Here is a 72,089-nt window from a genome sequence, read left to right on the forward strand (position 1 = left end):
ATAAACATCATTTGATCGATCGTCCACCTCAACGAATCGTGTGGTATTACAAAGAGTGGCAATCGGCGTACAGCCACTTGCGAGAAAGTCAAGGCGATTCCATCGTGTTTGTGGAAGGCATTCCTGGCGAAGACGACGGAATCGTGTATAACCTCCGTCAAACCCATCTCGTCATTTTCGACGACATGTCAAAGACGAAGAAGAATTTAAACTTTGGTTTAGGCGAAAAGGGCATCATCCTAATGCCAGTGTCATTTACATCACCCAAAATTTGTTTCAGCAAAGTAAACTTATCGCACCATCAGTCTCAATGCTCGTTACGTGGTCTTGTTTAAAAGCTCTCGAGATAAATCGCAAGTGCAAGTCTTAGCCAAACAGTTAGGAACGCCTTGGCTGACTCATGCGTACGACGATGCCACTCAAACTCCACACGCCTATTTACTCGTCGATTTGAAACCCACTACCCTGGATTATTTGCGATTTCGTACCCAATTGTTTCACCACTGGTGTCAAGACGGATGTCCTGTCCTGTACATGTCTCCGTACTCGACTTAACCCAAAAAAATCTATAAAAACCTCCGACACTTTTAGTCTGTCTCACACATCGTCAGCATGACGTCCTTTCAGTCTCATCTTCCCGACAAATTGATTCGTGCCTTGTATAGCATCAGTCGTGAGAGAAATCCACAAATACGTGCTCGTGTCTTAGAAGCCAGTCTCAAAGAAGTCTTACGATGGTTTACGGTGACAGCACGTCAATTACTGCAAGGCATCATTCAGATTCCTCATCAAACCAAACGCTTTTTTGATAGAAACAAAGTAGCTTTGACCAATTTGCCGATCCCCGCTTCGACACTCAAATCAAAAAGCAAATCATTTTGAAACCAAGAGGGATCGGTACTCTAAGAGATGTCATCATTCGCTCCCTCTTAAAATGGGATTCTAATGATCCCAAACTTATCCCCAAGAAAAAAGCCAAACGAAGCCCCAAGAAGAAAAAGTGCAGCGCTGCCAAGACCAGGTCACAACCCCAGAAAAGAAAAGCCCCCAGAAAAAGAAACAGGGAAGTCCCCAGAAAAAAAAGCCCACAGAAAACATATTCTAGTCGCAAGAGAGGCACTTCGGCCAGGACGCAACATTACATTCGCAAACAACGACCTGCAACGACGGTGACCGCGTCTCCAGTATCCTCAGGTTCATCCACTTCTCCGTTGATGACACCATGAAAGCCCGTGTCTCCAGGAACTTCTCCTCCAGTGGTGACACCCTCCTCCTCTTAAGCTGCAGTGGCAGCTGCTCACAAAGTACCTGCTCCCAAAATCAAAGTCCAAGAGAAAGCGGGAATGTTACAGAGTTTACTGGATTTGTCCAAGCAAGAACTGGCTCGATTTAGTCCGTTGAGAACCCCTTCACGACGTGTGATGCCTGTCATGAAGTTGATACGACATAAAGACAATCAGTGGCGACTCTTTCCAGTATAAAAATGACCTGAGGCAAAGCATGGGTATCATTGTTTTTCTGCTCCTGAAGACCCAAAGATGTCATCCCCCAGAAAACATCCCTCTTCTAAACCCAAAGGAAAGAAAAGGAAAGGACCACCTCCTCGTTTAGTCAAACATGGGGACATGTTGTCTGTCCTGTCCAAAGCTTCTCCACCCATGCAAAAATAACTCATTCAATCAGCCTCCAAAGATGTCATCGATACCGTGTGCGAATGTTGTTTGAACGTCTTGAAAGGTACGATCCCTTTGTCGAAACACCTGAAACAATGCTTAGGCAAACATCGTCACGTTCTTCATCAAATGGTTCAAAAGAAAATCTCCATTCGTCAAAAGAAGAAGACGTTGGTCCAACTTGGAGGAATTTTGCCTCTATTGTTAGGACCTTTGCTGAAAAGAGTCTTGGGAACCATGTTGGGAGGACTGGTGGGAGCAAGATAAAAAGGACCTATGGAGTCCCAAGATCTCAGACGTAATCCTTGACATCTAATGGAAGTACGAAAACTAGCTTTAGTGCCTTACAAACGATGGATGGAATACCATCGTTGGCAAGAACAAAGTACCCCGCATTTGCCTCCCAGTCCCAATTTGAGCGAGATGTCCCAGTTACAATACGAATTGCAGTCGTTGATGGATCGCCACGATTTGTCCGAAACAGAAAAATTGCAAAAGTACAGTCAACTCTTGCAACGACTGCAACTCTTTCACCAGAAAGCTTTAAATAAAACAGCTCTACCCACTCTAAAAGATTTTAAGACCTTGATAAAGAGTCCATCCCCCACACCACCACCGCCACCACCACTACCATCCCCAGTGGTCATGAAAGACGCCACCGCACGAAAGCCTGAGGAAGAAGAGATACGAAAAGTTTTTCAAACACCGTTAGCAGCTCCCATTTCTAGTAAGATTGCAGCATCCTTGTTGACCCCGTCCCCCACACCCCAACGACAAGAAATGAAAGCTTGGGTTAAAAAGATGATGTCCACTCCTCCTTCGACAGAAGTGAAAAAGAAAGAAAGGAAACCAGAAGTGACAAAAGAAAAGAAGACCAAAGCCATTTCATTGCCACCTCCACCACTACCTTCGACTTCTACTACCTTGACCAATGGGACACGTAAATCCGTTCCAAGCCACCCTTTCGCCCCGGCCAAAGTATCATCAGCGAAGAGTGGGTGACTTACTAACAAACAAAAAATGGAAAAGGTGTTAGCCAGCATTTACTACGATCCATCCCATCCTGCAGGTTACGGAGGAGTTCAAAAATTGTATCGTGCTGCCAAAACTCGACTGAAAAGTCTCCGTTTACCTCAAGTGCAACGATGGTTACAAGAACAAGCTACCTACACTTTACACAAACCCATTCGACGCAAGTTTTCCGGAAGTCGCACCCAAGTGGAAGGCATCAATCATCAATGGCAAGCCGATTTAGTCGATGTCTCTCATTTGGCCACCTACAATCGCGGCTAAAAAAAAATTGTTTTGTGTCATTGATGTCTTTTCCAAATTTGCCTGGGTCGTGCCATTGACTTCCAAATTGAGAAGTTACTGTGAGCCCTGCAACTGGTGTTGAAACAAAGCGGTAGTCACCCTCTTCGATGGCAAACGGACAAAGGCACCGAGTTTCTGAACCAAGTTTTCCAAAAAGAATTAAAGAAACGTGACATTCATATTTTTACCACCGAGAATCCTGAAACCAAGGCCAGCATCGTGGAACGTTTTCAACGCACTTTGAAAGAACGCATGTGGAAATATTTTACACATCACCACACTCTCAAGTACATCGACATCTTACCGCACCTGGTTCAAGCGTACAACCAATCTTACCATCGAAACATTGGACGGGCGCGCAAGATATGACTCCCGACAACGAAGTGCTGGTTTCTGATCGCCTCTTTGGTACGTCCCTGACGGTGGCTGTCCCCAAGAAAGATGAAGTGTTGGCCGTAGGAGATTTGGTAGGAGATTGGGTGCGCATTGGCAAAAGCAAACGCACTTTCGACAAAGGTCACTTACCTAACTGGACCACCGAATTGTTTCGTGTCACTGGACGAGTGCATGGCCGTTATCCTGTTGTCTATAAATTGGAATACATGAACACAGAAGTGTTAAAAGGAACCTTTTACTTGCCTGAGTTACAACGTGTCACCAAAAAAGAAGACGTGTACGACATCGAAAGCATTCTCGAACGCAGAACCATAAAAGTGGGAAAACAACGTGTCAAAGAAGTCAAAGTACGTTGGAAAGGAAATCCACCTAGTTTTGATTCTTGGATCGACGCTTCGCAACTCATCGACTATAAAAAGAAGTGACCATCATGCCCTTTCACACAGCTTCAGCTACCGATACCACTGCAGCGACTACTCCTTCACCCAGTTCTTCTCTGCAAGATCTGCAGAAACAGCCCTTGTGGGTGTGGTGTAGAAAATGTGTGCCCAAAACACAAATCGTCTTTTTCTGCCAAATCTTTGTGGTATATTGTGTCAGGAGACAAACAATTGTGGACCATTTTATTGAGCAGTTGCATCGGTTACCTTCTTCCCAATCCATCCCTGAAATTCTCTTCGAAGGGGAACAGCGGGAATCTTGCGTCCAGTGTCAGTCACCACTCCAACAACAACAACAACAACAACCGTATTTTGGGCGAAGACACTCCTCTGACTTCCAGTAACCCCTCGGAGAGCCACAGAACTCTGGAATTATGAGCCACCATAACCAATTTTACTTAACCTTACCCAGTGACAGTTCCATGGAGGTGTTTCCCAATAACACTTTGTGCTGTTACACGGCCAAATTACCTCAGGCCATCCAACTGGATCACGAAGCCCATTGTGAAGTGGCTTTGGTGTAAATCATTTACCCGACACAAGTGCTGAATGTTCTTCCAAATCAATTTTTTTTCCAGTGGAAGTTCATGACTGAATTTGATCTTTGTGTACTCCGATGTGGTGGAGTACAATGTGGTGTGACACACCTGAGTACCGTTACTGCGTGTCATTCCTTTCAAAGTCGATTCTGCCACTAACGCTCACGAGGAAGGTGGAAACACTTATCACGTTCACCGCAAATTTGGACATCCTCACTATTTGCCCGTCAGCAAGTCTTATTTGGACACTGTCAACATTGCTATAAAAGGAGATCTCGGACAAAATATTCCATTCACCAAAGGGAAAGTCACGGTGAAACTTCATTTTCGAAAACGGTTCTCTAACGTCTCGTAAGTCATGTATCCAGTGTACCGAGGCGTCGCTCGACAGCGAGGACACGGTTTAGGAGATATGCTGAAATCAGCCTTTCGTTCGGTGGCTCCGGTGTTGAAACCGATGGTGACACAAGGATTGCACGCCTTGAAAGATGCCGCATTGACACACGGTAAAAAATTTCTCCAAAATGTCATCATCGACAAACAAAACCATAAAGAAGCATTCTTAAGAGCAGGCAAAAATTTCTTGTTGCAAACGGGCAAAGACATTTTGGGCCGACGAGAAACGCCTATAAATGCCCTGCACGCTGCCGAATCAGGCATTCCTGTTTCCCTGACGCAAGGACATGGCAGGAAGAGACTACGAAGAAAACACCCCTTCCCAAGACTTCACACTTCTAAAGCTAGAAAGACTAAGAAAAGAAGAACTGTCAGAGACTTAGACGTTTTTGATTATTAAATTATTGAGAAACAGAAAAATGATGCACCGAGAACCTTGCGCCTGTTCCAATTCGGAACTAGGTCTGTTTGCTATGCCCCCCACCATGATGACAATGCAAGAATCCCAATGGGTCGAATTTCATCCCGTCTCCTCTCTGACGGATTCCGTTCCCATGGAGTTTGAAATCAAAGGACAGCCCGAGGATTACATCGATCTGAATAGCAGTTACCTGTACTTGAAATTGAAAGTGATTGGACACGAGCACAGATGGTCCCGATATCAAGGACGATGATGTAGTAGCCCCCGTCAATAATTTCATGCATTCCTTGTTCAGTGGACTGGACTTGTACTTGAATAACAAACTAGCCAGTAGCAGCATGGATACTTACCCTTACCGTGTCTACCTGGAAAATATGTTGACGTTTGGAATAGACGCTAAGGACACTCATCTGGATGCCTGCGTGCTATAGAAACCAGACGATGCAGACGGGTTCGACAGAATAGGGGATGACAATGATGGATTTGAACATCGACGAAACAAAATCAAAGGTCCAAACAAACATTTAGAACTGATGGATCGTTTGCATTTAGACATGTGGTTACAAGAGAAATATTTGCTGAAAGGTGTGTATGTCCGCCTGAGACTGAATCGTAGCAGTGTCGCTTTGCATTTGATGGCTGCGAAAGATGCCACTTACAAAATAAAAATCCAACAAGCCAGACTCTATGTACGACGCGTGGAAGTGTTACCTAAAGTGGGAAACGACATCAGTCACACTTTGAGCAGAACGACCGCCAAGTATCCGATACGACGCGTGGAAGTGAAAACCTTCACTATTCCCGCTGGACAGCGATCCATCATCTGTTTCAAGGACAGTTACCCAAACGTTTAATCCTTGGTATCGTCGATAATGCAGCCTTCAACGGAGCTTTGGAAAAAAATCCTTTCAACTTTCATCACTTTGGCGTATCCAAACTCGAAGTCAGTCGCGATGTCAAACCCTTGTGTACCCGGCCTTTCGAACCTGACTTTGACAAGAAGAATTACTTGAGATCATACTTGTCCCTGTACGAAGCCACGGGACAGTTAGGAACCAACACCAGTCATAGCATTACGTATGAAGAATATGATGGAGGCTATGCTTTGTGGGCTTTTGATTTCACTCCAGATCAGGGCAGCGAAGAGGGACATTTCCACACTATAAAATCAGCCAGATTCGAGTGCAACTTCAGTTTAAAAAAGCGCTAGAGGAGACAGTGAACGTCATCTTGTATGCCGATTTCGACAATACCATAGAAATCAACAGTTTGAGAGAAGTCATTATAGACTATTAGAAGCCATGGAAGACTGTTATCCCTCTTTACATAGTGGAGAATTTTTGAACATGGAATGTGAGGAGAACCCCAAGACAAAGCCGAAAAGGACATCGTGATTAAGTCGAGATGTCCAGAACAAGAAAAGCATTAATCTCCTGCTTTGCTACAAACCTGTCAGAAAAAGTTAAGGAATTGATCAAGAAAGATTGGATGTCAAAACGATCAACCCAGTCAAATTCAACTGGATAAATGTCTGATGTTGAGTCAAGAAGAAAAATTGGACGAATATCTGGACGAAGCTTGGAGTCTCATCTCGGAAGAAGACATGTTGCATCAGTGGTATAAAGGCTTGCGTGAACATTCTAGTCCTCCATTAACAACGTAAGAGATCCATCGCATCGAAGCTCTCTTAGCTCAGAGTTGGGAGACGAGGCGAAGAAACGGTTACTTGTCAGACATTTTCAAACAGAAAGTCACGATCGAATTGATCACTTATTATTACCTGTGAAGAAAAAAAAACAACACAAAAATGGATACCTGGGAACTTGATTACCTTTTGAACCACAGTTCGTACACTGCTTCTTGGAATCCTGTCGTATGTGCTAAAGATGAACTACCTCATCGCAAACCTCAATACCATCAAGCTTATGTGATCAACACGGACGACAGTCATCTCCCCAGGAACCCATCTGGTAGCCGTCTACTTTCCTCATGAAGGATGTGTGGAATATTTCGATTCGTATGGATTGCCTCCTTTGGATGACGATATCATTGACTTTATGAGAAGAAATGCTCAGACCACACGATTCAATAATGTGAAATTACAAGGCACAGATTCATTGGTGTGTGGACAATATTGTGTGTATTTTCTACATCAACGCAGTCTGGGATATTCTTTAGAACATTTAGTAACTTATTTTGATCGTCATTCTTCTAGAAACGATGACAAAGTAGATCGATGGTTTTGTGACCATTATGGTTATCTTTTGTCTTTAGCTAAGAAACGTAGTGTACATCAATGGCCCAATGACTCCCAACAGTGGAAATCACAATTTAATTCACAACGTTGTCAACCTTGTCCAAAATAGATAGTTATTGAAAAAATGTTTATTGTTAAATTGAATGGTTATTTTTTTTTAATAAATGTTAATTGTTAGTTGCGAGTTATTTGAATAAAACATGTTGTGTTTTGAGAAAAACAATGCGTTTGCCATTTGTTTTGCCATGGGTATCATGAACCATGCTCTTTGACTTCTCTCTATCCCTCACATCACACTGTTTTAGCGTTCAGCCTCGAAACTGTGTAGGGATGTTTTCCTTCGCGTCCACGCTTTTAGAATAAAAGCGGGTAGTCTCCGGTCTGACCATCCATTGTTGACTCATCCTCCTAAGAAGATGTGCTCAAGAGTAGCCAAGCTGAACGAAGTCTACGTGAATTGGATAGGGTCAGGCGAAGCCTGATACCGAAGCTTGAAGAGATAGATAATGTCAGAATGTTACAAGTCACTGAAGACCTGATAGAATAGCTCTTCAGAGAGGAAATTAACAGGGAGAAAAAAGAATGGACAATAAGACGGACTTCACAAACAGCAGAGACAACACAGACAGCAGCAACAGCAGCAGCTGCAGGAAACTGACAGACGTTTTATCGACTGTCCTGTCGATACCAGAGTTCTCATTCTCTTTCCGAAGAAGCAGACCCTATCTTGTCGCCAGACGAGCCCGCAATCTTAGATCATAAAAGATTGCCATAGCTCCTCGTTCACACACACAAAAAACAGCCCTTTTCAGTACTACCCAATACAATAGAAAAGAAATAATCATTCAATTGCCTATGGTATGTTAGTCAGTTAGAAAAAAACAGAAGTGCATTTATAAGCACATGATTTCTTTATCTTGCTTAGAAAGTGTGACTCTAAGTCCATCGTTTCCGTCGCTTGTCAAATATCTTAAAATATTTATCGTTAGTAAAAAAAGGGAGTGTTTCTTTTAGGTCCGCGCATTTTTTTTGTGATAATATGGATAATGTAAGTTTTGGATGCATCATCATCATCATTCATTATCATCATCATCATCATCATCATCATTCAGGCAGTGGACAGCGACAGAGCAGGACCGGCAAACCAGCAGCGGTGAATGAGCGGGAAAAGCAAGAAACACGTGCGTTAGGAGTGCAGAACAAAGAATGCACCCACAGCACTGGAATTAGTAAAGTAAAAATACTCTAATGCTTAATAACTGCCCTTCACTAAAAACAACGTTGCTGATTTGAGATACCTACATGACCGGCAAAGGGGAAAGAAGGTAGCAGCTCTTAACTGGCGGCCATCTGACAGAGAGTGCGGGAAGGAAGTGATATACCAAGCACTCCACCTGAACCCTGTAAACCAACAGAGGGTAGCTGTGAGAAGCGTACCGCTGAAACCTTGTCTGCGTTATGGGGAACTATACAACCAGCTGAGCGAAGAAAGAACTCGCAGAATCTTACTGGGAATTTTTTTTTCCCGGCCGTCCACCGAGGTACCAGAAAGAAATTATGCGAAAACCTTCGGACCGCACCAGCTACCTACACCGGCTAACCTGCAGCTCAAGAACGATAGCAATCTATGATGAACAAGAAGGAAGAAACAAAAGATTGCTACCATTGCCTTAATGTACACGGCTTTCATTTGGTAGAAAGCCGTATTTGATAATTCTCTATCCTAACCAAATTTGACCTTATTGTGTACCGCCGTCAAAATTTTTTATACTGATAATTACATCTATGCGTGATTTTAACTTCTACAAGTCACCTTGACTTAACCGATTGGTTTAATTTTTAGAAAATTGAAAGTACACTATGTACACTAAATTTAAAACTTGTTCGTTAAAATTTATTCAAAATTGACAAACTCTCAAAATTTGATTAATTGCAGAGGTGGCTTACACATTATTGGTATTTTTATTAGTATAACTGGACTTGATTTGAAATAAGTACGGACTGGCGTTTCAAGAAGTACACAACATCCATGGCTGGCTTGTCGAGCACCTTTCCTCCTTTACCACGCTCGGATTTCGTACACGTGGCAAGATGTGGAACGATTTCCACTTGCCACACGACCAGGTGTCCTAATGTGACGTCATCGCTGCTGACCAATCTCAGCGGACGTTACATACTGCTTGGGTTTACACCTGGGGCGAACTTAATGCAAACTGAATCTATACTAACATGAGTGCGTGCTTTCACTGTTCCCGCTCGTTTTGTACAATCTAACGGCTACAATCAAGAAGTACTCTGTGAGTACATAAATGCCTGGGGGATGTGGCACCATTCCTTCCACCAGGAGTAATCAAAAAGGTGCATGTGGCACCATAAACAAGAGGTACATGTCTATTGCAGACGAACACCTCTATATTCAATTAAACAAACAAACAAAGTTTTGGGTGCCAGGGGATGTTTTCCTTCACGTCCGTGCTTAAAGTATTTATAGGAATCGCTCGTCAGTCTGGCTACCCATCGTTGATTGATCAACAGTGAGAATGAGCGGTAGACTAGTGAAGATTTTGGAACTTCAGATGCACCTGGAGTACGCCAGGCGACTCCTGAATGAGCTGGCAGCGGAGGCCATTGAAGAGAAAGAAAGGATAGAGAAGGAGGAGAGAGAGAGAGAGAGAGAGAGAGAGAGAGAGAGAAAAGAAGAGGAGGAAAAGAAAAGAACCATTTTGCTTCACGTAATGATCAGGCAAATAAGTGAAGTCAAACCAGTGGTGAGGACGCCTCCACAGGTAGCACCAGCACGACAGCCACAGCCACAAGAACGACAACAAACACTAGTACCACAACCTGTAGCAGTACCACAGATTCGCCATCCACGGGTGTGACACAGAAGGCAGGAAAACTTCAGAATCCACAAACGGAAAATTGGGATTCTGAAGCCAATCATCCCTTCTCTGCGATCCCAGCCACACTATCAATTGGGATCACGATTGGAGTCGTCGATGTGTCTGCGGAGCTAGACCTGGGAGATGTCATCATTAGCCAGGTGCATCTGAAGTTACAAACAACAGCCCTTTTCAGGGCTAACCAAAACTCTAGAAAAAAAACACTATTCAATTTGACCATTTGTATGAGTATGGAGTAGTATGATTATAAACATTTACTCCTTTAATAATGTGGTTATGTGTGTGTATGAGCTCACGTACGTTTGTGTGGATAGTAGAGTGTGTGGTTTTTTAACCTTCCGTTCTGTGTGGATGGCATGTTTGGCTTTTGTTTCTTCGCGTGTGTGGATAGTACATTTGGGTTTGATTTTGCTCCTTCGCGTGTGTGGATAGTATATTTTGGTTATGTCTTTGCTGCTTCGCGTGTGTGGATAGTATATTTTGGTCATGTTTTTGCTGCTTCCCGTGTGTGGATAGTAGAATATGATTATGTTTTTGCTTCTTCCCGTGTGTAGATAGTAGATTATGATTATGTTTTTGCTTCTTCGCGTGTGTGGATAGTAGATTTTGGGTTTAATTTTGCTTCTTCGCGTGTGTGGATAGTACAGAAAAGGTTTGTTTTTTCTCCTTCCCGTGTGTGGATGGTATATTTGTGGTTAGTTATTTGTCTCCTCACCTCTGTGTGGATAGTAGATAATATAAGAGAAAAATAGGGGATGTTTTCCTTCACGCCCGTGCTTTCCAGATAAATCTCAAAGCGTTCGTCATTCACGCCATTCTACAAAGAATAAAAAAGATGGCTTCAAACCATCTTAACAAGATGAAAAAATTGCAAGACGTGCTCGACAATTTGGGGATGAAAGAGGAGATGTTGATTAAACTGGACGAGGATCACTATTCTTATAATCCCGATCGAGTGAAGATGGAGATAAACAATTTAAGAAAGTCAAAGGAAATAAGATATCTACTAAAAGAAGAAAAAGAGGAGGAGGATAAAGAGGACAGAAAACAGATGAGAGAACGGAATGAAAAAATAGAAAAAGAAGAGGCGAATGAGAAGAGGACGAAAGAGGAGGAGGAGGAGGAGGAGGAGGAGGAGGAGAAAAAGGAGAAAGAAAAAAAAGAAGAGAAAACGTGTAGGAGAGATAATAAGAAGTTGGTGGGAAAAAAAGAAGAAATTAGAAGAAGCAGAAGAAGCCAAAGGCCCTTTTCAGGGCCACTAGTTTGCCTCGAAAAGAAATTGACTTTCTTGCCTAACCCCAAAACATTTTTTTTAAATGTTGTATCAGTGTTTTATCTGTTGTATATATGTTATATCAATCTAAGTCCCACTCTTTTGCTCAGTACTGTGACGTCACCTTCCCTAGTTGCTACATTGTTACCAATCTCCCCTACCGTGACGTCAGACGCTATCTTTCCCTTGAGGCTATATCGTCCCAGGGGGGTCTGTAATGCTAATTCCCAATGAGGCTATAAATCTTGAGGCTATATTGTCCCCGGGGGGGGGGGGTCTGTACTGCTAATTCCCACTGAGGCTATGTGGTCCCACTACACTACTCATAACCAGTGTTGCAGTATAAAATGAATGGTTGTTCTCAGCTTACTGTTTTGCCTTACATGTCCTACCAGGTTTCACCCATATCTTCTCGTTTGGCTTTTTGGCGACGCCTTGCGTCCTTCTAACATAATATGTGCCATCAGAGGAGATATCAATCTCTGGTTTCTGTTCTCTTGTTTTAGCACTCAGGAATTTATAAAATTTAGGTTATTTTCATACAACAATGAAGTGACACATACAAAACGAGGACATTTATGTACATTCATCATTAATGTAATATATGCAAAAGGAAAACATTTTAATAACGTAGTCATGCAATGGTACATAACAAACGGAAACACTTAAATGCACAATGCATTGACGTTGTACATACAAAACAAGGACATTTTCATACACAGACTTGATGTAATACATGCGAATTGGGCACATTATCATACATACGACTTTGATGGATTACATAAAAAGATCTTGAAATGGTACGTACAAAACGAGGACATTTTCATACACGAATTTGGCAAGGTACATAACAAGGGATAATTTCATCCACAAAAACCCGATATGGTACTTACAAAACGGGGACATTTACATATGAATTATAGAAAAGACTGGTTTTCTGCTTAAATTAGACATTTTTACAAATATTGTTTCATATCGAATCGATATATTCAGGCATTGGTTTATTAATGAAGTGGATTGCATTAAAGCAAAAGATTTGTGTACACAAAGGTTCAGAATTATTTATTTTGTGGAACATTTTAAATTCTTATGTGTATTCTTGCCAATAAAATTATTTTAACTGAAGATTGACATTGAAGTCTTTGATACCGATCCGTGACCTAGTGGTTAGAGCGTCCGCCTCGGATGCGGGAGGTCGTGGGTTCTATCCCCGGCCGAGTAATACCAAAGACTTATCAAAATGGTAGTAACAACTGCCTCGCTATGTGCTCAGCATTAAGAGGTTAGTGTTAGGACTGGTCGGCCTGGTTTCAGGATATTTTGACATCATGCTGCATGTCTGCGGCATGATGCCCCAGTGCCAAATATCACTATAAACTGCCACACTGCAGACAATAGCGATATGACTGAAAATTGTTAAAGCTACATTAAAAATCCATTTCACACACACACACACACACACACATCTTTGATTATTTCATTTTAGAAAAAGAAATGTTCGCTGCATTTTCACACAATTCTGACAATTCATTTCATCAAACTCATGACACATTTTTGCTTATATATACATCAACAATATGTAAAAATTCAACATGATATTTCAGTGTAATTTCTTAATGTGTAAGAGAAGTATGTGAACGAGATGAGATTACTGCAGTGTTTGGATTATACTGGTACTTATTTAGAATCAAATTACATCCTTATGGAATGTCCCCTATTTGATTGTATAATTTCTAACAGTTTATGTATATGTGTGTCCCGGTTCTGATGGTACAAATTCTGAGTGTTTCTTGGAAATCACGCACAAATCAGTTATAAAAGGCATTTATATATAAAATGCATAATAAAACAGATCTTTATCGCCCGAAATGTGTTAAAAATAAGATGCCGTTTTGATAGTAAACACGTCCCCGTTCTGTAGGTTTTAAAAAAATGTGTGCGAGTGTTTGTATGTGCTGTGCGTGTGTGTGATTTAGATTTTTAACGTAACGTTAACAATTTTTCAGTCATACTGCTACGATGTCTGCAGTGTGTCAGTTTATAGTGATGTCTAGCACTGGGGCATCATGCCGCAGACATGTAGCTTGATGTCTCACCCAGTCACATCATCCTGACACCAGGGTGACCAGTCCTAAAATTAACCTCGTTAATGCTGAGCGCCAAGCAAGGCAGCTGCATGGAGTGTTCCAACCCGTGACCTCCCGCATCCGAGGTGTATACCCTAACCACAAATATTAACTTTTCGTAGCAGTTTTGGAAACTAATTTTCTTATTAAGCATTCTCAAATAAAGAATATATTTCGTATTGCTAACAATGTAATTTAAGACTAGAATGTGTGTTTTGTTTAATTAATCAAGACGGAAGAAGGGAAAATGAGAAAATGCACAAAGCCAGTGGACTTTTGGAATTTTTCAAAACGCTTGGCAAGTTCAACTTCAATATAACTACCAAAATGAAGAATTAAAAATAATGAATTAATACTATGTAGGTTACAGGTCAAAGTTCAATGAAAATATCTCACAAATAATTACGTAAAGTATGCTTATTTCTTGAAACGGATCATTCAACCAGCTTTGTAACAACTTATTTTCAGAACCGTTGGTGTTGCTTCTATTAAGAACAATTTTTTTAAAATGTAGAAGGGAATGGAACTAAAACATTTGGGCCCGTCATAGAAATTTGGCCTGTAATTTTTTACATTTACGACCAAATAGTAAGGTGCTTTATAGTCGTGAGATAATGAAGTAATAAATTATCTTCTCCAGCCCTTGGGAGTAGTCATTATCTGACGCACCGAACCTTAGTACAAATTGCAAAGATATGAAACATTCATGTTTTTGTATTCCCAGTTTGAATGATACCACTGGTTGCAAACGTCACAAAGAATGCATGCAATTTCCACATGAGCCGCATGGCCGAAATGCAGCTTTGCTAGTGGTTCTAATTTTAATCTTTTAGGGTGGCATGTTGCAATGGAAGTGAATTTTGACCAAATGATCGCAAATTAATACAACAGAAGACTTTATACAATCTTGCTTAAATCCACGTTACTTTTAGCTCTCTGCCTCTGTAATCAAACGATTTGTGATTTCGTTTATTTTGTGACAAGTCCTAACTTGATTGATAATACCCTTGTAATACTCTTGCATTTACGAGTCAGACAATGAAAGCACCAACTTAACACCTGTACCTGCTTCAAAGCATTCTTGTTTCAGGTAACAGATGTAAAATTCGGCACTTGTACAAATTACTGGTCAATGTATATTACTAGATATACATCTCACTGACATTAATGAAAATTCATACAATAGATGATATTAACTAAATAATATATTTATTCATATCAGATTATATATTACGAAGTAGTGTTTTTATAAAAGTTGTTTCTCATAAACTCTAAGCAATGCTCTATTCCATGGCCAGAAGGAAGGAGAGAGAGAGAGAGAGAGAGAGAGAGAGAGAGAGAGAGAGAGAGAGAGTGAGTGTTCGGGCTCTCTTTAAAGGTGTTACTCATAACGGTGTAGATACGGCTAAATCTTGGGGAATAGCGTTGCGAGAAAGGCACAGGGATCGCTGTAATGAGACAAGCCTCTTTGAGCTCCGACTAAATGGACCAAGTTCATTGAAATACTCAGCATATAAAATTACATTCCAATATCAATCTGCATAAACTTAAATTACGGATATAAGTGATACTTATTATATGCTCATTTTTTTTTTGTTCCGTTAACTTTACATTGTCAGAATCGAGCAATATGACGCGATATTGCACTCGTGCGCACTTCATATTGAACTCACGTGAATAAAGGAACTACTTTCTATGTGTAAATTAACAATGGACACAGACGCCAGCACTTTTGATTTATTTTATTTGTCTGTGGATGAAGTTAATCAACTGTTTAGCTATTCGAAAGAAGAGATGCCAAAGCTGACAATGTGGATGAATTCATAGATTCACAAAAGAAACTTAACGAAGCAGGCGACTGAACGTGATATCAGAAATGTGCAGCGATGGCTGTATGATAACTATTTTGTAAACAAATCATATACATTCACGTAGGAGGATCTTTACATCTTGGTCGATTAAATTTGTTTCTGAATGAACTAAATCAGATCTTTCGTGCACTGCCACATACCAACTGTTTTACCACAATCCGCGTTAACGATTTTAATACAATGTTTCTGATTTAGGCGGGTGATAGACGCCAGATTTCATATAACTGCTGGGTGCTTACAAATAACATGCAAGTGACAAGGCATAAACTGTCTTCTTTAGCTGTCAATAACAATGGCAAAACTATACTTACAGTTTTACATCCTGAATTTCCTCAAAATGTACTTTCTTAGTTCTGCAAATCCGAATTACATGAGCCATGTCATGGGTTCTCAAGCTTGATTACCCATTTCGAAACTGAACTGTAATTTCGACCATATTCCAAATGCAATTACATCCTCCTTACTGCACTCAAAATGAAATAAACATTATGTTCCAAAGCGTCTTTTTGATAATTGCAATTGAATAACTTCACATTTTTCCAACATTATGATTTCAAACATTCAATGACAGAGCAGAAACACTTGCAGATGTCAACACGCTTCTCCGTCGCCGCTGAAATCCGATGTTCTTTATGTAGAACTGGCACAGATAATCACGAAAGTTCGTAGAAACGACAAAAATACCAAAATCTATTCATTCCAGATCAGATGGAAAAGTTACAAGGCGCATTCATTCACAATATGACTCCAAATTTCAATTTTAAGTAGATCAAAACGCCATTTTCTTTCAAAAGTTATGTCTAGCAAGCGACTAAATTGTAATTTATCTGGGCGGAGTTATAGGCGCATTGATAATGTTGTTGTGTAGTGATGAACATGCGTTTGTGTATTTAGTTCAGAATACGGCATACATCCATTTACTTTGTTTCTTGTAGTGTATTTTTGTTTATAAAATTAAGCCTTAGGTAGAATAAGAAAATGTACATAAAATAAAAAGGTTACTGCATTTCTATGGGAAAATATGAACTCGTTTTGTCAGATGGATATACTTCACTCCCAAGGTCGTGCAGTATTCCATCCGAAAAACTCGTTCTATTTTCTTATACAAATACAGTAACCTATAAATATAAAACTACGATATTCCTTCACTTTCCAACATCATTCATTTGTATATTTTCTGCCTTTTAGAGTATAATACAGATAATTAAATATCGAATAAATTCACGATAGCTAAAGAATCTAAAGTACACTATTTGAGACTAATACCGAAATCATTTAGTAGAAATATTTTTTACTGAATTTAATCTAAAATACCAACACATTAAACAATATTATTTGAAGAGTATTTTATTTTCTGACTTAATTGTGACTGAATATGATGTTGGTAGCGAACGTCGCTTTTTACAATAATCAGCAATATAATTACAAATAAATATAATCGGACTATTTTTGCCAAGGAAATCTTCTCGCTTCTTATACACATTTTCTTAGGACGCGGTCAAATATGGTCATACGTCTTAGTATTTGGGTTTTGCCAGAATCTCAATGTGTGTCTTCGTCGTTTCTTACCAACTACCGTCTGGGTCTATGTACGTCATCAGACATATTTTTCCATGAACACGTGAGACCTTAGTGATATACTCGGCAGAAAGTTTGCTTGCTCAGCAAACGTGCTGCTGAGTTCTAAATTTGCCCAACTTAAAGTAGTATACAATGCCTATGACTGTTTTGATTTCACATGGAAAAGCACAATAATTATTTAAATAGTACACATTTATATCACAAAATAAAAAAATAGTTTTAATACAATTTACTGAAAAATTCCATCCTAACAGTGTATGTAATTTTTGTAACAACTTTGTTTCTTACAAATAATTTTAATGTCAGAAGTAAGCCAAAACTGCTAATCTTAGCATCAACAACAAACTCTAACTTGTATCGAACTTGACGTGAAACGGTGTGAAATTCTGATAAAGTCCTCTATAAATATACCGCTGTTGTCATCATATCACGAAATGATTGTGATCGGTTTATTTGTCAAGAACTACATTATACCTTTATTGTCCAGGAAAATACTTGAGATTTTTAATCTCATAGTAGTAACAGGGTTGGCCCCCTTCACTACTCGTAGTGTTATGCAACGATTTTTCGATGCTGAGCGTTTCCCAGTCATATCGCAATGATGTCAGTTAAGTGTAGAAAGTTTAAAGTGCTGTTTAAAGTGACTTTAGTCAGTAATTTCCTAGTGAATTTGTCATCAATTTGACCATTTTAGGTCCGCGGAGTGGTCAACTAACTAGCGAAGTTCCAATAGTTCTTATAACTTTAAAACCTTCTATAACTATTTGATTTGTTTTTAAATACTGTCAAATGTGGACTTTACCGACTGAAGCCAATGACACTGCTCTAATAAGTAGTCACATACTTTTGAAATAACCTACAAAAGTTTCAATTGATTCGGATGAGAATCCTTTAATTAATGATAATCCCAAGCCATAAAAAGTGTCATATTTACGCAACGCATCAAAAAATGCCGACAAACCGTCCAGATGTTTTGATTAAACTTGTTTATTGTTGCAGCCACTTTAGGCATGAGAAGATGACAATTTTGTTAATTTCAACGATTATAAAAACGTGCAGTTATTTAATTATTTCAGCCAAGAACAGATTTTTCTTTTCTTTTCGCTAGTAGTAGTAACATGCCTCTTTTTCATTTTTTTCTTCCCAAGATCGATATCATTAATAAGTTAAAATCCGTCATTAAATAATCAGTATTTAAATAGGTCATTCTTCTTTTACTCGAGAGACTGCATTATTTCGGATTATATACATGAACGGGTTTTTAATGACCATCTTTTGAGGTAGGAAACGACCGTCACACCAGGCCCGAAACGACCATTACAAATATATGTATATGATGAAACAGTTGTTACGTGTTTAGGCTCGATAAACAGTAACACAGAAAGAGTGACAACAACAAACTTTTTAAAATTTAACAAATAATTTATTTTCCTATAAAATTCTATAAAAATGAAAAAAGGAGAAGAACTTACGGTTTCAAGAATCAAATCCAAAATAATCTATGAACAATCCACGAATTAAACTGCAAAAGTCCTAGTAATACATGTTCTAATAATTCCAAGTTCGAATCCAATGGAAAATCCAAGATGGATGACGATGATGTATACTGTAGTCAGTACTGTGCTTATCTACAGCTCCTTCTAGAAATACAAATAATGGCACTCCGGTGTTGGAAATCCAAATTAAATTTGTAAGCAATGTCTTTCCAGAATTTCTGTGTGAGCACTGCTCAAAATATTTCCGGAGTATAAAGAATTAATCCTTTTGAAATCCAAATGATCTGAAGATAATTAACTCAAAGTCTGGCAAAAACAGAAGAACTTTACATCAAGTGTAAAAGCCCCAAAACTGAGAAATCTCTCTCAACACATCCCTATTAAGACTAACAAATGCGTAGTTGTGGAAAAACCAGAATTGTGAAATCAAATTGGGGGGGGGGGGTCACGTCATCGTGTTTATGTCACGTACACAAAATATGGCCTTGATTAGACCAATGATTTTCTCTAAGAAATAAAAAAAAATTAAAAAATTGTTTACATCTTAAACCCAAAGCCCCATCATGACCTTGACAACAACCAAAGATTTTAAAATAAAATAGAACTGTGTTTACTAATTTTGAATTGAGGTCAGTTTCTAGGCCAACACCTGGTGTTTATCAAAAGAATGATTCAGGTCAACCAATTTTCTGGAAAAATATCATCTCCAGTGAATAAATTTACATTACAATAGCTTGTAAGAAAAAAAAAATTGAAAACTGACAAACAAATTAAATTAATATATATATATATATATATATATATATATATATATATATATATATATATATATATATATATATATATATATATATATATATATATTAAATTAGATATACGTAACACAATGAGAACTTTGTTTTCAAGGCACTGGAAAAAGATTCGCGGTTTTGCAACTGCTGAAAATAATATCATGGTATATCGTGAAACCGGTATATTGTGACACTACATAATCTGACAACAATAGTTAATTATTAATTGCAATTACATTGCATGCTTTTAATATCACTAAAGTGTTTTAAAAGTTCATAATACCAAATTATACCTTTTAGTGCTTCTTAGTGTCTCTTGAAACATCAAGTAAATAATTTATATTTATAAATATTTTAAAGAAAATGTTGGCTTCATTTTCTTCTTGTAGGTGTTAAATAGTTGAGTTGTTGGTGATGAATAATTTTATATTTGGAAAATGATGCTGGTTAATAGACGTACAGTAGGCTCTTACGAGACAGTCATTTACAACATTTTAACATAATTTATTTTCCGCTTTACTGCTGCTGCTTCTTGTGGTGGTGATAATAATGTTATTGATAATGATAATGATGATGATTTTGGTGATTAATTAACTTATATTCACAGAATAGTAAGCATACGTTTACCCCTAGAGTACAGCCTTGACAGAGTTGTCTTTCCTGATGCTTAAAATACGTTTGTATATGTTGCGGCCCGTGTTGACAATATTTATCATTTATTTTAGTACCATTTATGTTTTGGGGGTAATTTAATTGCTTTACTATGTTCTTAGTGCCTATATTTTTGCACTTTGAGCCTCTTAGTGCTTCTTAGTAGTTCTACGATGTTTACCAGGACCCCATGAAATCGTCTTCTGTGATGTCGATCATGTGAAACGAAAACTGGTCCTAATACACTAAAAGGGGATTGGGGAGGAATATCCGTCGGTAAGCCAAAAACAGCAACAGTTTTACTAGTATTAAGTGAATGAAGCATGCTACACAAGCGACATCATTTTGATTGCATAAGATATTTAAATAAAATAAATTGTACAGAGCAAAGCTTTTAAGACTAAAAAAGATAAGTTACCTATGTTCGCGGCGAAATAAAAAAATAATCTTACTCAATTACTGTACTTTACTACTTTTAACAAATTTCTGCAGCATTTAACCTTTGACAATTTGTGAGAAAAATTTTCTTCAGACATCACCTGTCACTATGCTTAATTCTTTCTATATCCTATTTTCTCTCTCTATCTCTCTCTTACTGACAATACGAACTTCCTTTATATACGTAACCAAAAAGATTAACAAATCATACGTTCACTACCGCAGTTTGGGATAAAAATATGTCTCTGCAAATTCTAGAAGTCATGTACTCGTCAAGTCAAATCTGAAGAATTTTTGTAATAGAGAAAATGGATGACTCATTGAGAATTGCCATGGGTTGGGGGACCCAGTCAGAAGAAGGAATATTTTGAATTACATAAAAAGGAAGGAATACTCAGTATATCTATTGCAAAATACACATTTTATAAAACAATGGGAGAAATAGGTTAGATCATCGTGGAGTAATGAATGTATCTTCAATTCTTTTTGCATCAATTTCAACGAGAGTGGCTATTTTACTGAATAATAACTTTCAATTTACCATACACAGAGTAAAAGTAGATGTAAATGGCAACAAAACAGTTTTAGATATTTTACCTCAAAATTACAGGTACATACTTCTACACATGTATTGTCCTAATGTTGACACACCAAATTTCTACACTGAAATGAGGCAGGATATAGAGGACTTAAAAATTAGCATATAATTATTGAAGGGACTTACATCTAGTTATGAATCAAGCTCTTGAGACATAATTACAACTCACTAAATAACCCTAAGGCAAGAGATACAGTAATTGATATTTATGTCTTGATACATATAATTACAACTCACTAAATAACCATAACACAAGAGATACAGTAATTGATATTTGTGATGAATATAATCTGATATCTGGCGAGAAAGAAATATGGATTCAAAACGATATATTTAGAGAAAGAATAACCCCATCAAGGTGGCAAAGTTAGATTTTTCCTAGTTTCAGAAGCTCTCTTTATAGTGGTAAATGATGCCTCTGTAGAACCAGGATATAGACCAGATCATTCTCTAGTCCAACTAATTCTTTTCGAAAATCAGGATATGAAACAGAAAATTCTCTAGTCCAACTAATCATTTCTTTTCGAAAACCAGAAAAACACATAAAATTTAGAAAATGGAACAATTCTCGTTAGATAGATTTAGAATAGACAGCGCTTGTTACGGACCCAATTGAAGAGTGCCAGAACAAATATATTGTCTCCCACAGTAAATTATAGGCTGGAACTAGCTACAGCTTCTAAGATTAGATTTTCCATCAATGACCAATTATTTTTTGTAAATGCTTTTGTTACAAATAAGAGGGAAAACTATTTCTTATGATTCGTTAAAAAGACAACAAGCTCAACAGGAATATCGAATTACTATTTTAGAAGAGGAAAGCACTATAAATGATCTACATGAATTAGAAAGGAAAAAGAGCCCGTTAGTGGTAATTTGTGCCAAAATATGGAAGGAGAACGGTGAGAGTACGATCTAGTGTAAAATGGATTGAAGATGGGGAAAGGGTTTCAAAATATTTCTGAAATTTGGAAAATAGAAATTATACAAGTAAGGCGAGTCCAAATTTAACTAAGCAAAGTGGAACATTTACACAAAATGAGCTAGAAATTTTAACGGAAACTAAATTATACTATGAAAGGCTATATTCTTTCACAATGTAGACCCAGTTGATCGTGCAGCATGGCTGAATTTTACAGACATCCGTAAATTGGAGAGTATACAAAGTAAATCAATGAATGGCCCAGTTACACAAACAAAAGCAACAGCAAGTCTTAAAAACATGCCTAACAATAAAAGACCAGGATCAGATGATTTACAGTAGAGTTCTTTAAATTCTTTTTGAGAAATATTGGTCAGTATTCTGTAAGAGAAATCGATTTTGCTTAAAATAAGGCTGAGCTATCATCAACTCAGAAAGAAGGTGTTATGATATATGTCTATAAAGGGGATAAGCCAAAAACAATTTAAGAAACCTGGAGACCCATTTCGTTATTTAATGGATCATGCGAACTCGCATTAGCCTGCACTGCAGATAGACTTAAACCAACACTGCCATCAATTGGAAACAGTGATCAAACAGGCTTCATAAAAGGCAGCTGCATACGAGAAAATTTCTGCATTCTCTATGACCTTATGTTTTACTCAAAAAAGTGCAAGATACCTGCACATCTTTTAATTGATTATGACAAAGCATTTGATTCCCTTGAATGGCATTTAATTGATCAAGTTTTAATTATTTTAAATTCAAGGCTAGACCCACCTCTTCTATAAAAATATAAAATCTTGTGTCACTGTAAATAGACATTTTTCACCATAGTATGAAATCAAAAGAGAGTGTAGACAGGGTGACCCCCTATCCCCCTACATTTTTATTTTATGTGCAGGGATATTAGCCCATTTGATTTTTTTAAAAACCCAAATATCAAAGAAATTAAAATTAGTTTAAAAAAAAAAACAACAGAATGTCTAGTTTCGCAGTAGGTAAATGATACTGATCCCACCCTGGATGGCTCAGAGAAGTCTGTTAAGTCAGATCTGGATCCTATCTACCAGTTTTCTAAATTTTAAGGGCTCAGTATAAATATTGAAAAAACTAATGTGTATGGATAGGAAGTACAACTGGAAGTACAGTCAGGTACTTCCAGTGATATCATTTAGATTGGAAAACATCGTGTTTCACTTATCTAGGGGTGTGTGTGTGTGTGTGTGTGTGTGTGTGTGTGTGTGTGTGATTTAGATTTTTAATATAGCTTCAACAATTTTTCAGTCATATCGCTGCAGTGTGTTTGTTTATAGTGATGTCTAGCACTGTGGCATCATGCGCAGACATGTAGCATGATGTCCCACCCTTTCACATTATCCTGAAACCAGGCCGACCAGTCCTAACACTAACCTCTTAACGCTGAGCGCCTAGCGAGGCAGCTGTTAGTACCATTTTACAGCTGTTAGTATTTTATATTTTACAGCTGTTAGTAACATTTTGATAAGTCTTTGGTATGACTCGGCCGAGGTTCGAACCCGCGACCTCCCACATCCGAGGCGTACGTTCTAATCCCTAGACCACCAGAGCCGTTGTCACTTATCTAGGTATTACATTTTCAATAGAGTTAGATGATATGATCAAGCTCAATTATGAAAGCAATTTTAGAGAAGTTGAATATTGACATTTACTGTGGTCAAAAAGATCATTTATTCCACTTGGAAAAATTGAAGTTGCGTAAAGCTTAGCCCTATCTAAGATTACTCACTTATTTCTAAGTTTAACAAACCCACCAAAAGCCAAGCTTGAAGAGTTAGATGTACTTTTCCATAAGTTTGTATGGGGTGGTGGCAAAGATAAAGTAAAAAGAAAAGTATTATGTCAAGAGTATTTTGAAGGAGGTTTGAAACTTTTAGATACAAACATGTTTGTACATTCATTGAAACTCATTTGTGTGAGAAGTCCTGCCACCTCTAAACCTAAATGGAAAGAGATTGTAACAACGTCCATGCCAAATATAGATGTTTTTCACTTTTGGAATATATTTTATGACAAGGCGGTGAGAAATACTTTGAATGCACCCTGGACGTCTTTGCAGCATATATTGAATTTTACTAAATTTACTGTTGAAATCTCGGATGATTTCCTTAAAACTCCAATGTGGATGAATCCTAATATTAAAGTTGGAAATTCTGACGTAATGTATATGCACTGGGTAAAAATGGAATTTTGTACATAACAGATTTAATTAGTGAAAACGGTTCATGGATTATTATACATTATTTTTATAATGAGTCTGAAATGTATGTCAACATTCTAGAGTTTCAAGGTATGCTCAGGGCCATTTAGGCTTATTTTCCAAGAAACTTCATGTAAACATTAATTCAAATATATATTGCCCATTTTTACATAAAGCTGTAATTTTGTTCATACATGACAAAATAGTTGTGAAAGTATACATCGAAAACAGAAAGTTAATACCTCTATGACAACATCTGTTTTGAAATGGAATCAAGAATGTGAGTTTGTATACGAGTATGACTGGAAGGAATATTTTTTTCTTGCCTTTTCAAATAGCAAAGTGTCCTAAACTGAGCTGGTTTCAAACTAAATAATGCGTATAATTTTACCAACAAATACATTTTTGAACAAATTTGGAATAGTCCGTAGAAGCATGTGCTATTTATGTAATGTCTCCTTAGACACTTTGTCTCATCTATTCAGGAACTGTTCCAAAACTAAGTCATTACTTACTAGTTTCACTGGGTAGATAAGGAGTAAGCGTAATCACCTGCATACTTTTTAAGTTTCGACAAGAAAATGTATTCTTGGTATAATAAACCAAACTAAAAGAGATACTGTGATCAGCTCCTTTTCTTGCAACTGAAATCATATATCTATAAATATAGATTTAACAATGAAATACCAAGCATTGCCAATTTAAAAAAAAAAAAAACAGAAGTGAAGTTGGAAAAATATTATGTATGATGTTTGTTTGATGACAAATGGCAATTATACAAACATCTCTTTGAATGAATCTTACTATACTTGCATTGTCAAATTACAACTAGAATTTTAATTAAGTTTAGATAGGTCCATGTATGAAATTAAGTATGTGTGCAGTTATGAAAGTATGACCTAATTTATTTTGTAGTTGAGTATATTAGAGAGGGAAAATAAAGATGTTATATAATATACACATCTACAAAGTAGAATAATCACAAAGGTGTTTATGCAGTAAATTGTTCAAGTAATATTTGCCTCCTAATTTATGTATCTGTTTTATTGGTAGATTGATAATAGAAGGAAGTAATCATTGAAAATGATAATAATCTGTAAATATTGTCAAATGAGTAAGGAAAATATTTACTGTAGAAAACTTGTAATAAGTAAATGTTGAATCTAGTAGTAGCAAGTATATGTGCATGGGCATATATGAATATGTATGTATGTATGTATGTATGTATGTATGTAGCTACATTCGTATGGGTATGTGTGTATAATTGTATGTGTGTATATATGATGACATGTAAATAATGGTTACAATCAATATTTCATTTTTTCTAAACTTTCTCTCTGTGTTTTTCTCAATCTCAAGAGTATCCAATATTAAATTACATTATGTATTGGATTTAAAATTAGATACGTTAATCATTATTCCCTGTAAACTGATACTGAATTGCGAGGTACTCCATGGGGTGGTTCCCCGACCTACTGCTACCTATATACAGGGAAATAATAAACATAGAAAAAATATTCAAAATTGTCAACTTTAAGATTTGTAGATTTTTGTTCAAAAACCTAAATTTCACAATATCAGCGATTTAAATATATGATTGTCCTTTTAACTAAAATGTTAAAAGTTTTAGATATGTTTTGGAAGACTGAATTTTTTATTTTATAATTGTTTACACAGACCATTTATGTCCACAGAAAAGAAGCACTTTAACTGTCGGATGAAATCTAATACTGAAATATTAATGTGAAAACAATGACAATAATAAACTGTCTCCCAAAAAATCATGTTGCGAAATATAGAAATTTACATCCTCCTTGACATCGCTGAACCTTGAAGATCTAAATGGCGAGCAAACATGCAACCGATATACTTGGATTAGAAGCATATGAGAGCAACTATCAAGACCATCATGTTAGCTATGAAAAGATATAAAAGTAGAGAGGCATGATTAAAGTCAAGTGATTGCATTATGGAAGGGCTTGCTGTGACATACGATTGTACATATCAACGTTATCATGTTACGTATGAAAATCATGACTTATTTCTGAATCATATGTCAACCTGCTATGTCTAGAAAAGATGCACGTTAATTGCTGTATGAAATCTATACCAAGAAATATGTAACGATTCGACGAAGTTGACGGCATAGAGCACCAAGACTAATGTGTATATAGTCGATGTTCTCTCTTCATCTCCCTTATTGTCTGTCTCTTTCCGTTTTCTCCTTATTTACATTGCATCATGATGGAATCGTATATAATACAGCGTTGACTATCTATGACATCTCTCTCTCTCTCTCTCTTGTATTAGACTCATTTGCCATATATATATATATATATATATATATATATATATATATATATATATATATATATATATATATATATATATATATATGGCCTTGAGGATGTTTTCGATAAAGTTTTGTTTTGTTTCGTTCAGGATAGTAGTGTTGTGCGACACTTTGGAATAAAAGTGATTATAAAGTGCCAACTAAAGATAACGTTTTATTCATTAAAAAAATTAGAAAACTTAATGTCACATAAGTTTAGGAAGATAAATCCTCCAAATTATGTAAACATCAGGTAAAAGGAGATAGATAAACAACGTAAAAATGTTAAAATTCTGGAAAATGTAATGCCACTTTTAATAGTGGGATTAACGCTTTTAAGCGGAGTTTTTCTGGAGTTTTCATTCTAGATAGTTTCTTAAGTATGATAAACAATCTGATTTATATAATATTTGAAGTTTATGTACGGAATATTCTGTTTGGAAAGTTGAATGCAGGGCATCTATAGCCGCATGAGATGTGTTTCCATTACTCTTTTTCTTATGATTTCTCTCTATGTATGTATGTATGTATGTATGTATGTATGTATGTATGTATGTATGTATGTATGTATCTTGTTATTGTTGTTATAGGGTTTAACGCCATTTTTCAGCACAGGATAGGCTATACATGGCGGCCAGTATTAATGGTGGAGGAAGAACCCGGGAAAACATGTATATATATATTTATATATATATATATATATATATATATATATATATATATATATATATATATATATATATATATATATATATATATATATATATATATATATATATATATATATATATATATATATATATGTGTGTGTGTGTGTGTGTGTGTGTGTGTGTGTGTGTGTGTGTATGTATGTATATGTGTGTGTGTGTGTGTGTGTGATACAGACAAAAACAGCTACAGTGCTCAAATTCCAAATTAGCGTGTCAACGTTCTATCATACCAATTTGTTTTAATCGTGAGCTGTGGCGCTGACTATGGTGGGTTAATAGATTAATGAACTGCAATGCTTAGTCATGTTCCCATTTTCAAATTTTAGTAATTAGAGAGTTTCTTATTATTAAAGAAATGTAGACAATGTTGGACGTGGAACTATGATGATGTCCATGTCCCTCCATATACCCCTTGTCACAAAATTGTCATTGTTAATATACTTGAACCCGAGTACTTTGAAATTTTGGCATAGCTTTATGTCCTTGTCTGTATCATTCATAGCAAAAATTACTCGAAAAGTAGCACGATCTTGTGCATTAAAGTGGTTATTGTTTGCCACCCAACCCACATATACATTGTTAGTTATGAAGTTCGAATCCCCGTCCTGGCTTGGGCGGTAGCTACGCCATTGAATGAGTTGAGGATGTTGCATTGGCGGTTGCTACGACACTGAATCACGCCAGTGTAATTAAACATGTCAGAGTTGTTCATTCCAAGCATGCTCGTACATACGGGCTAGCAAATAGGTATGACAGATTAAAGCTACGTATTTCTTACTGGATCCCGCGCGATGTCAGCGGTTTACCGTTTATGTTCTGCTGTGTTTTGTCAATATTCATATAGAAAATATAAACTGTAATATAATTTTCATTCCCAACTGAAAGCAAATTAGCACATAATATGCACTTTGTAATATTTAAGCTAGTTTCTTCTTTAACAGGAAGCAGCCATTCTTACTGCTCGACTACGCAAGCGTGAACAAATAATTTACATTTTGTCGATCATGTTTTCATTGTCTATTGAACGGCAGTGAGAAAATATGTAATTATTTCCCTTCAGTGAATTAACAAGATTGTTTCCTTCAGAAAAAGCAATTCACGGACTAACATAAAAATATGGCTGTAATGAAAGATATAATCATCATACTATGGAATGAACTTTAATAATTTAGGTATGTGAACGATATATAATAATAACCGTGAGATAGCAGTCAACAAACCAATATATCACAACCGGATGATGCTGAGAAGCACTACAATTACAATAATGACGATGGCTGCTTAATTTAGTTGCAGATAAATTTGACAAGTAGGAAGCAAATGAGGACAACTCATAACTCTTACGAATAAAACCAATCTCTGGTACCTAACCATTCTATTTTGTTTTTATCAAACTTTTCTCATATTTAGCGTTGCAGAAACTGAAGTAGGAAACAGCGACATTTCTCTGTAAAAGGTCGGCACAATGAATAACCTATTCAGTCTAAGTATAAGGGACTACCTACTGAACTTTTATAAGTGTTTGGTATAATTCGGCCGGGGTTCGATCCCGCGACCTCCCCCATCCGAGGTATACGTTGTGAGGACATAGGCCACCGGAGCGGTGAGAAGTGTAGTGATGGAGAAAGGATGTGATTGTCAGAATGGCAAAGTGAATCTGAAAACTCTTACTAACCGAAAACTTTATGGGGAAGTTGGGATCGGCTCGAGTTGTATAGCAAATGTAATTCACGGCCTAACATAAAAAAAAACAGGAAAAGGATTGTATACTGTGGAGGGACGGAGAGTGGGAATCACGAATTTATATGTCAGTACATGAGTGCATTTTTTTATTTCTCTTTTCTAAAATATTTTAACTTACATTTTCAATAATTATCTAACCTGTAATAAGAGAAAGAAATATATGAATGCACCAACAATTGCAATAAAGAAGGGGAAATAGAATGATGTTGTTCCGTTTTACTTTTGCAATTATTAACTTGTCTCGATCAGTCAGATCGCACCTAATTAGAGGGAATGGGACAAGAAAACAAGTATTCATTTTATTTAATCTGCAACATCCGATGTTTTATTTAATCTGCCACATCTGATATTTAGTTTATCCTTGTGTCTCGTTTGTAGACATTGCAATACAAAATAGCGAAAAGATATCATGAGTGTGGCTAAATGGAAGATGAATCCGTTTTCGAACAGAGAATGATTAAAAAGCTGTATGCAACATTTTGAAACTCCTTTACACAGATAAAAACTTATTTTGGATGCTGTTTATAGACCTAAAGCACATGCAGAATGTCGACTCAGTGGGTGGATGAAGCGTGTTATTGATGATGTGGAGGCTGTTAAAGATGCTATAAGAAACGTTAGGATTAGGACGTCACTTTGAAAGAAATAGTCCATTCTGCGGATGTATATGTGATCAAAGACGGATATGTTACTTACTGTCCGAAAGGCAGCAGACAATTTTTATATTTCATACAGGAGTGTAGATGATTAATGAATTAGGAATGCGCAGTTTTGTGCACGTTCTGTGCGTAAACTGTTTGATAAAGAACAAATGGGCTTAGGAGTAATGCTCCGCATGGAATTATTATATAGAGACAAAATGTTGTTGTTGTTGTTGTTGTTGTAGGGTTTAACGCCATTTTTCAGTACAAGATAGGCTGTACATGGCGGCCAGTATTAATGGTGGAGGAAGAACCCAGGAAAACCACGGAAAAAAACAACGACCCACGAAAAGCTACTGGCTGGTACAAAATGAAATTTTTGTTTAAAATAAGATCATTACATCAGATGGAGTAAGAGACATATGCCTAACAGTGTATGGAGACACAACAGTGTATGGAGTCAAAACAGTGTATAGAGACACAACTGTATATGGAAACACAACAGTGTATGGAAATACACGTGTTCGCCATCACCTATAGATGTATGTTTTTCTAAATTTGCTGAAATGGTTATACGAATTATGTTTTTCAACAAACAAGGGGTAATTTTGAAAGTGGTACCAAAGAATACTGCATTGAATGGACAATACTATGCCACATTTATTCAATATAATTTACATGAGGCCATTCGCAACAAGTGTGTAGGCCTGGTCGGGGAGGGGGAGGGGGAGTCATTTAGCACAATGATAAGGCCCCTGCCTATGTATGAAAGTTTGTGATAAATCCTTATTAAACTTTGGCTTGGAAATCCGAAATCAGCAGCCATACAGCCTAGATATAGTTCGTTGCGACTTCTGGCTTTTTTCCCAGTATTGAAAGATTCATTGTATGTAAAACAGTAATGAAGAAAAAAATTAATACAATCACCGGGTCACTATGAATGCTGTCACATAATGAAAACTAAAATTACTGAATTATTGTAAACAGTTAACTTTTTCCTTACAGCAATTTTATTTTTAGAACTGTTTGATGAACCCTTGAGCATATGCATATATATATATATATATATATATATATATATATATATATATATATAATTTTCGCATAAACTCTAGGTCAACAAACACTCAGAATATTTAGAATAAAAACACTAACAACCATTTTCTGAATATCTCTCTCTCTCTCTCTCTCTCTCTCTCTCTCTCTCAGTCAATTAGGCCAGTGTTACTACCGCTAACTTTATATGATACTGAAATTCAGTCAGTAACATATTCGAGTCACTCAATTCTAAACACACTGTGAATGTATTCGTAGCTTTTGGACAAGTCCTTGTTAGAGCTATTTTGACTTTTTATTTCTTCCTGGGGTAGTAAAGTCCATTTGTAAGAAGCTTGTTGTACGAAGACCTCGGAGTGGATTTCGTCCCTTGTATGAAAGGCTTTGTTTGGGCCAGACCAGTTGGCTGTCTGTTTGTCGAGGGCCTACTGATTAAGAAAGCTTGGGACAAATTGTCCATCGCCGGTTCGGGAAGGGATACTTTCTCCATCTTCTTGTTAATGGCTTGGATGGCCTGAGCTATCTCGGCCAGCATATTCTGTTGTTTGTTCAGACCCTGTTCCAGACTCTCTCTTTCGCCTTTCCACTCCTGTTTATGGTCGGAAAGTTCCAACGTCAACATGCTGTACTGTTTCTCTATGTAGGACTTTAGGTCGGATAGCTCATTTTCTTTCTCCGTCAGTTGTCGTTCTAATTTCTGGATTTCCACTTTTAATTCAGTGTTTTCACTCTTCAATTTTCTATTCTCAACGCTAAGTGATTTGTTTTCAGCTTTAACACCTTCAAGCATGGTCACTTCCTTTTTCAAGGTGAGGTTCTCTTGATTCAGGCTCACGACTTGATCTCTCTGTCTGTTCAGTTGCTCCCGTAAACCTTTCTGTGTCATTTTGAGTTTCTCGTAATCTTCGAACACTTTTGCTAACTGTTCCAGACGGGACTTTAATAAAACCATAATTTCTTCATGCTCCTGTTTATCAAGGGCCAGTCTTTTATCTAACATCTCCTTGTCTTGCTGTCTCTTTCTCTCGAATTCATCTCGAAGTTCCCTCTTGGTTTGCTCCTGAAGTCTGGATAATAAATCTGTCATCAATTGTTCCTGTGAATTCTCAGTCTCAATATTCCCTGCTTCAACCACTCCGCCTGCTCCATCTGACCTCTAAAACACATTTTTAATAGGTTAATTCCAGAACAAGATCATACTGAGAGATTTTGCATCGCTACAAATGTCAAATAATCTTTAAGAATAATATATTTTTCCCGATTTTGAAAGTAAACAATGAAACACGTATGTGTTTGTTTAAACAGCGAAAAGAAATGTGAAATATTAATTATGGAAAGATTGACCCAGCACAGTCTTTTGCACATTCAGTGCTCGTAATCTCTTTAGATAATTTGATTGCTAATAAGGGAATACAACGTCTACCGCATTGTTTACAACTTACATTTAAGAGAAGGGATACAACTCTGTAAGAACAAACATAACACGTACGTGTTAATGCATTCTTTAGTGTTTATATTTCTAACTAATCATATCTTTTGTACGGAACAAAAACTTGGCACAATGTAAAAGAATGTAAAGACTGTGTTTCAAAAGGATTTAATTTGGGATAAATGTGCAGATTCCGATAAATGTGTCGGTCGACCTGCAAAAACTGTTCATCGCAGCTTTTCCTCTGTTATGGATAATTTACTGACTCATATACAACATGAATTAATATGCATATACTGCAAATGTCGTCTATTGATATACATATTGAGTGTTACTGCATTACTGCAAATGTTTATTGATGGTAGTGAATGGGGATGATATACGGACAATGGGAATTAGCATTACAATAACCTTCCTCGGACAAGATTTTTCAGACCCACCCGGGACGATATACGGACAATGGGAATTTAACATGAATATTGTGACTGTATACGGACAAGGGAATGGGACGATTTGTATAGGACCAATAGGTGGGGGTGGGTGAACAAAGACAGTAGAGACATATACATATATAACACATACAACATACATACATACATAGATTGATGAATATCAATATAACACGCCTAAACTATAAAATCGACCAAATTTTTTTTTGAGGCAAAGAGAATAAATATCTTTTCGAGGCATATGAGTGGCCCTGAAAAGGGCTTTTTTTGGTTAACACTATTCAGTTAACACAGAGTGCATCCCATAGGTCGTCTTATCTTCCTTAAACTTCTTCTGACTTTTGGACCGTAGATGAGGACTCTCTTCAGACAGCCTTGTCTCTCCACACAGATTCTTCTTTTCCAAACGCTCGTATCGGTGATCCGGATGATTGTCCATGATGATCTGACGTACACGGGTAAGTCCGTGCGGAACATCACCGACGATACGATGGTAGATGATTCAACGAGAATAGCTGAAGGGAATGAAATGAACCGCTGTTATTTATAGTGGAAGAGCGGATCGAAACGGATTCAGTTTTTTCACCAATCTCAATACGCGTTATAAAATTTACAGTACGGAGTCTGTCTTCTAATCCGAATAGAGCTGCCTGTGACGTCACATTCCCTATATACATGCGCTAGTTTCCCTATATATATGCGCTAGTGTCTGTGCGCAGTGAATCAATGCGACAGTTTTTAACATGACGGAAACTAAGAAGACGATGAATTGGGGTGCACCGGCCGTGGAGACGAGAATCGATGGCATATCAGCGGCTACCAAAGGCAACACGGTCCTACTTGTAGAAGAGACCGATTTTAATTGGGATTTAGTGGAATTTATGTCTTTTTCGCAAGAAACAAGGTCTAATAGAGAAGGAGGACATTGAAAGCCAAACAGTGATGGTACTCTCAGACATTTTGTCAGAGTTAAGGAGTCTGAAACAAATGTATCAGACTTATTTAATACGACTCAAGAGAAAAAGACCTTCCCGAGCCAAACAGCCCAACTCTGTTACTGCACCTGAGATACCAGCCCTAGTGATTTCTACCAAATCATCATCGACAGGAGCAAGTCCAGAAGTTGGCCTTGGCCATGGCAAAGGCTAAAGGTAGTTAAAGCTGATTGCTTCCCGTTCCTGAGTTTGTTTTTATTAATATAAAAAAATCTCGATGGTCCTTTTCAGGGCCACTCACCTCTCTCGAAAAGAGAAAGCAATCGTTTTGCCAAAATCAATTAAAACTCAAAATCTCATTTTTGCCCACCATGATGTACGTGTGTGTGTGTGTGAGTGAGTCCGTGAGTGTAGGTCCTTATTCTAAAAAATAAAAAACCAAGAGACATTTACGTTTTTGTTTCTGGTCTATTCTGGTACAAATTTTACAATAGAATTCACAAAACAACACTTTAAAAAGTTCAAATACTTCATTTATGTCTTTGTTCACTCTCTCTGTTTTTTAAATGTCTTCATTTTCACAGGTGTTTCCTCTTCTTCCTAGCTTTCTCCTCGTATTCTTTTCTACTCTTTTTTCTCTTTCTGTACGTGTCTGGGTGCTTCCTTTTCAGAGGGTACCTCTTTTTCCGGTTCGGAGCCCCTATCTCCCTTTTGCTCCCATTGCTTTTTAGGGCATTCCGACGACCAGTGTCCATTCTCTTGACAATGATAACAGGTATATTGACCTTTATTTCATCTGACACCTGTCTTGCTTTTTCGACGATCTGGACACTCTGTAATCCAATGTCCTTTCTTCTGACAAATATGGCAAGTATCTTGACTTTTATCTCGAAAGGAGGGGTAGTAGTCTGTCGGCTTGTCTGAAGAAAACTTTCGTATGACACCTCGCAAAGCTCTGATCAGAAGTTCGATCTGTGTGTGCGCTTCCATTGTACTGGTCGGTTTGAGAGTGAAATGAATACTGGGAGAAAAGACACTCACCCTTTATATAGGAAAGACACTGGTTTGAAATGGACTTAGGGACCAATGGCGTTTAAAATGTAGTCATTTGACTTTCTGCAGTCAAGATGAAACGATCGCATCATGTCGTGGAGAAAGGGGAAAAAAGAAATAAGCAGAAACGTGATTTATTGCCTCGCACAGTAGCTGAAGTCTTGGCTCAAATTCATGCCAGCGATTTTGAAGATGACATAAGTGAGCCCGAATCCAGACCCAGAGAGTCTACACCCAACTAAAGTCCACCAGAAAACCCTGAAAAGTACAGCCACATTAGAGAGACGCAAAAGCGCTCCTCTAGAAAATTTAGAACTACGGCCTGCAAGTACACGGTGAAGTTTAAAGATTTCAAGTCCAACGTACCGTTGGAGAATGTAGAAGAGTTCATCACCGAGGTGTGGGATTCTTTGTTAAGCATACTGAAAAGACAATGTGATGCCAAAGAAGATAACCGTTTGGGACTTTCCATTCATCACGACAGACTGAAGTCCCCCGTTTGGATCGAGTTTAGAGGCCCGGCAGAATTGACACCTTCAAAACTCATCGACAAGATTCAACACGTGCAACAATCCAACGACAATTTTCACATCACCGATGAAAACGCGACACTGTTCATGACTCAAGTTTCTCTTTCCAAAGGGACTGGACAACTCAGAAAAGTGTTATTGGTAGACGACCTTCATAGCATAAAGCGTAGCCTTGTCCAAATTACAACCCTCAAGTCCAGATGTGTTTAGCCCGTGCTATCGTGGTAGGACAAACGTATGGCGACAGGAACGACACAGTAGAATGGAGAAGAGCTTGGCAAACTATCAAAAAATCAAACCCAGCCAAACAACGAAGAAAATTAGAACTCATCTTACAGCTAGCGGGACTATCTAAAGACACACCCTGTGGCATTCCTGAAATGCAAAAATTGCAAGACATATTGGTTCCACGCTACTCCTTGACGGAGTACACCCTCAAAAAGTGCTCGGACTTCTGTTGTTTCGAGGCAAAGATTGACTGATTTCGCCCAATGGATCTTAGACCCTATCGACGAGACATGGAGTCAAGAGGACATTGAAAGTTACGAAGATTGTCATTGTTATGCCACAGTGATGGCTCACAATTTCTCGGGATACGATGGACAGTTTCTTCTCAGATACTATACGGAACAAAGCACCGAACGTCCGAAAGTGACTTTGAACGGAGCCAAAATCATTTCCATGCAAGTGGGATAAGTGCAGTTTAAAGATTCGATGAGTTATTTGGCCATGCCTTTGAGCCGAATGCCTAAAACGTTTGGAATTACAGAAATGGCCAAAGGCTATTTCCGCACTTTTCAAAAACCAAAACCAATCAACACGCCTTCAACCCCATTTGCCTGAGGCTCACTACTACGATACCGACAACATGCGCACCGATCAACGAGAAGCTTTCTACGCTTGGTACCTGACTCACGCCTTGGACCCCTTCGACTTTCAAGAAGAAATGTTAAAGTATTGTCGTTCTGACGTAGACATTTTACGACGTTGCTGTGGAAAATTTACCTTTGAAAGAAGCCTGAACAATTGCCTTAGTGTGTCGCCAACGATTCATGCCCGAAAACACCCTGACTGTCATAAGCCCTCAAACGACCAACTTTGACAAACGTCAGTACTCGGTCAAAGCCCTACGCTGGTTAAATTACTTGTGCAACAAGGAAGACAAATGGATCCAACATGCCCGCAAAGGACGAGGCAAAAAGACCATCGGAACGTATTCGGTGGATGGGTGGGGCTTAGAAAACTCCAAGATCGTGTACGAGTTTAACATATGCTTATTTCACGGATGTCCCCTCAGCTACCCTCAACGTGGCACTGAAAATCAGTTTTGACAACTGACCATGGAAGACTTGTATCAGTCCGCATGTCAGCTGCACTTGAAGTTAGAACAGCAAGGATGCCAAGTGGCGGAAATGTGGGAACGCAAGTACGATCACCGTTTGAAAACCGTTGAATGTTACAAGTTGGTGGACCCTCTGAATCCACGGGACAGTTGGTACGGAGGACGGGCGAATGCCACCTGTTTGCTGTACCACGCCGACGAGGAGAAAGCGGATGAAATCAAATACTTGGACGTGTGTTCACTGTATCCTTACGTGTGCAAATATTGTCACTTCCCACAGGGCACCCACAATTGCAGACGAAATACATTGACCTGGACAACATTCGAGAATACGAAGGATTGATTAAGTGCAAAGTCTTGCCTCCTACGGACTTGAACCATCCTGTTTTACCTCACCATTGTCAAGGAAAACTGAAGTTTCCCTTGTGCCATACTTGTGACGAAACATGCAATCAACAACATACTTGTCAGCACACCCAGGAAAAACGGGCCTTGACAGGAAGCTTGGTTAGCGTGGAATTGACAAAAAAATAGCACAAGGACGATGAAACTCAGAAAGGCATTTTTGCAGACGTTGTGGATGCCTTTTAGAAACTGAAACAAGAAGGCAGCGGCTATCCTTCCTGGTGCCGCACTCCCGAAGATCAAAGAAATTCAAAGAGAAATACTGGGAGCAGGAAGGCATCGCTTAGACTACATCGAGATAAACGAAGGAAGGCGATCGTTTGCCAAAGTCATGTTGAATCGCTTGTGGGGAAAAGGGCAACGTCCGTTTTTACCGAAGACGGAGTATTTGTCCGATCCTTCCCGTTACTTCTACGTGATTAACGACAAAACCAAGGACATGAAACACGTGGACGTCCTTCGTGAAGACTTGATCCTGGTCAATTACGAGGAAGAACTGGATTTTGTAGAAGCCGACGAATTTGGAAATGTCATCATTGCGGCCTACGTGACAGCCCATGCTCTCTTAAAATTGTACGAAGCTTTACATAAATTAGGACATCGTGTGCTGTATTTTGATACGGACAGTTACATCTACAGCGATCGCCTGGGTCACCGGCACCCTGACATCGAAGGAGACCGTTTAGGAGCCTGGACGTACGAGCACCCCAACGACAAGATTCTAAGTTTTGCTGGTGGCGGTCCTAAAAATTACGGTCACGAATAACGGGTCAAGCAAGGAGAAGTGCACACAGAGTGTAAAGTCAAAGGATTGACTCTCAATTATCGCATCTGTCGAGTGGTGAACTTTGGCGTACTGGAAGATGCCTTGCAGTCTGCAAAGGATCAAGATTTTAAAGTGACCACCTACCAGCCTCACAAGATTGTACGTTTAACCACACACCAAATCGTCAGTCGGCGTTTGGAAAAAGTCTACCAGATCGTGTACCAAAAGCGAGTGCTGCTTCCCAATCACATCCCTTTACCTTACGGGCATGTCGGTATAAAAAATGGTCGGAAGAGGATAGCCAGCAACAAGAAGGATGACTTCGACACCGCAAGAATCGAGTGGGAGACCCACTGATAACTGTAAGTTCAAACCATACCATTTTCCTGCATTCTTACCTGACTATTGTGATTGTGCCAGGCGATTGGAAACGTTCAAAACAAATGACCCACGCATAGGGAAGGATTACCTACTGCGAATGTTTAAGTTAGAACAGGATTTGCCTACTTGGGACCTGAGGCTGGATTGGAATACGAAGTACAATGTTTCAGGTGTCGTCTGAGGTTGCGAATGGATCAATGTATCTATAAAGATTCAGCTATTGTAAAACATACTCAATTGTCTCCGCACTGTACGTACCTTTATATGGCCTTTCCACCCATCACACTACTGTACACGTATGACGGTAACTCAGAGAAGGTATTACCCTTGTCCAGGAAGAAAAAAATGAAGACTTTCAAAGCTAAGCATAAACAGGAACGATGTACAAGCTCGAGACTTCATTACGACTAGAATAAAAAGGGACAACGTCCAAGACCTATATTTCATTGAAACTACCAACACCAATCGAGAAAGATGATGTCTTTCGGAGGAGCACAAAAGTAGTTCAGAAAGGCATAATTCAATTTCGGGGATTCCCAACTGGAATGCGATGCTGTACCTTGCGATTCCAGAGATGCCGTACGCTGTGACATCAGCGATTCAGTATCACATCATGGGAACTTTGCAACTTTACCATGGAAAGTAATGCTGTGCGTGTCAAACCTGACGCATGTGAAAGCGATTACACTCGTTACAGAACACCTTATCACTTTACTGGTTTTCAAGATTAATGTCATCCTCCACGTGAAATCATTCAGCCACCACCCTACGTATGTCATCCAGCCCTAAGTAAACTCCTGCTGATTTCACCGTACCCTCGTTGAAATGAGCATTTGAAAGACGAATATTCGTTCCTCGTGCGTTTGCCTGAATACTGCAAGTTTGAAAGTCGATTCCAAACCTTCAAAGAAAAATGGCCTAAATATCTGGGAGGACCTACCCCCGAAGATTTAGCCAGAGCTGGATTTATCTACTTGGGTGAATAGGATAAAGTCAAGTGCTTCAGTTGCAGTGTGTCACTTAACGAGTGTTAGCAGAAAGATTTGGCTTACCTGGAACATACGCGATGATCTCCGCATTGTCACTACCTACCTTTAGTGGGACCCTAGTCTTCGAAGTGGCAAAGCATGTTGTTTAAGAAACCAGTTTGGCTAGGAGTCAAACGTTGCACAACACATACACAAGTATTTAAACCCCATTAAAAATATTCAAGGATTACCAAACGAATTGCAAGAGAAGATCTGCAGGGATGTTTTGCAGGGACTTGCCAGAGCAAAATCTCAACTGGTGACTGAGGAACTCTTTGTCGAGAAAATCAAAAGAGGAAATTGACAAAAGTCAACAAACTCGTCAAGTTTTTCTGGACCAAGTCTGCGTTCATCCGATTATTCCACTTTAGACCGTTTATATCAAAAGATTTTATTGCCATTCTTGACCGTTACCATGAATAACAGTGGTCAGAAATTACTCACTATGTCCATTACTTTCGCTCTAGGAGAAGATTTTAAATAAAATAAGGACAATTAGAAGTGACCCCAACATGGTTATAAATACTGACTGACATGATCATGGAAGCTTTACAAGAGAACATTCGTGGTTTGCCACTAGAGTTGAGAGAACGCATTTACCGAAAGTTGGTCAAAATACAAGTTCGACGCAAAGAACAATTACATCCGTTACGTCACCGATGTTTAAACAACTAGTACCTGAATGCTATAAGAGGACCGATTCAGATGAAAGTGTTCAAGTGGTCAGAAATTGTTAAACTGGACGCGGTCGAGAAGGATTGTTTTATTGTTACTGATTCTTTATATTATAAAGTAGACACACTGCAACGTATTACAGAATAAGAATTAGAGGATTACCAAAATCTTTTACACAATGTAAACTTAGTTCAAGTGGAAACTTTTGAACGGAGTATGATGTGTAAGTTAGTGACTAAACCATTTAGATTCGCCACTGGAATACGATCATCTCTATGCAGGAAGTACACTTATAGCCTCCGACAAAAATAGGTATAAAACGGGCTACCATGCCACGGCCTTTATCAGTAGTGATACAAAAAATTCCCTGGAAGTAAATCAGTGAGAGTATTTGGAGGTGGAGGATTACCAAGACTTCTTATGTAAACTGTGTCTATTGAATTGAGATCGTCGTGTGGTGTGTGTCCTAGTGACTTCCTTTCTGGGATTTTGTTTCCCAGCCGATTGCTTGTGGACCCTTTATGAACAGCACCTACCACAAAACCATGAGTTTTGTTTCTTTTAGATGTCTACGAGAGACTCATTCTGTTAAAAGCCTTGCGCTTTCATGTCGATACAACTCGACCTCTACGGGAAAAACAGATTAGTCAAGTTTTAGGTACTGAAGATGTGTACGACGATGTGCGTGTAGCTTGTGACTTACACCCTCAATGGATAGATGTACGTGACTAGAAAAGTGGATGTTTCGAGGCTTGGACCAAAGAGGTGGCCAATTATGCCCAGGAGTTGTGATCCAAAATTCAAACGTCCAGTGAGAAAAGCAACTTCTAAACCAGTGTTAGTGACAGTACCAGAAGAAGAACCCGGCACTGAGGAAAACCACTCCTTTCAGGACAGGACTGTCATTATCATTCCCGAAACACCATTCCTGGAGGCCACCTATGTGACTGTACCCAATTGTAGAGGCTGTAGGAACATTACACACTGTCCCTTACCAAAACATGTTAAACAGTGACTTGTTTATATTTCACTTTGATCGTTGTGATGTGTATTTTAATGATGTACTTAGCCGTTTGGCTTGTATGTAATTTTGTCTTTCGTGTTGTTCCATTTTAAAAAAATCAATAAACGTGTCCTGAATAAAGTATAAAAACACCTGTCTTGTCTGTCTTCGTGTCAAAATTTACATTCCCTGTACTATGCCTACCTCTATAGTCTCTTCTCCCTCTTCCTCCACTTTTAAAGTCATCGACGAAAACTTAGATCGTGCCAGTTGGGAGGCCTTGTATCTTCATCATCCCTTTAACATGTTAATCACCCGACCAAGCGGTTCAGGCAGAACCGAATTTGTCAAACGTTTGATCGAACATAAGCGTCATTTGAACGATCGTCCATCTCAACGGATCGTGTGGTGTTACAAAGAGTGACAGTAGGCGTACAGTCTCTTGGGAGAAAGTCAAGGCGATTCCATCGTGTTTGTGGAAGGCATTCCTGGCGAAGACGATGGGATCGTGTTTGACCCCAGTCAAACCTATCTGGTCATCTTCGACGACATGTTAGAGGAAGAAGAAATTGAACTGTGGTTTACGCTCAAAGAGCGTCATCTTAATGATAGTGTCATTTACATCACCCAAAATGTTTTTCAACAAAGTAAGGCCCATCGCACCATCTGTCTCATTTTCATTACCTGGCCTTGTTTAAATGTCCTAGGGTCTTAGCCAAACAGTTAGGAATGCCTTGGCTGACTCATGCGTACGACGATACCTCTCAAACCCCACACGACTATTTACTCGTGGCTTTAAAACACACCACCCCCGATTATATGCGATTTCGAACCCATCTATTTCAGCGCTGGTGCCAAGATGGAGGGTCTGTCGTGTACACGTCCCCGTCGTCGACTTAAGAACAACAACACCAAAAATGATCCATAAAAACCTCGAACACATTGGGTCAATCTCATACAACGTCAACATGATGTCCCTTCAGTCTCAACTTCCCGTTAAATTGATTCGTGCTTTGCACAACATCAATAGTAAAAAAAAATCCACAAATACGTGTTCGTGTCTTAGAAGCCAGTCTCAAAGAAGTCTTTACGATGGTTTACAGTGACAGCACGTCAATTACTGCAAGGCATCATTCACATTCCACATTAAACCAAACGCTTTTTTGACAGAAAGAAAGTAACCTTGACGCTATTGGCCGATCCTCGCATCGACACACAAACCAAAAAGCAAATCATTTTGAAACCTGGAGGTAGCGATTCTCTAGGAGGTTTCATCATTCTCTCCCTATTAAAATGGGATCCCAATGCCCCCAAAGTCCTCCCCAAGAAAAAAAGCCACTCCCAAAAAAGTGAAACGGACTGAGAAGCAAAAAAAGAGCAACGGTGTCAAGACCAGGTCACAGCCTCAAAAAGGAACAGTCCCCCTGTAAAAGTACAGCAAACAGAAAAAGAAAAGCCCTCAGAAAACAGCTTGTATTCGCACGAGAAGCACTTCGGGGAGGACGCAACCTTACATTCGTAAACCATGACCTGCAGCGACGGTGACCGCGTCTCCAGTAGCCTCAGGTTCTTCCACTTCTCCATTGCTGCTGATGCCTGCCAAACACGATTTGACATCTATTCTTCCTCATTGATGAAACAATGTAAACCCGCGTCTCCAAGAGATTCTCCTTGAGCGGTGACTTCGTCCGTTTCTTTATCTGCAGTGGAAGCTGCTCATAAAGTACCTGTTCCCAAATTCAAAGTCCAAAAATACTAGATTTATCCAAGCAAGAACTTTCCGATAAAAGAAGACCTGCGCTAAAGGAAGGGGATCAGTGTTTTTGTGCTCCTGAACGCTCAAATATGCCCCCTCAAAGAAGTGCATACCGTCATCATCGTCGTTCTTATGTCCAAAAAGAAAAAGGAAAACGAAAAGGAGAGTCTCGTCATCAGAAAAACCAGTTAGACAAGCATCGACGTCACCCCCGGAAAGGACGCAGTCTTCCAAAGAAAAAGAGGAGCAACCAAAGGGGAGGATTGTTTCACGATTTTGGAAAATATTGTCACCTTTTTGACGAAGCGATAGCCCAAAAGAAAGGTAAAGGGGCGTGTGCCAAGTCATCGACGTCCGTGTCTTATTTGTGTGGGCCCCGGAACAAACAAACAAACAAAGATATCACCCCCCAGAAGTCATTCCTCTTCTACCAAAAAGGAAAGAAAAGTAAAAGACTTCCTCTGAGTTTAGCCAAATATTGGGACGTGTTGTCCGTCCTCTCCAAAGCCCCTCAACCCATGCGAAAACAAATAATTCATACTGCCTCTAAAGACGTCGTCGATACCGTATGTGAACGTTGTCTGAACGTCTAAAAAGGCGCGATACCTTTGTCTCCACTTCAGAAAGAAAGCTTAGCCAAGCATCGACACGTCCTTCGTCAAATGTCAAGAAGAAAATACCCATTCGTCAAAAGAAAAAGGATGATGGTACAACGCGGAGGTATTTTGCCCATGTTGTTAGGACCCTTGCTGAAAGGAGTATTGGGAACAACGATGGGAGGACTCATGGGAGCAAGATAAAAAGGGAGCAAGAGGATAAAAGGGACCTCTAGCGTCAACAGATCTCAGACGTGACCCTTGAAAACTGATGGAAGGACGAAAACTGACTTTAGTGCCTTACAAACGATGGATGGAATCCCATCATTGGCAAGAACAACGGACCCCGAATTTACCTTCCAATCCACATTTGAACGAAATGTCCCAGTTACAACACGAAATGCAACCGCTGATGGATCGCATCGATTTGTCAGGAGCGAAAAAATTGCAAAGGTGCGGTTAACTGTTGCAACGACTACAAATCTTATGTCCTTTTCACCAGAAAGCTTTAGACGAAACAGCTCAGCTAACTCTGAAAGATTTTAAGACATTGATGAAAACTCCATCACCACCACCCATATTGACCAAGATAGATGCAGCCACACGGATGCCTGAGGAAAAAGAGACACGAGAGGTCTTTCAAACACCGTCAGCAGCTCCCATTCCTAGTAAGATTACAGCGTCCTTCTTTGCCCGTTCCCACACACCGGACGAGAAGAATTCAAAGCTTGAGTTAAAAAGATGATATCTATTCCTCCTTCGACAGAAGTCAAAAAAAAAAAGAAGGGAAACCAGAAGTGAAAAAAGAAAAGAAGACCAAAGCCATCCCATTACCACCACCACCAGTTGAGGGTAGTGGTGGCCACTACCCTCAACTTCCACTCCCGTGGAACATCACACACGTAAAGCCCGTTTCTAAATCACTATCTCGCCCCATCCGAAATAGCATCAGTGAAGAGTGGAACTTATTAACAGAGCTGGAGAAGGTGTTAGCCAGCAATTACTACGATCCAGCCCATCCTGCAGGTTACGGAGGAGTTCAGAAATTGTATCGTGCTGCCAAAAACCCGGCTCACATGTGTCCGTTTATCTCAAGTGCACCGACGGTTACAAGAACAAGTCACGTATACTTTACACAAACCCATTCGACGAAAATTGTCCACGAGTCGCACCCGAGTGGAGGGCATTGATCATCAATGGCAAGCCGATTTAGCCGATGTCTCTCATTTGGAAACCTACAATCGATACTACAAATATCTATTTGCCTGAGTCGTGCCATTGACTTCCAGATCGGGCAGTGAGTTAGTGCGAGCCATAAAACTGGTGTTGAAACAAAGTGGTCGTGAACCTCTTCGAAGGCAAACCGACAAAGACACCGAATTTCTGAACCAAGTTTTCTACAAAAAAAAATTAACGAAACGTGACATTCATGTTTTCACCACAGAGAATCCCGAAACCTACGAAAGTGTCATGGATCGTAACGCACCTTGAAAGAATGCATGTGGAAATATTTTACGCATCAACACTCTCAAGTACATCGACGTCTTACCTACCTGGTCCAAGCGTACAACCAATCTTACCATAGGAGCATCAGATGTACCCCCAAAGAAGTGACTCCCAGGAGATTGGGCTCGCATCGGCAAAACCAAACGCAGTTTCGACGAAGGTTACTTACCCATCGGGACCCAAGAATTGTTTCGTGTCACTGGACGAGTGTGTGGCCCTCATCCTGCCGTCTGTAAATTCGAAGATATGAACAGAGAAGTGTTAAAAGGGACGTTTTACTTGCCGGAGTTACAAAGCGTGACCAAAAATGAAGATGAAGGGTACGACATCGAAATCATTCTCGAACGAAGAACCCCAAAAGTGGGAATACGACGTGTGAAAAAGTCAAAGTACGTTGGAAAGGATATCCTCCCAGTTTTGATTCTTGGATCGACGCTTCAAAATCATCGACTGTAAAAAGAAGTGACCTTCATGCTCTTCAACACAGCCTCAGCTACCACTACCGACGTGACCACTCCTTCTCTCAGTTCTACAGTGCAAGATCTACAAAAGCAACCCCTAGTGAGTGTAGTGTGGAGAACGTGTGCCTAAAAGGAAAATAGTCTTTTTCTGCCAAATCTTTGTGGTGTATTGTGTCATCGGTGCTGCCATTGCCAATTTGTGTTTGCAATAATGAGACAAACAATTATGGACCATTTTACTTAGCAGTTGCATCGGTTACCTTCTTTCCGATAACTCCCTGAAATACTCCTCTAACGGGAACAAGGGGTGCTTTGTGTCCAAAGTCAGTCCCCACTCCAACAATAACAGCTCTCTTTTAGATATTCCTTTCACTTCGAGAACTATAGATATATGAACAACAATAAACACTTTTACTTAACGCTATCCAGTGACAGTTCCATAGAGGTGTGTCCTTTAACAATTTATGCTGTTTCACGGCCAAATTACCTCAGACCATCAAACTAGATCACGAAGCCCGTTGGAAAGTGGCTTTGGTGGAAATCTTTCACACAAGTCCTAAATGTCCTTCCAAATAAAAAGTATTTTGCTGTCGAGCAACAATGTAGATTATAACTTGATAAATTCCCCAGGGTTATATTTTAGTGGTTAACATCTGGTGTGCACGATTGCTAAGAGATTCAATGTCATGTTTGGCAAAGCCTCGGAGAGTATAAGAAAAAGTGTCACCATTGAGTACCATAAAAACGATCGTCGCCTACTGATTAAATTTTCAGAGGGTAAAGTGTTGTCAATTTTATTGTGTCCTCAATTGTTTGAAATTTTGGGTGGGGACCTTAAGATGAGGATGGCGATGATCAAGAGAAACGAATTACCAGTCATTTCCGACAACGATTCTTTAACCAAGTTATTGCGTTCCCCGGTAGAACTAAACCAAAGACTGAATTTGATTTTTCTGATCTCCGATGTGGTGGAGTACAACGTGGTGGGACACACCTCCGTACTGTTATTGCGTGTCATTCCTTTCAAAGGGATTCTGCCACGAACGCTGACGAGGAAGGTGGAAAACCTATCACGTTCACCGTGAATTTATACATCCTCACTATTTACCCGTCAGTAAGTCGTATTTCGACACTGTCAACATTGCAATTAAGGAGTTCTGGGACAAATATTAAATTCACCAAAGGAAAAGTCACTGTGAAACATTTTTGAAAATGATTCTCTAACAACTTGTAAGTCATGTATCCTGTGTACCGAGTAGACGCCCGACAGCGAGGACATGGTTTAGGATATATGCTGGAATCGGTCTTTCGGTCGGTGGGTTCTGTTTTGAAACCGATGGTGACACGAGGATTGCACGCGTTGAAAGATGCCTCGTTGACAAACAATTTCTCCATAATGTCATCATCGACAAACAAAACCCCAAAGAAGCATTCTTGAGAGCAGGCAAAATGTCTTGCTTCAAACGGGTAAAGAGATTTGGGGTAGGCTAGAAACTCATGTAAATGTCCTGAACGTTGTTGAGCCAGGCACTCCTGCTTCCCTGACGCCACAGCAAAGACAAGGCAGAAAGAGACGACGAAGACACCCCTCCAGAGTACTTCACACTTATAAAGCTAGAAAGACTAAGAAAAGAACTGCTCGAGACTTAGACGTTTGTGATTATTAAACTAAATGACAGAGCGAAAGAAAGAAAGAAAATGATACACCTAGAGTCTTGTTCCTGTTCCAAGTCACAACAGCATCTGTTTGCCATGCCACCCACCATTATAACGATGAAGAATCCCAATCGGTCGAATTTAACCCCGTCTACTCTGTCAAGGACTCAGGATCAGCTCCCATCGAGTTTGAAATCAAAGGACAGCACGAAAATTACATCTATCTGAATACCAGTTACTTGTATTTGAAAGTCAAAGTGATCGACACTACGGTGGTTGGTCCCAATCTAACGGACGAAGATAAAGTAGCCGCCGTCAACAATTTCATGCATTCCTTGCTCAGTGGAGTGGATTCATACTTTAATAACAAACTGGCCAGTAGCAGCATCATGGATACTTACCCTTACCGAGCGTACCTGGAAAATCTCCTGACGTACGGAAAAGAAGCCAAGAACACCCATCTAAATGCTTGCATGGTATGGAAACCTAACTCGGCAGGCAGATTTAACGAAACCGAAACGGATCCATAAAAAGATCCAATAAGACTTTATAGAACAAAGAAACAAAATCAAGCAACCCAACAAAATTTAGAACTGATGAATCGTTTGCATTTAGACATGTGGTTGCAAGAGAAGTATACGCTGAACGGAGTGGATGTCCGTCTGTGACTGTATCGTAGCGGTACTGCGTTCCATTTGATAAGTAATAATGCCTATTACAAAACCGAAATCAAAGAAGTCAGACTCTACGTACGACGTGTGAAAGTGTTACCTAAAGTGGGAAACGACATTAGTCACACTTTGAGCAAAACGACCGCCATGTGTCCGATACGACGATTGGAAGTGAAATCTTTCATCATTCCCGCTGGACATCAATCCATGATCGAAGATCATCTGTTACAAGGACAGTTACCCAAGCGTTTGATCATAGGTATGGTCAAAAATACAATCTTAAGGCTATTCTCTGTGGGCTTTTGATTTCACTCCAGACCAAGGCAGCGTGGAGGGCCATTTTCACCCTATACAATCCGGCCAGATTCGTGTGGAAGTTCAGTTTGCTAAAAGATTACCTACAGACAACACGGTGAACGTCATCCTGTATGTAGAATTTGATAATACGATAGAAATCAACAGTTTGCGAGAAGTCATTCTAGACTATTAGAAGGTATGGAAAGCTGTAATCCCTCTTTGAATGGTGAAGCATCTTTGGAAATAGAATGGGAGGATTTCGTGGAAGCCGTGGACGACGAAGAGGACATGGTTGTCATATCCAGATAGCCAGAACAAGAACAACATTTAGTCTCCTGTTCTGCTAATCACCTGGCAGAAAAAATTAATTACGGAATTGATAAAGAAAGATTACTATGGATGTTAAAACGACCTTCCCAGTCAAATTCAACACGATAAATGTAAGATAATGAGTCAAGAAGAAAAATTGGACGAATAGCTGGAGGACGCTTGGAGTCTAATCTCGGAAGAAGCCGTGTTTTATCAGTGGTATTAAGGCTTGCGTGATCATTCCTCTCCTCCACTGGTTGCGCTAGAGATTCATCACATCGAAGCTCTCTTGACTCAGAATGGGGAAACGAAGCGAAGAAACGGTTACTTCTCAGAGATATTTTAAACAAGAAGTAAAGGTTGAATTGATGACTTATCATTACCTGTGTAAAAACAAGAAATAAAAACAACAAAACAATGGATACCTGGGAACTTTATTACCTTTTCAATAACAGTTCGTACACAGCTTTTGGAATCCTGTGGTGTGTGCTAAAGATGAACTGCCTCACCGCAAACCTCAAGACCATCAAGTTTATGTCATCAACACGTACGATATTCATCTCACTGGAACTCATTGGGTAGCCACTACTTTCCCCGTGATAGTTGTGTGGAATATTTTGATTTTTATGGATTACCACCTTTGGAAGACGACGTCATCGACATTATGAGAAGAAGTGCCCAGACGACACGATTCAATCATCTAAAATTACAAGGCACATATTCCATGGTGTATGGACAATATTGTTTGTATTTTTTCTTCAACGCAGTCTTGGGTATTTTTTAGAACATTTAGTGACTTATTTTGATCGTCACTCTTCTAGAAACGATAACAAAGTAGATCGATGGTTTTGTGACCATTATGACTTTCATTTGTCTTTAGCTAGGAAACATAGTTTACATCAGTGGCCCGATGACTTCCGTCAATGGAAATCTCACTTCACTTCATAGCGTTGTTAACTTTGTCAAAAATAGTTTATTTGTTTGTTTTATTGTTAACTGTTAATTGTTAATTGTTTGAATAAAAATGTTGTGTTTTGAAAAAATGTGTCTGTCGTTTGTTTTCAATATTTATCATTATAGATTCTCTTTGACTTCTCTCTGTCTCTCTCCCTAAAATCCACTCTATAGTATTCCGACCCCAAAAAATCGTAGGGATGTTTTTTATCCCGTCCGCGCTTGAACCATATGAAACGAAGCAGTCTCCAGTCTGACCATCCATTGTTGACTCGTCAACCACTGACGATGCCTTCTAGTTTAGCTAATCTAAACGAAGCCTGCGTGCATTTGCATCGTGTCAGGAAAAGCCTTATACCCAAACCTAAAGAGATAGAGAATGTCATGATGCTGAAAGTAGACGAAGATCTGATAGAAGAGGTCTTCAGAGAGGAAATCAATAAGGAGAAAGAAGAATGGACGGAGAACTATAGACTTCAGAAGCTAAGAGGAGAGAGAGAGAGAGAGAGAGAGAGAGAGAGAGAGAGAGAGAGAGAGCAGCAGCAGCAGCAGCAACAACAACATCAGGAAGCAGACAGAGGTTTCTCGACTGCTTTGTGGACACGAAAGAGTTCTCCTTTTCTTTCAGAAGAAGCAGACCCTATCCTGTGTGAAAACCTGCTGCCAGAAGTGGACGCAATCTTAGACGATAAAATATTGACATAATACCTGTCCACAAAAATAGCCCTTTTCAGGGCTACCCCAATACTCTAGAAAAGACATACTAGATCAATTGCTAAATATTTGTATATTTGTGTTTGTCTGTACTTTAACCAAATAGAAATGTATCTATAAGAACTTCGTTTCTTTCCTTTGTGTTATGTCGAAAAAAAGAAGTGTGTCTATAAGCACTTCGTTTGTGTAGCTTGTCAAATAGTCTGTTTGTTTGTGTTTGCAGTTAGTGTTTGTAGGTAAAAAAAATTTGATGTAATGGATCATGCTATGCGTGTTGTAAGTTTTGGTATTAGGGTATGTTTTCCTTCACGTCCGTGCTTCACAAATATAAAGGGTAGCGCTCGGCAGTCTCTCTACCCATCGTTGACTAGTCAACTACAAGAATCATGAGCAAAAGAATTGCGAAATTCTTGGAACTATGACCTTTGTGTGAGGTGAAGCCTGTAGTAAAGACGCATGCAGAGCCGCAACCAGCACGACAACCAGTACCAGCACCTTCACCACTACCAGCACCACAACCTCATCATCCACGGTGTGACATAGGAGATGTACGGAATTCTTCACTATTCCACAAAGTGAAAACTGGGATGATGAGGCCACTCATCCCCTTTCTGCGCTTCCAACCACTCAAATCAATTGGAACAACGATTTGAGCCGTCGATGTGTATGTGATGCCCGGCCTGGGAGATGCCAGCATTCAGTGGGTGAATTTGGGGCTCAAAAAACGGCCATTTTCAGGGATAATCAGATCTCTAGAAAAGAGACTATTCAAATTGCCAATTGGTGTATATGTGGAATTGTGTGATTATAAAAACTCACTCCTTTCCTGATGTGTGTGTGTGTGTGTGTGTGTGTGTGTGTGTGTGTGTTTGTATGAGTTCGCGTACGTTTGTGGGGATAGTAGATATTGTGTTTGAATGCGTTCGCGTACGTTTGTGTGGATAGTATGTATTGTGGTTTGTTCTTTCCTCTTCCCGCGTGTGGATAGTGGATTTGGGTTTTCTTTTTCCTCTTCCGGTGTGTGGATAGTTGATTTGGGGTTTGTGATAGCATATAATAGCTTTTACTTCCCTTCTGTGTGGATAGTAGATAATATGTGAAGTTATTGTAATGGATGCTTTCATTCACGTCCGTGCTTGAATTATATAAACTTCAGCGTTCATCATTCGCGCTATTCGACACTGAATAACCAAAGAATAAGATGGCCAGCAACCATATGGATAAGATGTTGAAATTACAGGAAGTAGTGGATACGATAGACATGGTAGAAATGCTATAAGTGAGAATGAAAAATGGTGCCTATAGTCCGCACATTTTAACAATGGAATTGATCAATTTGAAAAAGGCTAAGGAACAACCGAGACAAATGGTTAAAGAAGAAAAGGAGGAGAAGGAGGATGAAGAGGACATACAGAGGATGAGAGAGTGGAATAACAAAATATAAAAAGAAGTAGAAAATAAAAGGAAAAAGAGGAAGAGAAGAAGGAAAAACAGGAGAAGGAGGAGGAACAAATGAAAAACAGGAAGAAGAAGACAACAGCGATTACAAAACTAAGAAGATAGTGAAGTAAAAGAAGAAACTAGAATAACATGAAAAAGAAACCCAAAGGCCCTTTTCATGGCTACTCACATGCCTCGAAAACATATTTGTTCTCTTTGCCTAAATTGTTTTAAGTCAATTTTATAATTTAGGTGTGATACATTGATATTCATCAATCTATGTATGGATATTGTATGTGTTATATATGTCTATATGTCTGGTCTAAGGTTGACATTGCCCGGGGTGGGAGTGGGAGACAAGCGCCCCAATCCTCCAAAATGCCCCATACGGCCTGCGTCTCTTACTGCCTCTGTCAACTAAAATCCAGCTCCTGGCCTTCGCGAGTGGCTTAGATTTGAAGCCCGGCAGACCATGTTTTCTACTAACAGGAGAAGGGGTGAAGGCGGCCCACTGGCGCCTTAAAACCAGTTGCTTCGGGTAGATGGGACTCGTAAACCTTGGATGGTAGCTCATCTAGGAGAAGGAAAACTCCGATTCCAAACCTCTGCTGCCTTGTGGCTATACCCACTCATGGGAAAGGCTAAGGGAGTAAACCCCGACAGAAAATCCGGAGATGGAGTCCCTAAGGCGGTATGACATTGACTTCAACGTCATTCCGGCAACTCCTGCGACGCCGTTGGTGCCAAGCTGTATCGGCATTCGTCGTTCCCTTGGGCACACCAGCTGCGTGGAGAGGGGGGATCTGCTGCATGGGCAACAGCTGATTCTCCATACCACCCTGCCCAGGCTTCATAGCTCCACTGGAGAGGACACTCCAGCGTCGTCGTACGGCGTCGGCACAACACGAGAAGTAGCAGTTTACCGGTTCTAAGTCAAAGCTCGATTGGCGTAGAGCTTGGCGCCAGGGGTTACTTCTGACGGTGGGAGAGATCATCAGGTCTCACTGGACAGCTACCGCCCGCCTCAAACTGGGCAGCCCCCAGTCAGTAAGGTGCTGCCCGCCATGGCCTGCCTGCTTCACTGGGTGCGTGGAGCTTAGAGAACCATCTCGACAAGTGGGCCACAAAACTCTGCACCAGGAAAGACTAAAAGAAGAAATAAAAAGACTCCAACTCTTCATTTTGCAACCTGGAACATCAGGACCATGTGTCCTGGATTGACCACTGACCTACAGCAGATCCACGATGCACGGAAGACTGCCGTCATTGACAGAGAACTCTCCCGACTGAACATCGACATTGCCTGCCTCCAGGAGACCCGACTGGCTGACAGCGGCACCATCAGGGAAGCCAATTACACATTCTTTTGGCAGGGGAAGCCCTTGGACGAACCTAGGCAGCATGGTGTAGGCTTTGCCGTCAAGAACACGCTAATCGCCTTCATTGAACCTCCATCATCAGGTACTGAGAGAATCCTTGCCCTCCGGCTGTCAACATCCTTAGGCCCGGTCAACATCTTCAGTGTGTACGCTTCAACCCTCTACTCCACCTACGAGGAGAAAGACAAGTTTTATGAGGCTCTGGATCAGGCAATATCCAGTATCCCCAACAATGAAAGCCTTTACTTACTAGGAGACTTCAATGCTAGAGTGGGAGCTGACCATGAGGCCTGGTCCACCTGTCTCGGCTTTTACGGAAGGGGCAAGATCAATGAGAATGGTCAGCGACTGCTGGAGATGTGCTGCTCCCACAGCCTATGTGTGACAAACACTTTCTTCAAATGCAAGGAGATCCACCAGGTGTCGTGGAGACACCCACGTTCACGCCACTGGCACCAGCTAGACCTCGTCATCACCAGGCGTGCAGAACTGGCCAGTGTCCTCCTTACCCGCAGCTACCACAGTGCCGATTGTGACACGGACCATTCCCTCGTGGCCAGCAAGGTGCGAATATTACCCAAGAAGCTGCACCACGCCAAGAAGAAGGGTCACCCACGTATCAACACCTGCTGTGCAAGCAACCCAGAGAAAACACAGCAGTTCATCAGCAAACTGAAGGAAGCCCTCACCAAAGTGACACCTGATGACACCATTGATTCCAAGTGGTCCCATATCCGTGACTCTGTGTACAATTCAGCCATCACAGTTTACGGGAAGAGGGAGCGAAAGAATGTCGACTGGTATGAGGCAAACTGGGAGGAGATGGAGCCCATAACTGAGGCAAAGAGGAAAGCCCTCCTGGCATACAAGGCTGCACCTAGCCCCAGAACACTACAAGCCCTCAGGATTGCAAGGAATAACGCCCAGAAGACCGCCCGCCGCTGTGCCAACACCTACTGGCTGAACCTTTGCAACAGTATACAGACAGCTGCTGACACCGGGGATACAAGAGGAATGTATGAGGGTATCAAACAAGCGACAGGCCCCCCCAGCTACAAGACCGCCCCCCTCAAGTCCAAGACGGGCGAAGTCATCACAGACCAGGGGAAACAACTGCAGCGATGGGTTGAGCACTATCTCGAGCTATATGTAACCCAAAACAGTGTCACTGGAACTGCCCTGGATGCCATTCCAGACCTGCCTGTCATGGAGGAGCTAGACACACAGCCCACCCTGGAAGAGCTCGGAAAAGCCATCGATTGCCTTGCCTGTGGGAAGGCTCCCGGAAGCGACGGCATTCCGCCTGAAGTCCTCAAGAGCGGAAAACCAGCACTGCTCGAGCCCCTACACACACTCCTCTGCCTTTGCTGGGAACAGGGATACATCCCACAGGACATGCGTGATTCCAACATCGTCACTTTGTACAAAAACAAAGGAGACCGTAGCGACTGCAACAACTATCGGGGCATCTCCCTCCTCAGCATCGTCGGAAAGGCCTTCGCCCGTGTTGCCTTGGCACGCTTGCAGATCCTAGCCTCCCGCGTCTACCCAGAATCCCAGTGTGGATTTCGAGCCGGCAGGTCAACTGTAGACATGATCTTCTCACTACGTCAGCTGCAGGAGAAGTGTCGCGAGCAGCGGATGCCCCTCTACGTTGCCTTCATAGACCTGACGAAGGCGTTTGACATGGTTAGTCGGAGTGGACTCTTCAGACTTCTGCAGAAGATTGGCTGCCCCCCACGTCTGCTTGCTGTCATTATGTCGTTCCACGAGAACATGCACAGCACAGTGTGCTTCAATGGCGCAACATCTGAAGCATTCCCAGTCGTTAGCGGAGTCAAACAAGGCTGTGTCCTTGCACCGACGCTCTTTGCCATCTTCTTCTCCATGCTTCTCCAGTACGCATTCAAGGACTGCAGCGAGGGAGTGTACATCCATACCAGGGCTGACGGCAAGCTGTTCAACATCGCCCGTCTCCGTGCTAAGACTAAAGTCACAGAGGTACTCATCCGTGAATTGCTCTTTGCCGACGATGCAGCCTTGACATCACACACGGAAGATGGACTTCAGCAGCTGGTATGCTGCCTCTCCCATGCATGTAAGGAATTTGGACTGACCATCAGTTTGAAGAAAACAAATGTCATGGCACAGGACACAGACTCCCCTCCCTCTGTCTCCATCGATGGGTACAATTTGGAAGTTGTCGAGAACTTCACATATCTAACATCTCCAGCTCACTCTCCATTGATTCTGAGGTGGGCGGCAGGATTGCCAAGGCAGCAGCAGTGATGGCCAGACTTAACCAGAGGGTCTGGAACAACCCCAACCTCACAGAGAAGACCAAACTGCGTGTCTACCAAGCGTGCGTGCTCAGCTCACTTCTCTACAGCAGCGAAACATGGACCACCTATGCAAGACACGAGAGGAAACTCAACAGCTTCCACCTGAGATGTCTGCGGCGCATTCTGCACATCCAGTGGCAGGACAAAGTACCCAACACAGAGGTTCTAGAACGCGCCAACATGAACAGCATGTTCTCCATACTCAGCGAGAGGCGCCTTCGCTGGCTCGGCCATGTCAGGAGAATGGACCCAGGTCGCATTCCCAAGGACCTGTTATATGGGGAGTTAGCAGAAGGTGCACGACCAACTGGACGACCACATCTGCGCTACAAAGATGTTTGCAAGAAGGATATGAAGACAGCAAACATCAATGTCAATGACTGGGAGAGCTGTGCAAACAACCGTTCCAGCTGGCGTCTAGCTGTCAGGCAGGGAGTTCAAAACGCAGAGGAAAAGAGAAGAATAAAGCAAGCTGAAAAGAGAGCTAAAAAGAAGGATAAGCAAAAGCGTACTTTGGAGCTATGCCATCGTCTCTCGTAGACGGACGGATGCCAAGGATATATGTCTATGTCTCCATTGTCTTTGTTTACCCACCCAGCCTATTGGTCCTATACAAATCGTCCCCATTCCCTTGTCCCTATACAGTCCCAATATTCCCCTTATTTAATTAAGATTATCCGAATATCGTTTCATGGGGGTCTGAAAAATCTTGTCCGTATATCGCCCCGGGCTGTGTGTCTTGTAATGCTAATTCCCATTGTCCGTATATAATCCCTATTTACTACGATTGGTATACATATTGAATGTTACTGCATTACTGCAAATATCTTTAATCCTTAAGAATAAAAACTTTTAACTTTCGGCTCAACGAATTGCTTATTTACGTCTCTCTCAGAAAGCTACAATCTGACGTAATGTTATGCATTATTCTTTGAGAAAAAATATCCAAGTTGTTGATAGGGTCGTTGATCTTATTTTGATGCTTCAGTCATCCGTGCATTCACATATATATGCATTCAATTGTTTACTACCACCAAACCACCATCATCATTATTAGGATCATCATATTCTTCTTCTTCTGTTGTTTGAACACTTGTTACGTGCAACGAATCCCCGTCCCCAGCGACATGGAGAAATTACACCAAAACCTGACAGTATGCTCCTAGTGGGTTTGAATGTACACTATTTGTTATTTAATTATACTTCGAGATGAACATAATGAAAATCCCTGGTAAATATGAGTGTGATATCGGTGGAAAGAAGAGGTAAATTTTTCTTCGTTTGCGAACTGAATTCTGAAACATCAAAAAGGGGGATGGATTGGATTGGAAAGTCTAGTTTCTCATGTAAAAGTATAGTGTGTTATGTAAAAGTATAGTGTGTCATGTAAAAGTATAGTGTGTTATGTAAAAGTATAGTGTGTTATGTAAAAGTATAGTGTGTTATGTGAAAGTATAGTGTGTTATGTAAAAGTATAGTGTGTCATGTAAAAGTATAGTGTGTTATGTAAAAGTATAGTGTGTTATGTAAAAGTAAAGTGTGTTATGTAAAAGTATAGTGTGTCATGTAAAAGTATAGTGTGTTATGTAAAAGAAAAAAGACAAAAATGAACTGCTCTCTCAATTTTACCTCAGAGCCCTTTACTACAAATGTTCTACCTCGGTTGTAAGGAACCGTTTCATCACCAGCAGCAGCAACAGCATCTATAATGAACAGAAAAAATTATTTTCCACAGCACACAAGCACACGCACAACACAAAAATACACGCACAACACACAAGCACGCACACAACACACAAGCACACGCACGAGACACATTCAAAGAACACATACATACTCAGATTTGTACAAGCATTGAAACACCTCATCCCGTGTTAGAGAATTGCTTGCATTCTATCAAACCGTGCTATGATTATCAGTGTAAAAATATCAGGCACATCAATCAGACTGTTGAATTATTCTGGTTACCTTCGGTTCCAATCTCATCCATTTTCTCCACGATGTCAAGATTTTCTTTCTCTACCAGAATATCCCTGAAGATTTTAAAGGCAGTTGGCCGGCTCCTCAACAACTTTCGGATGAAGATGTCGGTTTTGGCCTGTAGTGTCGGTGGTTGCGCACTCTCTATTTCCTCTTTGACGTTGATTTCGAATACGTCCTTCTCAATCAGCCGGTCGACGAAGGCATTTATATCAGCACCAATACGATCCTTGATCAGCGTCAAGTTTCGGGTAATCTTTCTTTGGTCAAGTTTATCCATGTCCTTCCTGAGGGTAATTTATTTAAACTGTTAGATGAAACCTGTTTTCAATAGTGATAGCACTGCAATGGTAAATGACTATCGGTCATTACTTGTGAACCTGAAAATAATATCCTGTAATATATATGCATCTTTGTTCGTCTCTTTGGAAACACAAACGGTTTTCAGCCAGCGGCTGCAGACCTCCAAGCATGCTACACAGTACTTTCACTAAGGACTCCGTGTGAAGAAAAAGTTACTATCCAGCTTAATAACGTAATATTTAAAGGAGATTAAACAAATGTCAAACGCTGCTAGGAGATAAAACAAAGGTCAACCACTTCTTGATATTTTAGATACTTTAAATATGATAAATCCAATCACTGGATGAAACACGTTTTAAAATATCAGGACAAACCCTCTCTAGCATATCAGACTCTGGCAAGAAAAATGCAGTCTATGAAACAATGAGATGCATACACTAGCATTAGAAACTTCCATAACATGCCTTCCAGAATAATAAAAAAAACTATATCAAGAGGAACAAACAGTAAATCAATTTAACACTTTAGATTCGTTGATGTAGATGATACTGTTTATTGGACCGTCCACATATTTAATACAACCTGATGTGATGTCATCCTATTAAATGAAACAAAACAAACAACAACAAAAGCAAGACAATCAGTTCTCTTAATCAGCAGTAGCCTTAAGAAAGTCACAAAGAGTTCGCATTATCAACGGTAGCCTAATATAAGTCACAGTCAGTTCCCTTTATCAACGGTAGCCTAATAAAAGTCACACTCAGTTCCCGTCATCAACGCAAGCTGTAAAAAATCACAGTCAGTTCCCTTCATCAACGGTAGCCTAATATAAGTCACGAACAGTTCCCTTTATCAACGGTAGCCTAATAAAAGTCACACTCAGTTCCCGTTATCAACGCAAGCTGTAAAAAATCACAGTCAGTTCCCTTCATCAACGGTAGCCTAATATAAGTCACGGTCAGTTCCCTTTATCAACGGTAGCCTAATAAAAGTCACACTCAGTTCCCGTTATCAACGCAAGCTGTAAAAATCACAGTCAGTTCCCTTCATCAATTGTAGCCTAATAAAAGTCACAGTCAGTTCCCTTTATCAACGGTAGACTCATAAAAGTCACAATCACTTTCATTTATCAACGGAAGACTAATAAAAGTCACAATCACTTCCCTTTATCAACGGTAAACTAATAAAAGCCGCAGTATGTTCTCTTTCTCAACGGCAACTTAATATAAGTCACAGTCAGTGTCCTTTATCAACGGTTATCAAATAAAAATCACAGTAAGTTCCTTTATTAAGGGTAGACTAATATAAGTCACAGTCAGTTCCCTTTATCAACGGTAGACTAATAAAAGTCACAATCACTTTCATTTATCAACGGAAGACTAATAAAAGTCACAATCACTTTCCTTTATCAACGGTAAACTAATAAAAGCCGCAGTATGTTCTCTTTCTCAACGGCAACTTAATATAAGTCACAGTCAGTGTCCTTTATCAACGGTTATAAAATAAAAATCACAGTAAGTTCCCTTTATCAACGGTTGCCTAATAAAAGTCATAATCAGTTCCCGTTATCAACGCAAGCCGTAAAAAAAAATCACAGGCAGTTTCCTTCATCAACTGTAGCCTAATAAAAGTCACAGTCAGTTCTCTTCATCATCGATAGACTAAAACAGTCAGTCAGTTCCCATTATCAACAGTAGACTAACAAAAGTCACAGTCACTTTCCTTTATCAACTGTAAACTAACAAAAGTCACAGTCTGTTCCCTTTATCAACGGCAAATTAATAAGAGTCAAAATCAGTTCCGTTTATCAATGGAAGCCTAGTAAAAGATACAGTCAGTTCCCTTTATCAACCGTAAGATAATAAAAGTCACAATCAGTTCCATTTATCAACAATAACCTAAAAAAGTTACAGAAAGTTCCCTTTATCAACGGTAACCTAATAAAAGTAACAGTCAGGCCACATTATCAATGGTAACCTAACAAGATCAAAGTCAGTTCCATTTATCAATGGAAAGCTAATACAATCCACAATCAGTTCCCTTTATCAACGGTAACTTAATAAAAGTCACATTTAGTTTAGTTTATCATCGGTCACCTAATAAAAATCAGAGTAAGTTCCCTTTATCAACGGTAACCGGGGTCCCGAGTGGCCAAGTGGTCTTAAGCGCTCTCCGTCACGGATCACTGCCATCTCACCTCTGTCTGCGTCGGTTCGAGTCTCGGGTTCGGCCTATGTGGATATGTGAGAAAGCTTGCCGGTAGCTTCTCGTGGGTCGGTGGTTCTATCCGGGGTTTTCCCGGGTTCTTCCTCCACCATTAGCACTGGCCGCCATGTATAGCCTATCTTGCGCTGAAAAATGGCGTTAAACTATATAACAACAATCAACGGTAACCTAATAAAAGTTACAATCAGTTCCCTTTATCAACGTTAGCATTATAAACGTCACAGTCAATTAACTTGATCAACCATAGCCGAGAACAAGTAACAGTCAGTTCCCCTTATCAACGGTAACATAAGAAAAGTCACAATCAGTTCCCTTTATCAACGAAAACATAATAAAAATCAGTTCCCTTTAGTATCGGTAACTTAATAAAATACACACTCAGTTCCCTTTGTCAAGGGTAACTTAAAAAAACAAACAGTCAGTTCCCTTTATCAACGGTAACCTAATAAAAGTCACAATCAGTTCCATTTTCAACGGTAACCTAACGAAAATCATAGGCAGTTACCTCTATCAACAACAAAAAATAAAAGTCACAATCAATTCCATTTATCAACGATTGTCTTAGAAAAGTCAGTCAATTCCCTTTATAAACTGGAGAATTATAAAAGTCACAGTCAGTTCCCTTTATCAACTGTGACCTAATAAAAGTCACGGCCAGATCCCATGATCTACGGTATCCTAATAGAAATCAAAGTCAGTTACCGTTATCAACGGCAACCTAATAAAAGTCCCAATGAGTTCTCTTTATCACCTGCAGCCTAGTAAAAGTCACAAACAGTTTCCTTTATCAACGGTAACCTATAAAAAGGTCACAGCAAGTTCAATTTATAACCAGTAGCCTAGTAAAATGTCAAAATAATTTCCCTTTCTCAACGATAGCCGTGCAAAAGGCATAATCAGTTCCCTTTATCAACTGGAGCCTGGAAAAAGTCGCAGTCAGTTCCCTTTATCAACGGTAACCATAATAAAAGTCACCGTCATTTCACTTTATCAACAGAAGCGTAATAAAAATCACAGTCAGTTTCCGTTATCAATGGCTACATAATAAAAGTCACAGTAAGTTCCCTTTAGCATCGGTAACTTAACAAAAGACACAGTTATCTTTATGAAGGGTAACTTTAAAAAAAAACACAGTCAATTACCTTTATCTACGGTAGCCTTATAAAAATCACAATCAATTCACTTTATTTACGATAGCCTAATTAAAATCACAGTCAGTTCCGTTTATAAACGGGAATTTTTACAAAAAAATCACATTCAGATCCCCTTATTAACGGTTACCTAATTATAGTTACACTCAGTTCCCTTTATCATCGGTATCCAAAGAAAACTCACAATGAAGTTACTTTATCAAAGGAAACTAGTAAAAGTAAGAATCAGTTCCCGTTAGCAACGGTAGATTAACAGAAGTCACAAAAACTTTCCTTTATTAACAGTAACCTAATAAAAATCACAGTCAGTTCCCTTGATCAACGGCAAAAGAAAACAGGTCACATTCATTTCCCTATATCAAAGGTAACCTAATAAAGGTCACAGACAGTTCCCGTGATCAACAGCAACCGAACAGACGTCACATTCATTTCCCTTTATCAACGGTAACTTATTGGAAGTCAAAGTCAGTTCCCTTTATCAACGACAACCTAATAAAAGTCACAGGCAGTTCCCTTTTATAACCGGTATCATAAAAAGTTGACGGTCATTTCTCTTTGTCAACGGAAGCCTAGTAAAAGTCACAATCAGTTCCCTTTATCAACGATAGACTAGTAAAGGTGACAGGCAGTCCCCTTTATCAACGGTAGCCTGATAAAAGTCACCGTCAGTTCCATTTATCAACGGTAGCCTAAAACAAGTCACAATCAGTTCCCTTTATCAGCGGTAACCTAAAAACATCACAGTCTGTTAACATTATCAACGGCTACCTAAAAAAAGTCACAGTCAATTCCCCTTATATATGATAGCCTTATAAAAGCCACAATCAGTACCCCTAATCTACGGTAGCCTTATAAAAATCACAGTCAGTTCCCTATAAAAATGGTGACATATTATAAGTCATAATCAGTTCCCTTTATCAACGGTAACCTAATAAAAATCACAGTCAGTTCCCATTATCATCGGTAACCTAATAAAAATCACATTAAGTTCATTTATCATCAGTATCCTAATAAAAGTCACAGTCAGTTCCCTTTATCAACGGTAACCTAATAAAAATCACAGTCAGTTCCCATTATCATCGGTAACCTAATAAAAATCACATTAAGTTCACTTATCATCAGTATCCTAATAAAAGTCACCGTCAGTTCCCTTTATCTATGGATACCTAATAAAACGTTTTCAACGGTAACCTAATAAAAATCAGATCCAGTTCCCTTTATCAACAGCGAAGTTGGAAAAGTCATAATCAGTTCCATTTAGCCTTGGAAAAATCCGCCAGTTCCCTCAATCAACGATAACCTTTTAAAAGTCAGTTAGCTCCTTCTATAAACGGTAGAATAATAAAAGACACAGTTCCGTTTATCAACGGTACCCTTATAAAAGTCACAGTCAGATCCCTTTATCAACGGCAGCCTAATAAAAGTCAAAGGAAGTTCCCTTTATAATCGATAGCCTAATAAATGTCACAGTCATTTCCCTTTATCACCGTTATCCTAGTAAAAGTCACAGTCAGTTCCAATAATCAACGGTAGCCTTATAAACGTCACAGTCAATTCCCTTTAAAAACGGAGCAGCAGAGGGGGCGAATCGGACATTTTGTCCAATCGTTATTTGGCTTAATTAATACTTTCTGCACTCAACGATCTAGTGTCGTCAGCGCCTGGTAAAAAAAAAAACGACGACGTCGTTGGGGGATCGTCGCGTCGTCATTTGGTTTAATTAACACCTTCTGCGCGTCGATCCCCAGCGTCGTCAGCGTCCGGTAAGCACATCGACGACCGCGTCGATGTCATCGCCCCCCTCTGCTGCTAAGTGGTTATTTACAATGAAGATCTTTATGATCTTACAATTTAACCGAATATTTGGTCAAGTCCGATACGATATCGTGTTCGAGGATCATGTAAATTTATCGTTACGAATCCATGTGGGGTCGACTGAGCATGACTAAAAAAGTTTCGAAAAACATTAAAGTCCATGTCACCGCCGCACCATGTCTGCCAAATATTTCGTAGCGTGTGTGTATCAACGCCGTTGAATACAGCAAGAATATTGCAGTTATCTCTGATTACTTTTGGAATCTGAGTGTATCGTTGAGTGACATATATCACGTCAGTGTTTTTATGCCTGCCTCTGGAAAATATCCTAGCTGGGTTCTTTTGATTGTCTAACATAACATCATCGTACACGACTAGATTGTTAACGTCGCCATCAATATCATCAATACCCGGTGCATCATTGATATCCGTAATAAACTCAATAACATTCTTTTTAGCGATCGCTGATGCATTCTCGTTGAAATCTTTCAACACCTCGTAGCATCGTTGATCATCTACGCTAGGAGCAACCAAATACAACTTATCCCACTTCATCCATCTCATTATTAAATTGAGTAACAATTGCGTCTTGCCGGATCCAGATGGTCCGATGATAATCATCCGGATCGAGTTTGGTAACGCTGCAACATGCTTAACTGGTTCTCTTGTTTTAGTCGCCGAAAAATCAATTATATTCATATCTCTATACATAAATTATGGATCTATATTGTGTGAAGTGTAGAGTGCGTACTGGCACAAATGATATGACAACCGTTACGACAGGAAATAACAGATCGGCGCTTACTGGTAAGTGTGTACAATGCGGTACAAAGAAATTTAGATTTATTTCTATTAGACCCGGAGATGTTTTAAAAAAAAGCGAGGAGGTGACATCGCAGCCAAATTGGCAAAACTCCCCGGAACACCGTGGGCAAAGTATCCAGGAGAAAAACACCTCCCAGGATATAACTACTGTGGCCCCGGAACACGATTAGATATTAGACTCGATGATCAAAATCAGCCCAAACCCGGTGAGTATCCAATAAACGCTATCGATAAGGCGTGTCATGCTCATGATGTTGCTTACAAAAGTAGCGATCTGCAACAGCGTCATATCGCGGATGTAAAATTAATTCACGCGCTAAATGCTATTCCTGATAAATCCGTCAAAGAAAAATTGGCCTCATGGTTGGTAAAATCGGCTATGAAAGGTAAATTAATGATTGGCGCTGGTAATTAATAACAATCATCCAAGAAAAACGATGGATTCCATCTATTATTCTCCGAGAGGATACTGGAAGGGGAAGGCCGCAATTGGTAAGCTTGCAAGCGCTGCAAAGGTAACAAAGACCACTGCGGCTAATTGGTTATCCAAACAGGCTATATGGCAAATTTATCTACCACCGCCTAAACAAATCAACTTCTCTCGCTTTGATGTCGGCGTGCCTAATGAAGTTCATCAGGCTGATATACTATTTCTGCCGCATGACAACGGTTACAAATACGCGCTAACCGTAGTTGATGTTGCGAGTCGATACAAACAAGCGGAACCGTTAAAAACAAAGTCGGCAACTGAAGTAGCCGCTGCGTTTGAAAGAATTTATCGAAGAGGCCCTCTGCGCTGGCCAAATCTATTACAAGTTGATCCCGGTAGTGAATTTCGCGGCGCTGTTTTATCAACGCTGAAACATCATAGCGTCGCGATACGACGAGGTCATACTGCGCTACATCGTGATCAGGCAATTGTTGAACGATTCAATCGGACTCTTGCTGAACGGTTATTTGGATATCAATACGCGAAGGAATTCATCCAAGAAAAACGATCTCGTGAATGGGTTAAAAGGTTGCCAGGTGTAATTGCAGCGTTAAATAACGAGATTACCCGAGCAATCAACATAAAACCCAGCGACGCGATTAAATACGAGTATATACCCGGAAAATCAAAAATAAATAGCGTTTCCAAGCCGATTCTCGGCGATGTTACCGTGAGATATCTATATGAACCAGGAGAGCTTGAAGGCGGTAAAAAAAGAGCTACTGATCCTATTTGGAGTGTTACCACACATAACATATCAACGATAACACGATCAACTGGTAGACCACCGATCTATAGACTGGATTCAACTGCTCCTCAGCGCGGATTTACACGCGAGCAACTACAAGTGATACCTAACGATACTCAATTACCCCCACGTGGTCTTAACTAGCGCCGTTGCGTCTATTGCACTCAAGACAGGTCAACCTCACATTGTTTTTGACATGACCGAGACTGTTATCGATCCTATCCACGGTAAATTGGCGAGTGTCTTTATCCGAATAACGCCAACTCATTATACAATTGCAACTCGCGCAGTGATTATTCTGTTGTTGTCGTAGCGAGATTATTAATTCGGCATCAATATCAAAACGCCGCTGTTTTTTTTTATCCTGTTGGCGGTAACCCGAGAGTTTTCTATCAATGACGCTTGCATCGATGGTGACTTTGTCGCCGGCTTCGTCAGTGACTCCGTCACCGGCTCCGTCAATAACAATTCTTCGAAGCTGATTTATCCTTCGTACTCTGGACACTGCAAGATAGACTAGATTCGACCATTCGATGCGATTATCAACTATCCAAACAATTGTGTCCGTGATGGTTAGTCCCTGCGAGGAATGTATTGTTGTTGCGTATCCTAGCGTCCACGGGGATTTATCAGCACGTAGCGCGTCCTCGACGACACCGATATCAACGAGCACGATATCATTCAGCACGAGAATTTGTTTTTTTGTCCCCGACGCTGTCGGGCCTGGAATTTCAACTTCAATGTTCTGCCGTCGTGTGTCCGCGGGTCTATAACATAACGGCACTGGACGAGTTGGAAACTTTTCCTTATGCAACGCAAACAACCTCCGCTGAAGTGTGTCTCTGACTATCTTTCTACTCGCTACAATCAAATCGTTTGGTCTCCATGTTTCCCAGAATTCATTTAACGGCGTTTCCGGAATCACCTCGCGGATTATTTCACATTGAATTCTATCCGGCTGTAATCTGATTAATTTCTTAACCTCGCGCAGTTGTTCATCAAGTGCTCGGTAATCAGTATCGGTTTCTTCATAATAGTCCACAAAACCCCTTAACCAATCATGTGGACCCTCGCCGACAAATGGTGGTGGTTGGCCATGATCCCCACACATGATTACCGCTGTATTCGCGCGCAGCAACCACTCAAGAAACATTTGTAAAGTATCTAACGAAACAGTACATATCTCATCCCAGATGATAATGTCGGGAATAAATTTTTCACCCATTCGATCAGGAGTCCACTCACCGCCGCTGTATCGAAAGAAGCTGTGATAAGTAACGGCGTCAACATTTCGTTGTTTTATCTCTCGCGCTAGTCTATGGGTCGGTGTAAGCACGATTATACTTGCCCGCGTTCGAAATAATTCAATTGCCCGAGTCGTCTTTCCTGACCCGCCACAGCCGCTTAAATAAACTGTTTTATGTCTACAAATTGGATCAGAACACGATGGTGCATTAGACCATTCTGACAATTTATCACCGCGTAAGTAGTTGTTCTCAACGGTGACATCTGCTGACGGGGAATAATCGCGTCGTATTTCATTTTTAATTCTCCATGCACCCCAACTCTCGTCCGGACTAGTAAACTCGGCTATGTTTCCCTTGTACGCTACGTCTATATAAAATGAATCAACGGCTACTCTAACCGCGGTATCGGGGAATCTATTTATCATCGAGAATAAATTGATAGCGGCGTAACCCAGCATAGACGCCCTCAAATGCGGGTATGCCGGGCTGTCTCCATCGCCGTAGGTAACAACTGTACCCAACTTTGTTCCATTGGACAAGAAAGCTGTTTTGCAGTTCACGTATCTATTTTTTGCCACTGCGTCCTTGATTACGAAATCATATTCTGCGTCATCTATAATCAGCCGTGAGCAATATCGTTTGTAGTCGCAGTTTTTTCCACCTTGTGTAAACTTACCAATTATTCTTCTACCGAGATCTTTTGCCTCGCGGTTTCGTTGGTTGAATATCCTCCTGGACCATTCGATGATATATTCCTCGTCGGCATCAATGTTTTTTCTGGACTCGTCAATTATGCTATCTAGACGCTCCGGTTCTGGTAACCAGACTTCAGTCTGCGCCCGATATGATATAATCGCGTCACTGACAATCAACGAAACTAGCATGCTACAATCAATCATATACCGTAGCAGCGCTATTGGCAGCCACTTCTTTTCAGCTATGTGTCTACCGATCCAAATATAGCAACAGCGATGGAGTCCTGCCGCGAATTCAAATGATACTATGCGAGCGAATCCGGTTAAATCAAAATCAGGCAGTGGTCCATTAATAGCAACACGAGTCATTTCATGTCTGGGGTGTCCAAATCGTTTGAAATACTCAGCGGCGGATCCATACCCGAGAAAACTCGCTGGATAACAGGCAACCATATCAACGGAAATTATAGCGTCGCGGTTGTATTCAGTGTTCCATAATCCACCGTGATAATACTCCAAACAACTGGATTGTACATCTGGTAAAAATTCCTTGCGCGTTGGTCTCCACGCATTTTTCCTTGCTGCAACATGAGCTACAACCGATGGAATCGTAAAACAATTTGTTAGCAGTTGTTCATCATGCTCCTCAAATTCTATGGCGGTTTTTTTCATCCTGTTGTGAAATGCTTCAGTGCGATATAATTCGCCGTTTGGTCTTACAAACTGATCAAAGGTATCCGCATCGTTTTCAGCGCTGCGAAGTAACCACATTGATACAGGGTCGTTTTTACACAAGCAGGCAATAGCATCAAATAGTTTCCTCTCCGCGAGAAAACCGTCCTTGGAGAATTGTTCTCCCAGGAATTCTTCGGGTATATACTTTACTGTTCTATCCCGTGGAAATATTGTGATCGCGGGTGTCCATGCGTGTTCGTTATGATCGATAATTTTGATTGGGGCTCCCTTCGATTTATACTTTGATTCGTATAATACTTCACCGGTTATCGTTGTAACGGTTATTGGAAATCTCAGCGATGTTTCTAATCTCGCTATGTCGCTGATGGTTGCTCCACGCTCTTTTACGGTTAGTTCCCACTGGTTGATTTTGCTACGTCGTAAATCAGTCAATTTGTTTCCTCGACATGCATTTGTAAAATGCTCTATTATTCGTTCTGCTACACAATTTATCCCAGTTGACTGTTTCATCGGTTTCAGTTTTCCGATATCAGGTTTCTTATTTAACGGGTATATTCCACAAACAACTGCTGTTTCAGGATACGCTCGTTCATAGTATGGTCTGTCAATTCCGGTTAACAGCCCCGGCTTGGAGTCGCGGCTGACAGTGACTGTTTTCTTGCCGCTGAGAACCGGTTCAAATTTATCACGTATGATCCAATTGCCTGATTCCACCCGGACAATGAATTTTACTCTGAAGAAATATCTTTTACCGTCAAGTTGTGATATTATCGTTGCTGCGCGGTTGTCGTTCATGGTAGCATCAACAACACCATCAATTCGAAATGTTGACCAACTATGAGATGCACCATCACGCTTGAATTCATTGATACAATCGCGTATTTTATTCAACAGGGTTCTATCGTTTATTAACGCTTTTGGTGTGTCCTTGAGGACTCTATCGAGATTGAATTTAATATTTTTCCAGGGCTTAATTGCTGCCAATCTCTCGAACTCATCCATATAATTAAAACAAGTATTTAAATGAAAGAATATAGTATAATGAATCACTGCAAATGGTTGATGATTGGGTCGACAACCCCGTGCAATAAATCATGCAGAGGTGAATTCTGCGGGTATCATTTACAAAGCGTTCGTAATGGTTCTCTTGGCCCCCTCCCGTGCTTGGTTTGTCACGTCGGTGTAAGAGGAAAATCGCAGTTGTGTATTAATTGTGGCGGAAAGCGATACAGGGAACTAAAACGTTATTACGACAAGCGAATTAAAAACGCCGTCATTGACCCCACCGCCGACTTCGTTATCAAAACCCCCCAAGACTACGTTGAAAGATTTATAATTAAACCAAATAATAAATTAGACAAATAGTATTATTATATAAATGGACCAAGAATTTCAGCCGCATCCCCTGCTCGTCAATTACGAGGCATCTCGCGACGGTATTGTTAGAAACCGCAGACTGAAGAAGCCGGTTGGATGGAAAAATAATCACGGATACTTGATGTTTGGTGCCGGAAAGAAGAAGTATTATGTTCATAGGGTGGTATTTGAAGCATTTAACGGATTAATCGAGAATGGGCTTGTTATTGATCATATTAATAATAATAAGACTGATAATTCTCTTACAAACTTGCAAGCCATCTCTCAGAGTGAAAATAGTAAAAAAGGCCAAACTGGTAAATGCTCAAAAAAAGCAAAAAGCGTAAAATCATTTGATACAACAACTCACGAGGAAAAAATATTTCAGTCGATGAATGAGGCAGGAAAATATTTCGATATTTGTAGAGCCTCAATACAATTTGTTGCAGAACGAGTATATCAAACAGCGATCTCAAAAAAGACCGGGCATAGAATTCGATTTTCATATATAACAGAAATTAGCGAGTGACGAAGTCACCGGCGCCTATGGCGCTGACAAGGCCACCATGACAGTGTGAAACGTTATTGTCCATTCCGGAAGAAAACAAAGTATGAACACCTCGGGATCGATACACGGGGTTTCATTTTTTTTTATTTAAAAACAAGATGTTCTATAAGAATAATGAATATCGAAGACATCAATAATATATTAGCCGAGATTTCAAAATTAAAAAATCAAGGAATTGAATTATCTGATGGTCTCGACAGTGAAAAAATATTATCCGATTATGAGATTATTAACGAACAGTCGAAACGGGGGCGTTTTACCCTGGCCCGCGAGTACTTTTTTATAAAACGATTACAACATACGATTAATGAAAACTTGTACCACAATGACGCAAATGCATTCATTGGACTATTTACTGCCGTTGAAATAATACGAAAAAAACTCGGACGTGTTTATGAACGACGCCGGGAGATTTCTAGTAAGATCAAAAACATTAGAAGGATTATAGACGAAAACTCCGGCGAGAAATTAGAAATTGCGAAGCAATTGCAATAATGGTAGGCGAATCACTTACTACTCGGCTAGCCAGAGAGCGGCTAGCGGCGCTTAAAAAGTTCATACCGTTACGGGACAGGGTCCGAGAACAACTTCAAACGCGGCAGCAACTACAAACCGATTTTACTGTTGGAAGCGAACAACTCTTTGCCCCGGTAACTAAAGCGACCAAAGATGTTACGGCGGCAACTGTGCCCGTCCTCGATGCGCTTGAAAAGATAGCGGCTCAGACCGAACAAACAAAAAGGTCTTTAGAAACACTTCCTGCAAAAATAGCGGCTGCTACAACACGGAGGCCGCCACCACTCGCTATAACCGAACCACAAGAACCCTATGTTACAATGGCCGATGAAGAAGAACTAGGTGCTACTGCGAAAGAACCGGAAGAAGAAATACCAGAAGAAGAAATACCGGAAGAAGAACTAGGCGCCACCGCAAGAGAACCGGAAGAAAAAGAGGGGAATATACCCCGTATTGTACTCAAGAAGAGCACAATAGATCAAATTAGAGGCTTCAGCAACAGGGAAGAATTAATTAATTTTACTGCCAACAATTTTGCTAAGAGCATACGAGATAAGAAGCATATCAATAGCGGTTACGAGAAAAATATAAAGTCGTTAAAAGACTGGGCAAGAATAGTGTATTTAGCGACTAAACATAAAGATGCATTACCACATCATAGTAAATCCGATTACGACGCATTCCACAAGGAAGTTAAGAGTAGAACACCAAAAAAAGGAAAAGGATACCCTGTTGGTAAAGAATCCTACGGCGTTACCTGCCCTAATAGTGTTCTCAGTGATATATCACGGCTGGAAGTACTAATCGGAGGAAAACGAGCCGGAAATAACTCTCCGGAAATAATCAATGAGGCTGCTGATATTTGCAAGCGGTTATTTGCAGGCGGTATTATGGACATTAATGCATATCGAACGCTCATAGACGAACTCGTGGATGATTAATTGGAAAACTGGTGTTTTTATAATAAGGATGATTGTACACTACAACCACGATAAACCAGTACTCGTCTACGTGGTAAACTCGCGATTGCCTGTTTACCGCGCGTACTATGGAGATGGTCTCGGTAGCACCATTGCGGGGTTATTTACAAGAATGGCTCCAAAAGTAGCGCCGTTAGCCAAACAATTAGGAATGAAGGCCATTGATGTTATTCGTGATAAGGGTATTAGTGCCATTGGAGATGTTGCCGGAAAGGCGTTTTCAGCCGCGCGGGACAAACTAATGTCGTTGGTGAAATCCAGGAGAAAAAAACAGAAACCACCGGTGATGCCATCAACGACAGTGATGCCTGCAAATGTCAGTAAAGTAATAAATAACGCCGTGGAAGAAAAACTAGAGTCGTTGGCGGCTCAGTCATCCACCAACGCACCCATGAACGCAGTAGCGGGAGAGTGGTCTTAAACAGAATTCAAAGAATTTACGACGAAAAAATCGCAATTGAAAACATCAACATGATAAATAATAGAAATGTTTGCGCGAACCGCTGATCCCGCGTTTGATATGGACGCCCCAGTGCGCAGGGATGATTCTGTCCGTGATTATCAATATTATTCTTATTATGCAGCGCAACCCGACCTACGATCGCGAATTGAACTTCAGGTCCAAGATACCAGTAAATACTTTCTGCCGTGTGAAGCGTTTATCGAAATCGAGGGAGAACTCGTGACAAATGCCGCCGATAATGCACCGTACGCAGATGACGATCATGTTCGAGTTGGTTTCGTCAACAACGGTATCATGGCGTTATTTGAGAGCGCCAGATATCTTATTGACGGGCGAGAAATTGAGTCAATAGAACGCGAGGTTGATGTTGCAACGACGATAATTGGGTTAGCGAGATACTCGGACGATTATACGAGATCGGCGGGCCCATCTATGATGTTTGCGAAGGACTCCGCCGATAACGCTGATCATTTTCAGTACGTTAACGTGCTAGTGGAAAAAGATACCGCAGTTGACCAGGTTGAAGCAACCAATCCAGATCGCAGAGTAAAACCAAACGTTAATTTCAATATTATAAAAAGTCTTAACGATAATTACAATATGGGATTCGCAGCACGAATGTTGATGCTAAAAAGACCACGCCGAAAGTTTTCATGCGCGATTCCACTCCATCACATATTTGGATTCTGCAGAAATGTTAGGAAGGTTGTCTATGGGGCTAAGCATACAATCGCGCTGACGCGAAGGGGCGATGATAACAATGCAATATGGCGTGCTGCTGGCGTCGCTGCCGGTAAGGTTGTTTTAACTAAAATGGCATTGTGGATGCCGGTGCTGACTCCATCAGTTACCACGGAAGCACGATTGTTAGCATTTATGGAACAGGGAGGGAAATCGTTGTTGAGTTGGCTAGCGGTAACAACTGATGCTAAAGAGGATAACGTCGCTGATACATTTACATGGCACCTGGCATCAAAACAGGGTGTTTCAGCCCCGCGTCATATATTCATAGCGCTACAGAATAGGAATCGATTGGGTAATCAAGAACACAGCCATATGATATTTGATCAATTAGGAGTCAGGGATGTTTCGCTGAGAATAAACGGACAACAGGAACCATCCGAGGATATACAGCTTAATTACGGT

The 72,089-nt window shown here is 40.1% G+C and overlaps 1 protein-coding gene across 1 annotated transcript; it reads right to left on the minus strand.

Annotated features, from left to right (window-relative positions):
- Positions 1 to 30,928: 30,928 nt before the first annotated feature.
- On the minus strand, positions 30,929 to 57,144 carry LOC149788548 (uncharacterized). Its single transcript, XM_089975728.1, has 3 exons — positions 56,853 to 57,144; positions 56,514 to 56,587; positions 30,929 to 31,963 (listed from the first exon to the last, which is right to left on the minus strand). The coding sequence occupies exons 1-3, from the start codon at positions 57,142 to 57,144 to the stop codon at positions 31,103 to 31,105; spliced, it is 1,227 nt and encodes a 408-aa protein (XP_089831854.1). The 3' UTR covers positions 30,929 to 31,102.
- Between the last annotated feature and the right edge of the window lie 14,945 nt (positions 57,145 to 72,089).

The sequence above is a fragment of the Sinohyriopsis cumingii genome, chromosome 11, assembly GCF_028554795.1.
Source record: "Sinohyriopsis cumingii isolate HCF-2022 chromosome 11, ASM2855479v2, whole genome shotgun sequence".
Lineage (NCBI taxonomy): Eukaryota > Metazoa > Mollusca > Bivalvia > Unionida > Unionidae > Sinohyriopsis > Sinohyriopsis cumingii.

Excerpts from the sequence above, each read along its gene's own strand:
- LOC149788548 (XM_089975728.1), bottom strand. The coding sequence starts at position 57,144 with ATGGATAAACTTGACCAAAGAAAGATTACCCGAAACTTGACGCTGATC. Across the intron at positions 56,588-56,852 it reads GGATGAGATTGGAACCGAAG|ATGCTGTTGCTGCTGCTGGT; the intron begins GTAACCAGAATA and ends TGTTCATTATAG. Across the intron at positions 31,964-56,513 it reads TTGTAGTAAAGGGCTCTGAG|AGGTCAGATGGAGCAGGCGG; the intron begins GTAAAATTGAGA and ends AATGTGTTTTAG.